The 72,089-nt window shown below is 42.7% G+C and overlaps 3 protein-coding genes across 8 annotated transcripts in view; 2 read left to right on the forward strand and 1 right to left on the reverse strand.

The window, feature by feature from the left end:
* Nucleotides 1-2,673, reverse strand: part of pik3ap1 (phosphoinositide-3-kinase adaptor protein 1) — a 7,570-nt gene extending 4,897 nt beyond the window's left edge. For 2 of the 3 annotated variants that reach the window (XM_057047976.1, XM_057047975.1), the window contains exons 1-3: nt 2,423-2,673; nt 1,334-1,750; nt 282-499 (exon numbers count right to left, since the gene is read on the reverse strand). In XM_057047976.1, the coding sequence (XP_056903956.1) occupies nt 282-499; nt 1,334-1,750; nt 2,423-2,450 (663 nt within the window). In that variant the 5' untranslated portion in view covers nt 2,451-2,673. The remainder of the gene's footprint in view (nt 1-281; nt 500-1,333; nt 1,751-2,422) is intronic. The other variant, XM_057047978.1, reaches the window with a different exon arrangement.
* Nucleotides 2,674-23,352: 20,679 nt separating this feature from the next.
* fam204a (family with sequence similarity 204 member A) lies at nt 23,353-35,856 on the forward strand. 2 transcript variants are annotated; one of them, XM_057047857.1, is made up of 7 exons: nt 23,353-23,695; nt 23,867-23,948; nt 24,033-24,063; nt 24,428-24,533; nt 26,135-26,224; nt 35,261-35,370; nt 35,478-35,856. In XM_057047857.1, exons 1-7 carry the CDS (start codon nt 23,483-23,485, stop codon nt 35,527-35,529), a joined length of 684 nt encoding a protein of 227 aa, XP_056903837.1. In that variant the 5' UTR covers nt 23,353-23,482; the 3' UTR covers nt 35,530-35,856. The 2 variants fall into 2 exon arrangements, with proteins under 2 accessions (XP_056903837.1, XP_056903839.1); XM_057047859.1 differs by having other exon boundaries at nt 24,431-24,533.
* Nucleotides 35,857-69,315: 33,459 nt separating this feature from the next.
* Nucleotides 69,316-72,089, forward strand: part of LOC130534026 (rab11 family-interacting protein 2) — an 11,958-nt gene continuing 9,184 nt past the window's right edge. For all 3 annotated transcript variants that reach the window (XM_057047885.1, XM_057047887.1, XM_057047886.1), the window contains exons 1-2: nt 69,316-69,512; nt 70,128-70,590. In XM_057047885.1, coding sequence (XP_056903865.1) covers nt 70,238-70,590 — 353 coding nt within the window. In that variant the 5' untranslated portion in view covers nt 69,316-69,512; nt 70,128-70,237. The remainder of the gene's footprint in view (nt 69,513-70,127; nt 70,591-72,089) is intronic.

Consider the following 72,089-nt stretch of genomic DNA (forward strand, 5'->3'; position numbering starts at 1 on the left):
GGTTTGAAGGAAAAAGGGTAGCAGCACCAAATATTAATTGGATTATGATTTTTTTTCTTTTGTTTGCATATTTTGTGTTTTGAAAATTGATGAAAAGCAACAATTTTCATTAGGATTTTTAAAAGATTCTTAGTTTACAGCACATTTGCATACCTGCCTAAAACTATTGCACAGCGCTGTCTTTGCCTTATTTTAACTATGAAACGAGTCTTTCTGAACAAGACAAATAGATGAGGTAAATGTTTTAGCCACATTTGATTGAATGTTTTGCGCAGTCTTACCCCACACAGAAGTCTGTTGGGCTGAATGGTGAGGCAGGCTGGGCGAGCTGGGCTTGGTTCCTTTTTTGTTAAATTCTCTGTGCTCATTTGTTCTTCATCCTTCTGGATTCTTTCTGGTTGCTGTTCCGATGCGCTCTCTTTCCCCTCAGCGGGGGCATCGTCTGATGTGGCCGCACTGTTGTTCACCTCTGTCGTGACTTCAGTTGGCACTCGGCTGCCTTTGAGTCAAAGAATTAACATTTAACAATGAATTAACAACTATAAAGTCACTCATTGATTACTTCTCATATATTACAGCTGTTTAAAGGATATATCTCACAAAAACTGTTTACATTTACTGCAACGTTTAGATTTTTTTACTTCTTTTCTTTTAGCCAAAACTTTAGCTTATCTTAGCTTATATGAATTTTGAAAGCATTATTTTTTTTAAAAAGGACAATTACTACATCATTTAATCCGAACATTTTGAACACAACATCAACAGTAGGTAGACTTGCATGCAGCACCTTTATCATGTGGTTTGGCCCCACAAGGTGGAGTGTGCGGTGTCGCACCTACAATGTCACACAAACTTTCATGCTGATAATCAAGATTAGCCTCTGAGGTGTTAGGTCTAGTAAATACACTCACACACATCAAGGTTGATTGTTCTAGTAGCAAACTGACAGTATAAACCAGGCTAGTTTATCCTAATTCACTAATTCCTAATTCTATGTTAGCTGATCTCTTCCTTCCTGAACCTGATGAAACCAAAATGAATAGAAAATAAATCTTGTGTATGGCTGTGACAAGACGTGATGATGACGGAAACCATCTTTTTTACAAAGAAAATGGCTGAAAAAGCACAGTCACCACCAGTTGGTGTGAGATAGATGGTAGAGGATGTTTTATGGACAGACTATTCACTAGATTCTTTAGCCAGTATAGATATCATACAGACTTCCTGGAGTTTTGAAGGAAGAGTGCGTGGACCACATTGAGCACCTCTTTGGCATTAAAACATAGAGAAAATGGAAGTAGCTTGATGCCACTCCGGTGAAACTTTTGCATACTTTCCGTGACAGACTCCAAAGTGGCCGAAATGTAGACGGTGGGTTCGTCTTCGGCGGACACTTTTCTCCACCTCGGCCAGTCAGGGAAGACGTCCTGCAGCATATCGTCCTGGGAAACACCACACAGCAGTGCCACCACTCTGTGCGGAGGATAGAAGAGCTTCTGCAGAGCTGCCTGAAGCTCCAGATCGAGCTGCAGTGCGTCCAACAGTTCTCCCGAGACAAGCACCAAAATGCAGCTGTAGCTCTGGAAATACTCAAAGTTGTACCCATGGAGCTGATCTGCAGGGCTGATGGCGTACAGTACCACGGATGCCTTGCGGAGTTTCCTGGTAGACTTCAAGATCTGCTGTAAATATATCGCCCATTCATGAGCATCAGCTGTGTATACAACTAACAGCTCGTCCACCGAATTAGCTGAAAAACAGTGATTAGTTTGATTAGTGCACACTGCAGGCATTTAAAACAGGCTGAAAATTGGTTCGGAGAGCTTGAAAACATTAGCTCCTCTAAAGCATCACTGATCCAGACTAACCATGTGGAATGAATGACAGCCCAGTAATGGACTCCCGCATTGCACAGCATACCAGCTGTGAAGTGTCAAGGTGACTGCGGTTTGGGAATGAATGTCCGATTTGTTTGATATGTCAGCGCCGTGCCAGCAAGAAGTTGTACAAACATTGCCCTGTGTCAACACTGGTGGCAGTAATTTATCTGAGCCATTCCAGTGTCTAACCAGGTCAAGTTCACCCCTGTAAACACCAGCTGGAGTAGAAGTCCATGCCCACTATTCCACCTCAACCTCAACTCCCAGTGATGACAAAACAGCCCATGTCTTAAGAAAATGCACATGATTAAAACGTAGTTAGAGTGACTGAGTACCACATGTGAACTGACAGGAAGGCTAACGTACTTGCTTCCCCTTTCTTTATGAAACAAGTTGTTAAAGCAGGCCGGTTCCAGACAAACTATACCTGTGTTTCCAGTCAAATGTTAGAAAAGAGTAAATCAAATGACCCTTAAATTAATTAGAAACATCATCTCACCACCTGCAAAAGCACTAAACAGTCAAAAGAACACCTGTATTACCTGATGCATTTGAGACTGGTTCCTCCATGGTAGCGAAGCCTTAAAATAACAACTGAATCAGCCCACAAGGATCATCACAAATGTCTCCCTCGGGTGGAATTAAGCTCCCTTTTCAGTGGAGCGAACTGTGACTGTCACCCCTTACAGCAGTGTGGGCTGTGGTATTAATAGCAGCCCTTAGTTTCCTGAATTTGTTGACTCTGCCTCACTTCCTGAAACAGCTAAAGACAAGAGAAAAGTCATGACAGGGCTGTCAAGTCATGCGTAGTGCCTGCGATCACACCTCTCTTGCTGGTTGTGCACCATCTTTCAATTGCAGAAAATGAAAGAAAAAAACGTATTTGCCTTGTCGGAACATATTCTGTTGGTGTCCTGAATCAAAAACACAGTGTTAATCACACATACCCCTTTTTTTTTACTTCCTGAACAAAGTTTGTTTCACAGCCTAAAAATTTTAAACAGGATTCATCATAGAACATCTTTCAAATCTCAAATTATTGCTGGTCCACTAAAGCCTGAGGGATTTTTTTTTCTTGGGGGGGGGGGGGGGGGGGGGCTGCTGGGACCAGTTTTTTATTGACTGGGACTGCTCTGCCCCTTTGCCCCCATCTTCTCCTCAGCTGTCAATGATTCCCCCAGTTACGTCACTTCTTTATTTTCTCCTTGGTCTAAAGTAGATATAGTTTTGGTTGTTTTAAATCTGCATTGTGCATTTTATCCATCTGTGACTACAGTGGCAGGGCTGTTTGGGACTCTTCTTCACCGGTAACATGGGACATTTGGCGTAGATGTCCCCCAGGATGAGGAGGGGGGTTCTGATGGTGTTTTTCTGGTGCACTTTTCCTGAGTACCTTGAGTAGGATCTTAAAATGGAGGTAGAGATGCTGTTCAACCCTCTTCACAATGTCGTGAATGTGATGCGTCCAGGACGGGTCCCATGCGGTGAATTTCAGATCGGTGGAGCTGCAGTCACTGTTGATCTTCTGAATCGTCTTCTCCCGCCCCCAGGACCTCTGGGGCCAGAACGACCGGGTTCATGGTCACGTCTCTTACAAAGACCCTTCACCCCGGTTGATCCGTATGGAAAAAATCCTGCGGAAATGCTCTACAAAACATCTTCCATTTCAGAGTAATGGAGGCCACTAATGAAGAAATATTTTAGCCTTGTATGGACCCAATCTAATCTCTGACCTCAGGAGACAGTTGGATTGAACCGACTAATTTTTACTCTGATATAAATTGTCAGCTATAGACAGGTGCATATCCATAAGCATAATGTCTAATTGAATTTATCACAGGTAAATGAAATAAAAATGCAATTATAGGGTATCACAAACTGTGAAAAAGAGAAGTAGACCGAAAGCTTTGTGGGCTATCTCTCTGCTTAAAAAAAGTTCACAGGCTTTACTTGTGAATGTGACATTTCTTTATTTCGAATTAGCCAGTCAAAACATACTATCAAAATGACAGATTGTCTAAGAATAAATCCAGGTTTGGAAACAAATGTTGGCCCCCACACCCCCACAGAAATCTGCAGCCCTCCCACATACACAAGAAAAGGGAACTGAGTAATTAGTTCTTCATCTTCCTGCTAGCCTGCTGCGTGTGGAGTTTAAGCTCTGTGCGCGGCACTATAGATGCAGAAACACTAGAGGGAAGCAGACCATCATTTTACGCTCCCACTGTCTGAGGGCTCCAGGTTCAGCACATTGGAATGACAATAACCTGCTATCTTTAGCCACCTCGACATGAATGCTGTTTATAATTCACAGCAATTTAAACAGAGAGGTAATTATTGACCTGTGGAGCCTATGAGCTTAATTGTCTGCATACTCCAGTTAATCGTTAATCACCACTTCCTCTAATTCTTGCATGCAAAAAATATAAAACAATCGTGTTCTTTTTTTATCGTTAGGCCATAGATTCAAACCACCAAATCAATTTACACAGCTGATCCATTCTCCAGCTGTACACTTGGTTTTGTTTCTGCCTTGACATCTATCTGGGAGTTTGACCTTTTAATGGCTGCAGCAAAAGTTCAGTCTCTGACTTTTGAAGCTGCTTGTGAAGAGCAGGGTGATCCATGACCTGTCTTTAGGAACAATTTCCTGTAGAAAAAGAATCCCCTAATTACTTCTAACTCTACCATTAGCTACTATAAGCATGACCGGCCCGTTACCTTTTGTTTGGGCTTCCATGAAACCGCTATCTAATAGGTGGCTCAAAGTAAATCCCCACAGCTTCGGTTTAATAAGACAATATTATTGCTGCTCTGTTTTAACCTCTTATCCAATATCCTGTCTTTTTATTCTGCAGCATGTTTTCATCACACACAGAGACTCTAGGAGGGAGCCTGCATCAGTTCACAACACGACAGCAGTTCTGTCACGAGCATGAACACTCGGTTTCATTAGCCAGTAATATTCTTCATCACTGAAACTGGAGCTGCCAATGCATTAAAGCAAATCTAACAATTAACTGTATTAATAACAATTAGAACCATGATTCTGGTCAGGCTAAAGCTACACTTGGATGTTATATTTCAGGGAGCTCAGCCTACACTCACATAGTGACTTTTACGACCCAATAATTACGACCACTGAGGCTCACTTGTACCCGGGTCATTGAAGACCTCACTGAAGTCCAAGGCATCCACACCAGCCGTCACATGCATGAGGACAGCAAACATGAGAATTACACCCACAACCTTATCAGTTTGAGCCGTCCGTCTGTGCTAACCACTAACCATGTGTGACACAAACAATTTTAAACAAACTAAAGCCTACATACTTTCTTGTACCTAGTAACCTCTGTGTGTGTGTGTGTGTGTGTGTGTGTGTGTGTGTGTGTGTGTGTGTGAGTATTATTGGGTACTTTATTAGAGATGCCCTTTTAATTACTTGGTGGCACATATAGCATTTAGTTACAGTATGTAGATGTGGTCAAGACAACATGATGAAAGCTTTTGACTTTTAACAAGTCATGGTTGTTGGGACCAGATCGGAGTATTAACCGCTGATCTACGCCTGGCTTAAGAGAATTCAACTGGATGTCTTTTCGTTTTTCAAAGTTGTTTCAGTCCAGTTGAGTTTTTCCTAAGCCAAGAGTTCCCTTCGATCTGGATGACTAAGAACATTCATTGACATGCTGATCTGCTGGGATTTTCACACATTCACCGTTTACAACCCTTTACAGACAGTGGTCCAAAAAAGAGAAAACATCTAGTGAGCAGCAGTTGTGTGGATGAAAATGGCTTGTTGATGTAAGAGGTCAAAAGAGAATGGGCAGACTGGTTCCCAACAACAGACAAGCAACAGTAACTCGCATAAGGACTGGTTGTAACCAAGGAATGAAAAAGATGTTCTACAGCAGCAGAGGACCACTCCTGCAAGATGAGAACAGGAAACTGGGGCCACAATTTGCACAGGCTCACCAGAATTGGAAAATACAAAATTCTGCCTGAATTTGGGTAAATTCCATCTGTCACCGACCATGAGTTCTGTTTTTGCCCTTCTGGTTACAGGCTGCCTGTTTCTGCAGCTGTGTGGGGATTTCCTGCTGTTTTGGTGACAGTTTGAATTTCTTTGATCCAATCCGTGACTCCCTGTTGAGCAGAGACTCTTGCATTGCCACAATGGTTTCAGTGTGAATGCTGTGTGGATTATCACCTGTTGGACATTTACTCTGCAATTCCCTATGTCTGTCTCTTTATCCGTGTCTGCTTCTCTATGCTGGAAAAGGGCAAGAACAAGTGAAAGTAAAACGTGGAGGCGCGAGTCCCCCTAATACAAGGCTCTACCAGGAAGCATTTATGAGGCTCAGATAACGTACCCACTTTCAAATAGAAAGGACAGCCCACTATGGGGGAATTGAAGAATCAAATGCTTCATTTAAAGCTGCCGACTATCTGAGCCACAGTCCGAAATTACAAGGACAGAATCCTATAATCTCTAATACAAGAGACATCTGGCACCATATGCATAAGAAAGAAGGAGTATCTTCTTTTCTAGCAGGCACTTCATCAATATGGAATAACCCTTTATTAAAAATAGAATGGTGCTTTTCTGGAGAGAGTGGAATTCCAAAGGAATCGAGCATATTCAGTGTCTCTATCACAACAATGTTGTGATAAAATCAATAGAAGGAACCACACAACCTGTAAAATGCAGATTTCTGCAAATTTTTACAGCTCAGGGATTGCATATCTCAGGCAGTCCCCAGAGGTATTGGACTGCCAATCCAATCTCCTATCTCTAAATTTATATTATTAAGTACAATGCCTTACCTTGTGGGTAAAAATTATAATCACCTTATTAGTGGGTTTAAGAGTTATACAGCAGACTTAAAGGCCCCACAAAGGTATGGGGGAGAGACTTGGGAGTAACCTATGAAGAATGGAGCAGGCTGACTGGGCAGAAGCTAAATCCAATGAGACACCCCAGTGTTGTCTCTAATAAAACATAGACATGGACTGTTGTGACAACACAGCATCGTAACGCCCTAGCAGACAGCCAGTAATATGATAAAATGACTACTAGTTTACCTGCATAGCCTTGTGGGTTAACTAAGTCACACTAACCTGACCTAGAAGTCTGTGTCTTCACGATAAGGAGGCCTCTGGCGGACCTAGACTTCCTCCTGGAAGTCCAGGAGTCAAATATCGTGCATGCTGGTTGCTTCACGCAATAATTAGTGTTAAACTGCTTCATGCTACATTGCTATTCTTGTACTCTGTCAACTAGGAAGGGTGTCGACTCTGCAGTCTCTCCCGCGGTCCGGGAGAAGCTGTGGTGGGGAGCTAAGGACAAGGCTTGAGCTTTGTTGAAAGCCTCCTTCAGGTCAAGGTACATCCCAGTGTGAACCTTTTTCTGAGTTTATAGATAAAGATACATAGATCAGTTCAGGTGAAGGTTATGTCTGCAAATGTATTTCCACCCAATTTAACAGATGGCCATTGTAGGTCCTAGCCTGATGAGGCTCAACAAAAGGCTGTAGCTGAAGATGCAGCTGAAATGCCAGTTTCTTATCCATTCTTGTCTGCTCCAAAATCAATGACAAACATGGCCAAAGGGGTCCGAGGCATCATGAAAAGCTGGGCCGCGGTCAAGGTGACGGAGGAGTGACTCAGCGGTAGGCCTCCGGTTAAAGGTGAGCCTGGGCTTTTACATGGCACCAAGCGAGGAAATGTCCTGAGCCTCTGTAATAGAGGCCTAACCCCCATAGTGGCATTGCAGATGTCCCTCTGGGTTAAGGCGAGTCTGGACAATCTGCATGGGTACCTCCTAGGAAAATGAAGAGACCAAGCCTAGTTTAGACAGTTCAGATCCCAGCAGAGTGTCTTTTCAGTGCAAAGACAGTGTAGCAAAGCAAAACTGTCTCCAGTGATGACAATTTTCACATTCTGCAAGTACCACCAAGGCCTCAAAAGCTGTAGGTACTGTAAATCTATGGAGGTGAGGCGATCCTTAGTGGTCTTGGAGAAAACTGAGACATGTTAGGCAGAGCCTACTCATTCCTGTTAGGCAGAGCCTGCTCGTTCCAGTGATTCTCAACAGCTAGCATGTGGAAACAAATGGCGTGATCAAAAATAAGGCTCACTTCTTGCCTAAGACTGCAAAGTGCACTGGCAACGTGGGGTCCAAAGACATTGGTCAAAGCAGCAGAAAAAACAGCCACAGTAACACAGCACAGTAGCCCGTTCCCAAGCTCTACCAGAGCCAAATTGTACCAAGGTGAACCAAATCTTCCCAGTGGTCACTCACGGTACTACAGGAAAATCAAAAAAATCCCATGCTTTTTTTTTTCCAAAGGATTTGACTCAATTGGAGACGTCTCTAAAATGGTTGACAGGACACCTCCAGCTACAAAATTGTTGCTCACTTCTCTTTGGTTTCTATATTTGTAAGTAATGGACATTTTATCGTTTTTCAAGAAAATGCACTTAATTTCACATGATAGCGCTCCGTACCATTACAAGCACTGCTCTTACGAGGGATGTCTCAAGAAAGAGCATGCTCAGATGGAGGAATGGAGGGGCAGGAATGAATGAAAAAACAGTATGTGAGACAAAGACCAGTGCTCTTTGATACACTGCAAGAGACTATGAGTTTGTGGGTTCTGCGCTCAGTACAGAGCTTATTACAGGCATTTTGAAATAATAATAATAATAATAATAATAATAATAATAATAATAATAATATAATAATAATAATATAATAATAATAATAACACCTTCATCTGTATGGCACCTTTTAACCAAGAAATGTGGTCCACATTGCTTAACATAATACTAGTGTAAAAGTAGTGTTACTGAACATATAATTAGTACAAATAAGGTTAGGGTTATGATGGATGGATGGATGGATGGATGGATGGATGGATGGATGGATGGATGGATGGATGGATGGATGGATGGATGGATGACCACAGTGGACCAGCTTCTGATGGCCACTTCCAGCACAATGTCACAAAGCTCAGATCATCTCAAACTCAATGAGTTCCACGCACTGCAGTGGCCTCCAGTCACCAGATCTGAATCCAGTAGATCACCTCTGGGATATGGTTGAATCACAGATCACACAATCGCGGATGTGCAGCCGACAGATCTGGATCTTTTTAAGGCAGTTCTGAAGGCAAAAGTGGGTTCAACATTTGTGATATTCCTATTCTTATTCACACACACACACCCGCACACACCCACGCACACATACATACATATACACACACACACACACACCACACACACACACACACACCACACACACACATACATATATATATACACACACATACATATATACACACACACACACACACACACACACACACATACATACATACATGCATACATGCATACATACATACATATATACCTGCATAGCAACAGCAACAACTGGCGATATATTAGGAAAACTTTGAAGATGGAGACGCAATTCCAGTTCAGGATTTATATATATATATATATATATTATATATATATATATACTGTATATATACTGTATATATATACTGTATATATATATATATATAGATAGATAGATAGATAGATAGATAGATAGATAGATAGATAGATAGATAGATAGATAGATATAGATATGTATATATTCATTAGTACATGAAAAATTATCTTGCCATCCATAAGAGGGAAATAACAACAAAATACAGGGTAAGCATCAAAACTGAAGCAACTTTAAGGAACGAGGCCATGACAGAGGCGGAACCGAGTTGTGGGCGTCTAATATGAGACAATGGTTATGTTACCTTCTCACTTACTGTACTTCCTCTATCCTGTGAAAGCTTTGGCCTTATATTTGCCTCTGAGACTATTTATGTGACGTTCAAAGTGACGGGGGTAGAGCGGAAACAAAGCCCGGTCGGAGGACGCGGAGCGCAATCTTGAAATGGAAAACTGAAATGGGGGAATGGGTCTCCAGCTGAAATGTTATTTGGATGCTAGCCTGCATAAGAAAAGGACTGTGTTTGGTTTCTCATTGTGTGTCACCAGCAGGGCTCATTGTGATAAGAAAATAAGTCTAATGTTACCTGATCTGGTATAATGCGGACCAATTACCACTCCATTGCACTTCATTACAGGACGGTAATAGGGTCGGGGGTCAGTGCTTGAGATGGAGCAGCAGAGGAAAATTGAGTCGGCATTGATAATATGATAAAAACTAACAGTGAGAGGCCCCTCCAACAAATTATTGAAATTTACAGTTGATAGGGAAACACTATAACCTCATTTGGTAAGCAGCTGGCAGGTGCTCGGACAAAGATCCTATAACACAATGAGAGTCTTACAGGAAAAGGGAAATCTAAAACTATCACAGAATAGTTAGAGTGGTCTTCTTCTCATTGTCCTGTATCCATGTGTACAGTTCGAGTTTGGCTTTCTAGTTGTTGTTTTTTTTTAACTATCTGGGTCATTACTGCGCTTCTGAAGATGTTATAACAGGATAATATTCAGCATGTTATTGCCATTAAAATCAAACCCACCTCAACAAAATCCATCTTAACTGGCAATATTTTGGAGCATTGCTCTAAAGAGAAATGCAGAGGCTAACAAAATGTAAAACCTCACCATTTCTTTCAAACAAAAGGTGCTGTGACCTTTTGTTTGCTTCAGTTAAAGTGTTGGCATCTGAGCCGCCCTGAATAAATAAATCAAATAAACTGCCGTCAGACACACATTTCCAATCCATCACGGTAATCAGATTCTGTTTACCTGAGCCGGGAACTATCATAAAATGTTATTAAAAACTCAAATGGAGTTTAGCCGTGGAATAACGAGGCATGGGAAATGATGAGCAAACAGCAGGATAAGATTCCAATTACTATTAAACAAGCACTGCATTGACGAGGAAAGAGGAAAATAGCTTTGACATTTCCTATGGCAGCATCTCCCACCTGACAGACACTGCTGGGACATTAAAGAAAATTCAATTCTGGGCTTTTTGAAGCCTGAAGTAGACAGAGTCCTCTTGAAATACTGCTTAGAGATCACTTTTCTCAAGAGCAGGAAGCTGTGTGTATCCTTCATTGTCAATAGTGTTTCTTTGACATCTCTGAAATTCATTGCACCCAATAAATGCTCAAGTTCAGCCGAACCGATCACTTCTTTCAGCTTTAAAATTGGCTTTGATGTACTTGATCAAAGCAGAAAGGGAAATATTTCTCCAACGATTCTACCCTGAGGACAACACAGTTGTCATAGCAACAGCAACAACTGGCGATACATTAGGAAAACTTTGAAGATGGAGACACGATTCCAGTTCAGGATTTAGGTTCTCCCCAGCTGTGCACAGATGCTGTTGTTACTGCAATATGTGTGCAAACATAACTGATGAAGATACATTTTCTTACTTGAAGTCATGTCTAAAAATCCTCAATCCTCACAAAATAAATAAATCAAATGATTTTGACTAGTTGGAGCAAAAAATATATAAACACTACTATTACTATGACAAATAATATTAATACTTGGGGGGTGTTGGGGGGGGGGGGGGGGGGGGGCATTAAAGAGTGCTTTATTATGCCCTTATTAGAGAATATACAGTATATAGGCAACATGAACAAAGGTTAAAGTTGTTCCAGAATCCAGAACATCACCAAAATTTCCTTGGCCTTCCATTATAAATATTCTAAATATTTTCAGGGAGTTCTTTATCAAAATCTGTAAACCTTTCGACAAACACTGACATAAAACCTTATAATGTAAAAAGCACAATAATGTAAAAAGAATATAAATCAAAGAGAATAACCAGTATTTGCGCCCCAGTTCAGCAGCTTCACCCACATCAAAGATAATCAAATATTAAAAATTCAACAAGCCTGTAAGTCATTACATCCCACTGAAGGAAATATAATTTATGAATCATTTGGAAGCTCGCTGTTTATCGTTCGGATCTAAATAGGCAATATATTGAGTGCATGCTTCATTGATCAAAACTGTTGTGGAACAACTTATCAAGCAATCATCTCTAACTACTATTTAAAGATCATTTTGCTTTCATCTACAGGCTCCACTCCTCCACGTGATAAGACAGTCAATTTGGATGTCAGCTTCGGCTACAGTAATCACGCCGGCCACCAGATAAGTGCGACTTTATTTATTTATATTGCGCGTGCCTCGTACAAGATAATAGTTTCATTTTCCTGAGAAAGTTTGCCGACAACCCTCATTGTGAAGTAAATGTGACAGATTGTGGCTTCATTAGGATTTATCGAGCTGACTGAGATGAATTCGTGCGATGAATGGACGGTAACCACAGCGGCATTCCAGGAAGGTTCTCACGGAAACACTCTCTGGGTGTCTTCGATGTTGGAAATACAATAATTAGCATCATCTAGACAATAATTCCCAATAAAATGTTTCTTTGTGTTGAATAACCAGGCTGGCATCATGTGCAAAGTGCTTGAACACCGAAGCGCCGTCAGATCTGCATCAGGCTCCAAAATCTTCCTCACATTCATAACTAGAAAATAAACCCAGAGAGCTCAGTTTCATTGGCTTACACCTGTGGTACAAGGCAGCAGTGCTACAAGGTTATAGAACATAGGTTGCTATGATCAAAGCCAAGGGGCTTTGATCATATAGCATAAAAAAGGTCAAAGTTCCTCTAGAATCCAGGACATGACCAGGCATTTGACCCTGCCGTTACATTCACACCTGTACGAACTGTCTGGAGACAAATGAGGGTCATGTCATGAAAGGTTTTTAGTTCCATTTAGGTAAAAAGTAACGATTAATCACATTTTGGAAACAGCTCAAAGCAAATGTACAGCTGGTGGTTTGAAATGTTCTCTGAATTGATAAAAATCATTTAAAGGAAAACATATGGCAGCGTAGCGAGACACGAGTCCCCTGCCCAGCATGAATTCTGTGATCTTTATCACTTTTCTATTCATTAACAGTGTATTCTTTTCCTGGTTTTGAGTCCAGTTGCTACGATGGTTGATTTAACAGCTGTTATCAACATTTATTAATTATTTTCCCATCAGTGACGGAATAAAAAAACAGCATTCAAGTGCACAACACCCCCAGAAGGTTAAAGCCTCTGTTGTGTCCTCTGGCATGTTGAGAATGTCGTCTCTCTCTTTGGAGCGCTTTCAAATGGATTTCGGATGTTATCAGAGTTCCTTACAAACGGTGACAGTGCCCCCGCCCAGGTGTTTTAGAAGTCGGCACAACGCCAAGCGTTTAACCAAAAGAGGAGGCAAAAACATGAAGCCACAGAAGACCCCAGACATTTGTTGATTGAGGCCAGATTGATGACGACATTAACTTTTTTTGGGACATATTTTGTACAGTAAACCATTCCCAGCGAAGCGCTCCTGCTACTGTAGGGGTGCATTTAGAGCTTGATGAAGGCTGCCTCACAGCTCCAGCCCACAAATGCACCCTTGTTGGACATTTCTTAGGAATCTGAAAGTATCACTGAAGCAGCTCCCACAGGGACTTCCAATACAGCCTTTATGGGAGTCACCTGAGGGTCTTGTATTTTTTAACATATATGGGGAGCTTTCAAAGGGGGCATTCAATGAGCTTTTAATTTTGAAAATGAAGGCACATGCTTGAGAAAATATTATATTACAGAGCCGGTTATCTTTACTCCTGCCAGTTGTGCACTTCCTCAGTCAACCACTAGAGGTCAGAGCTCCACAACAAATACTTCGAAGAACCTCCTCAGATTGGTAATATTCCTTCTTATCACCAGGCTTGCGTGAAAGATGTAATAAGATGAAATAAGTTTGCTAAAAACATCATTACAAATCCAATTAATGGTGTCGTTAAAGTAGATGGAAGGAGTGACAGTGCAATGTGATTTGAAAATACAATTAGCCTTCAGAGGAAAACACAGCGGAATCTTGTCAGAGCTGTTGAGGTGTAGGCATCAGTGAGGAGGAACTGGTGTAATCCTTCACAGGCACCTTTCCCGTGTTTAACTGCTGTTGAGTTTTTTATGCTGATTATCTCACTATTTCAGTGGTTTTGTTCAGATTGAAAGCTAAAATCCACCAGCGTGTCATTCCTCTATGAGGAGTCCACTTCTAGCACTCTCAGATATTATTCGTGACTCCATAAGAGGATCAACGGGCCCAGAGGACACGGCTTACTGAAATTTATCAGGTGATCAGGAAAAATTTGCATTGTTTGTGAAGCGTTCATCTTTGAACAGAGCTAAAAGCATTAAGATCACGGCTTGGTTCGAACTAGAGCAGCCAAAATATAACGTTTGGAACTTACGGGCCTAAAGGAAGCCCAGCATGCACTGGTTCATCATTCCAGCTCACCTTTTCCCGAGATCACCCACCAATTCAGCATCAGAGCACTGCCGTGGAGCAAATTAACAGATGTTTGCGGACGTGAAAATTACAGCGAGGCGTCCTGCAAACATCATGAAACATTTAAACACACCGACATCACGTGTCTCACCTGAGTCAACTGAGCTCCACAACCAGCCAGCTAACAGACATTTATTGTTCCAATTCCTTCATGTTCTTATTTTGGATTTTTCATTCGGTTTTGCTACAACTGGAGCTGTCTGTTTGCACTTTGTGGTGGAATTCCCCCAGGAGGACACCTGTATTCCTCCACAGATAATCTCTCGTCTCGTTTGCTATTTGCAAACGTCCTCCATTTTCCTCGCCGTCCCCATTTGCTCCACTCTCATTGACAGCGCAACTCACAACCGGGGATTACAGGCCAAATCAATCAATGAAGGAGGTGTCAGTCAGCTGAGTCAGTCTGATTTTTCTGCCGGATCCTTGATTCCTCAGAGCTACAGCCCAAACACGCTCTGCGCTGGCCAACAAAGCCCAATCCTCCACGTGTGACCGTTAGACCCAACAGATCCCCCCCCCCCCCCGCTGCGGAAGCTTCAGACCAACGTCTTTATCCAGATATTCTCCACTTGCTGCAACTTTAGCAACTTCGTGTTTCCCAGTCGGAAGATCTCCAACTTTCAGCAAATGGGCTGGGACGACACGAGGCAAGACGGCCGACCAGACGGTGGAGCGTTCCACTCCCCGGCTCCTAACAAGCATAGTAATACATCAGTCAAAAGCAATAATTTTACTATTAATGTAATTCCAATTTGCCTTCAGTGCATTTCACATTGACATTTTCCACATTGCAACAGAGCTTTGATAAAGTTTTTAAAATGCAAAAATGCATCTAAGAGGCTAAAGACCAGCCCGGGTGTCAGCGTGCCTGGCAGAGGACTATGGTACTTAATTTTTATCGGCGTGTGCCCTGGGCATCGGAAGCCTGAATGTTAACATTGGCTCCATTTTCATTATCATCCCATGATTATGGATTTTACTGCATTTAGCTGATAATACAACTAGGAGCTCACCTTAAAAGAAGTTGCTTGAAGGTTTCATTCCGGCCCAAATGAAATTTTCATTTGACAAACAAGTATAATTAGGCTGCACCACTTGTTCAGTGTCAGTCTGTTTTCTGATTGAACTTAGACCAATTTGCTGCCACTAAATGAGTTTGAATAATTTCCATTCTGAATGTCTGCAGGACATTAGCTTTAGGATTGCTAAGTGGCAGCATGCTTTTTGAAGTTGCTGATTATTTGATGCCACCCCTGTCTACCTATACATTTTTCCAGCTTACTTCAAAGTTAACAAGGAAATAGCTTACCTCGGAGTACAATGAGAATTTGAAAGTGTTTTTTTTTTGAGCCAGGTCTGGAAGGCAAAGGGAAAATTACTTTAATAAGTGTGTAATACACTTCGTTAGCTTCAATGCTCTGTGCTCCTTCACTTTATTTCTTTCATGTGACCACTTTCATTGTGCTGAATGGGTGGATGTGTTTCTGTTTAAACAGTGCACCTAATAAGTAATATTGCAGTATCACTTTCATTAAAATCACTAATTACAAATTAATATGTCGCAAATTGCGAGAGCGGCTCCGGCTGGCTTTGACTCCCATCTTCAAATCTGAAATGTAATTTAAAAATGTTTTCCGTCCACTGGGACAACTGGTCAAGTTGGTTTATCTGCCGCATTTGAAGACGGAACTCTTGAGTGATTTGAAAAACATAAAAATATCTCCATATAATCAACTATTAATGGCCCCACGAGCCTCACAATGAGGGGGACAAAAGAAATAGAGGATCCCAAACGAGGCTGATGAGTGGAAACAGAGCTTGTGGACAAAGCTGACAACGTGGTGGTCCATGGGTCTCAAACCGGGTTATCATTGGTCATGAGAGATGGTGTCGGTATGAGGTTTGTTCTAGTGAGGCGGCAGCTCAAAGATCCTCGAAGAAGAGATCGGTAAACAAATTATCACCAGGTCAAGGCTGTTTTATGGCTCATTTCCTTTTACTTTCCATTTTCCTTTTAAGAGCCCACCAAAACATTGTGGTGGATTTAGAGCGGACTAAGAAATCCACTACAAAGTCCCCATAATTATGCGGAATCTACCCAGAACAGAATGTGGGTTAACACATCTACATGCGGTTTGTTTTAATGACGTGACTCATTTGCTTCAAGATTTTACTGATTAAAACAACAAACTGATTAAAAGCACAGAAGCGCATTGAGAACTGCATCAGGGGAAAATGCCAATAAATTCAAAAGGAATCCCAGTTGTAATACGGCTTGAACTTTTCACATGATGGAAATCATGTGCATACCTCATAATAGCATTCCTGGTGTTAGCCTTTTCTTGCTAGCACAATATGCTAAAAGTGTGTTTTTTGGCTAATATGTCATTAGCTGAATTCATCTTCAGCTGTATATGTGCCGTACACCTCTGAGAGGACAGGATTTTAGTTCTATGGCAGAACGTTGTGACTTCTGCTGGATCTTCCATCTGCCAGAATGATTAGCAAAAGCTGCGCTATCCTGGAGACAGCCTGCCTCCCCGCGCTTCTACCTGGTTTTGACATTTCGCCGCTGCGTGCCAGAACATTTTTGAAAATCTTTGGGGGGAAAATTAGGAAATCACCGCGAGGGGCGCCGCAAAGTGCTGCTCTCCGCCACACACAGTAGGGCCCTCTCGCTGACAGCTGCTGCTTTGAAACAAGCCGACGACGGGAGTCGTGCATCTGCGCGGAAAGTTTTCGAATTTCGGAGACAGAAACTTGAGAACTCTGTTCAGCTGCGACCTCCAGCTTCTGCTAGCACTTTGCTCGCACAAAGCATTAGCTTCCCATCGTCCGTTCATCACGAAAGCTTCAGTCAACGGCTTCAATTATGCTCTCACTCTTAAAATATTGCCATTATCTTGCTTCCTTTAAACAACTGTAATAATGCATATAAAAGTTTTCTGAGGTAATATCTGCACGTTATAGATGATTTGCCTTCTTCCCCTGGTAAGGATTTGCTATGATTAAATCTCTCTCTTTTAACCCACTCTCCAAACACAAACAGTGGATGAAGCCAAAATCAGATTTCAGTATCAACAGCCCACAGTTTGCATCCCTGTGCACAGGAAAGCAGCTTAGCCTTGGCAGCTAGCGCACCCGCGGACTGCTCCGGAGTGCAAGGCACCTCGGAATCAAGCTGCCGGGAGCATTGACGAACATGCAGAAGAATCAATGCAAATGATTTATAGCCGTAATTATGGAAGGCCTCAAGATCCGACAGTTTAAGTAGCCCCTTTCAACGCTGAAAGCGGAGTTGATTACACGCCGCTGCCGCTGCGAGTTTACTCAGCTCCCGCACACATTTCTCCCTCCATTCCGACGTGGAGCTAAATCCCAGGTGAGTGACAGGTGCCAGGGACGGCGCTGTTAGGAGAGAGCGTTTGTTGATATAACCGTGTTTTCCTCTCTTTGAGCGACTGATCTGCAAAGGTACACATAAAGGCCCTCCTTCAGCAATGTACACACAGCACTTCGAAAGGAGTGCATAAAAATGGTCCCCACCCCTCCCGCCCGCCCCTGTCCCCCCACCCTCCTGCCCCACCTCACCATCACAACATTAAACAGTGTGGAGAGGCGCGTGGGGGGAAGGTTGGAGAGTGAGGTGGGGGGGGGGGGGGGGGGGCTCAAACAAACGCTGGAGAGCGGCAAGTTTGCCTTTGCCCATACCAACAAGCTCCTATCTCATTAACAAACCGCTGAAATAAAAGAGTGCCTTTTTGGCTCACAGCTATAAAAAAATTATCATAGTGATGATGTTCCTCAGCCGTCAACAGAGCTGTGATAACGTTGTTTGATGATGACTTTCCCATGAATGTTAAGCAGCCGCCGCGGCAGAGGGAAGGAGCTTATCAGCGTCTAATGCCCATCTCTAATTCCTGCCCTTCTTGAACTAGCCATTTTCTAACAGCGTTAACTGTCAAATTTACATCCCGTCTTAATGCCACTAAAGAGTACGGGGGATGAAGAGTAAATGACAGCAGTGTAATGAGGAAGGAAAGGCATCCCTTCCACCTCCCCCTTTTCTCCGAGGAGAAGGAGATTTCCACAATATGGTGGCATTTTCCTTCTCTCCTCCACCTGCACCTGTGATGGAGCTCATACCTGCAGACTTAGTTAAGGCGAAGGAGCTTATATGGCAAATTAAGAGAACCAAGAACACAGAGGCGTGTCACACAATCTCTCATCTGGGGCGTGGGGCGGGGGGTCACCTGAGCTGAAATAGATCAACTAAAGGCCCTGGCATCAACCATGGCGGACTAAATGTTCCTGAACATTGTTATAAGCCATCGTCTTTTTAGGACTTCACTTAACTTAGAGGGACACCCAAAAATTACATCAGAATTTGGGATTCAGTTGTTTTAATTATGCTAAAATCATCTTTTACATATTATTCACAGTACAAATTCAGCCATGGACCAGTGCAGGTTTATGCAAATGAGACAAATTTAAAGTTTTCTAAGATGGCCTTTACATTTCTTCTGTAGATGCTATCAGCAAAACTAATTCATCAGGTAATGTTGCTCATTATTCTGGGGCATTATTTCACGTCATGAGACGTAATAAGCTGTGGGGGGCACGTGCATGCTTAGCCAGACAGCAGGGAAGGCTGTTGAAAATATATAAATGTGTATATCGAGGGTGTATATCGAATGTAAAGCAAATGTAATTTATTCATATTTGGCCATGGTGCATGCATATGTCGCCTGGTTCTAACTCAATCAGTGGGGGGGCTGGATTCAATATTCAGTCCTCATTCTTACGCAGGAAAATTGGACTAAAGATAAACAGAAGAAAGGCTGTCCTATCGCTCTGTGTTGTTAATCAACCATGCAAGTGAACCTATGAATATGTAGTCCATTTCATCTGAGGGGTCGGGCTCTTGTAGTGCAGCCTGGCCCAGATTAAATCTACTGCTCATCTGATTGGACCGTCTAAAGATCCAGCCTGAGCTAATTTCATGCTGATCTAGTTACCTCCTGTGAAACTATCCAAAAGGCAAGAGGCTATAATGATTTGGCCAGGAAGCGGAAAGGCGATAAATGCTGGAATGACGTCGGGGGTCTTCTTACCTTTGAGTAAAAAAGAGAAATCAATTTTAAAAGTATCACTTTATCGGGAAAAAGTCCTCCAGCTTTCCTGCTATGTGATGACGCTAATTAAACATCAAATATAGCAAACTGACTGCAAATGGGAAAACCATTATACTCCAGTATAATCAATCAATCAATCAGTCAGTCAGTCAGTCAGTCAGTCAGTCAGTCAGTCAGTCAGTCAGTAATGTTCTGTGATAGAGAAAACCAAGTTTCTCGCTGGTCCAACGTAAACTCCACACATCATATTTAAGTCATCACCTGACTCGTTGGAGGCCAAATGGCAGCCGCCGCCTTCTCCAGCGCCACCCCGGCGGCGCCGTTTTGCTGCCGCTTAGCTCCGCCTCCACGGATTTGCCACAAGAGTGCTGATGAATCTCATCAGTTTAATGTGTTTATGCTCACTAAGCCCCGAAAGCTTATTGCTGTTCAATGGAGTGCTGCAAAGTTACCTAAATTCCCCCCCTCTTGGTTGTCTCCCAGCATGCCGCAGACTCCCAGTAACACTGGGTGCTCTGCAACCTGTGCAAAAAAAAAAAAGGCAGCACGCTGTGTCTCAGTGATTTGTGTTAACGGGGAGAGAATAGACCTTGACAGAAATACAGTGAGGACAGATATTACTGTTTTTTCCCCACCTTAAATGACTGTCTCTCTGCCTCTGCATTGATCCCGTTTTACAGCCTTTTCACAGTAAGTGCTTCAGTCTTATCTCCGCTGCCCCCACCTCGCCTGTCTCATATTCCAACCAACGAGGCTGCCCGCCCGTGTGACAGCTAACACCCAGTATTAATTAAAATGTCATGCCTCCAAATCAATATTGTAAAACAGTTCAAACGCGACCCATCGCCACTGCTGTGATAAGTGCTTATGGCTGACAGGTGAGTCCAAAGAAAGAGATGCAGGAGAATGGTGTGACAGAATAATCCAGAGAGAACATGTAACATTAAAATGTATGACCCCCCTATGTGTTACTTCATCACTCACAATCGCAAATTATGCACGGCGTCGTGAAGCGCGCCGCGCTAAACTGACACGTGTGTAAGTCAGCAGCAACAGGCCCGGGAGTCTCAGAAGGAGAACTCGTTAGCTTCAGACGTCTGACTGCAGAGCTTTAAGGAGACTAATACACGGCCCTTTTCGAGGAGCCAGTCGGGGATTTATCAGTGTGACTGAAACAGCTGCAATCCATCTGATTACATCCGGGCGCGTCTGCTCTCCAGGACAGAAATACAAGGACGAGATGCCGCTATTAGCGCTGTTTTCCGTCGCACAGAAATGTGGGCTTTTCCCAGAAAAGTTCCCGCGCAACACGCTCGATAAACCATTTCCAACCATTGTGGGAGCCAAATAAGGTGGACTCGCAGCTGCGGGGGGATTTGCGTCTCCCCGCGTCCTCGTCGAGGAGGCATTGTTTCAAAGCGACGCTCGGGATGCGGGACGGGATGTGACGAATTCTGTCAGAGTAAATATGGTTTAATAAATGAATTAGCTTCATAAATAATGTCTGTAATGACATTTTAGGGGACAATAAGCCTCCGCGTTGTCAGGAAATAGTTGATGTATGAGTTTCATGCCTCAGCGGTTCCTCAAAATGAATAGGCTCGGGAAGATAGCAGGGGCCTGCTACCAGCCTATTTCCTCGAATTATCTACTTGTTGTCAATTTGCACAGTGGAATTACACATGCAAATTGAACTGCCTGCACAAACACCACTTGGAGATGATAAAAACAAATTAACAAAGGCTATAGAAGGAGGATTTATTTCACTGGCTAACCCAGGTCAAGCAATACATGTATTTTACAATTGTGTGTACCCAATTCTGCTGTAATTATATCAGCAAATTATTCGTTGTAATCTTATTATTTTCCCCCAACCTTCTCCTTTCACACATAATTAACTTCCGTTATATCGTCGCTAAAAACATTCGACTTGCTCCCACATCCGTGCGGCGCGGTTAAATCTGATTCACCGGGTTGGCTGGCTTCGCTCTCCTGCAGCTGGAATCCAGGGGGAAGGTCAGAGGTCAACGATTTAGCAACACTGTTTAGCGTAAGCACTGCTAAAGGAGCCACAGCTGTAGTCGTGATGTTAAAATATATATAATCACCTCTTGACATCATTCCTCGTACTGGGAAGGAAATTAAAAGTCTCTGGACCTCCACGTTTGCCATTAGATATCTCATTTACTTTGTACACACAGTGCTAATCTGCAGTAATGAATTCTGCCACACCAAGCCAGATCGAGATGACTTAAAATTATTACCACTTCCACAGATATGCCTTTCCCCATTTGAGGCTCAATTTGGCTGGCTTGGGAAAAAAAAACAGTCTGTCACAGTAAGATACTAATAATTAGGGTTTTAAGATGATTAGTTTATCTCTGTGCTCTTACAGTCCTGCCTCTTATCCACCATGGCCAAAACTTAATAAGAGGCTCTAAGTTTTAAACAGCCAACTCCAAATTACCAAGAAATGATGGAAATAATGAATTGGAGCACATGCCAGAGAGGGGGCGGGGGTGGTGGGGCGGTGGGAGAGCTGAGAGACATTAATTCAAGTGTGAAATAGAACAAGAAAGCCTCATAATCAATAAGGAAACGATTCAAACCTGTCCTGCCAAAATTGTTTAGTATTAATGGGACTTTGTGGTTCTCATTTACCTTCAGACGCTGTCATGCTCATCAAATTGTCACACAAGTAATTAAAGTCCTGATAATGCCGAGTGAGTGATACCAGTTAATGGTTGCATATTTTAGAGGATGAGATCCAGATTTTACGTGTCGAAGATGACATTTAATATAGCGCAAGTCTTATCGGCCCGGTTTAATATGCGCTGCATTTGACAAAGCTGTACAGTTTAAATCACCCGTCCAGGGGTACATGAAGGTCAAGGAGAGTGTAAGGTCATCGAGTTTAACCATTATTATTATTATTATATGTGGATAATAACGCAGAGGTCACAAGTATTCATGCCCTTTAAAAAAAAAAAAAGAATATAGGTAGATATAAAAAAACACATGTAGTCTTTTATTTTCCTTGTTTCAGGGGTTTTGAATCTTTTCAATCAAATATGGGTGTTTATTTATAAATTAACCTGTTGAGTTTGCCATCTAAAAAGGTAAAAAAGAAATATTCCTTTTTTTAAACGCAGTGCTTTTTTTGTTCATTTTTACATAAGCAATTGCTGTAGCTCATGAGTTGTCTTTGCTTAAACTAAAGCCCAATCTTTTAATGACACGGTGCATCAAATCAGGGTGGAATAACAGCCTGGTTACATGCTTCCTCTTTAACTTTCTGCAGGAACCTCTTTTCTACCCTGGTGCTCTGTCCACCCTGGCTTTCGCTTCCACATTTATGTTTTAGCTCAGTTTTTATTCTTCATTTACTGGGCACAAAAAATACTGGCTATAATTTATGCAGATTATTGGCTTTGCAATAAGATGCAACCGAAAGAAAGCCTAATGTGAATGAGTGTGAAAGAGCAATTTAAGGGTAGATGTGCCTGTGCCAGTGCCAGGGGCTATACAAGATTTGCATGCTAATCATTCTAATAATAATGTAATGCCCAGAGCGCTTTGAGCAAATTGCGAGCCATTGGTCATAGAAGGAAGCTTATCTCTCCAAGAACATGACACAAATATAGGTTAACATTTGAATGATTCCTGGTAATTCATGGACCTGTCAGTAACCCAGCTCACCTCAATTAGGAATGGTCCAGAACAAACTGCTCTGGACTTTACTGAGGCAGACCCAGACTGGTAATCACTCCTTAAACCATTAAAACAATGCTACATCTCTTGTGCAAAATTAAATGAGTAAACAAACAAACAAACCTGAAACAATGTTTTTACTTTACTCTTGTCTCGTCCTCGTTCATCACCAGGCGGTTGTTAATAGCGCTCTCCTGATTGGCTCACGTGCTTAACCAGATAGCCAATCAGTGACTTCGTAAGAGGAACGTCATGGTGTTTACCCGGAAGTAGCTGCATGGCGAATTCAACAATATTACGGAATCAACATTAATGTTACACTAAAATGTTAATTCATTGTTTAATTTGACGGTTTGCTCATGATTGCGGCATGTATAGCGGTCTTCTCCCTAAAGATTTAACTGAGGACGACCTCAGTCCAGACGAAGGTGAGGACGAACAGGAGGAAGATGGGGAAAGGACGTGTGAGAGATCTCCGGGAGAGTCAAATTCTGGAGTAAAGCAGTCGATTCCCGAATCTACAAATAAAGATCATAATTTCCCGACATGCGGTTTGCCCGGTGTATCCAAGGAAATGTGGCAAGTATGTCTATTTAGATACATAAGGCGTGAAAAACCTTATTAATGTAGGGAAGTGTCAAAAACACGGTTTCGCTATCTAGCTTCAATAAGTTTTATTTTTTTTTAAAAAGAGAAAATCCTAATTAAAATTACGCAAAATACCATAAATCTGTTGTTGGTCTGTGTGCTTAAGAAATTCCAGGATTTGCGGAGGAAAAACGATGAAACCAAAGCGATAAAGGTTCCCAGAAAAAGAATTAGGAGACGCAAGAAAGGTTAGTAATAAGACCAATAAAGTCAGCTTAAAGACACTTGAAGCTGTCTTTCACTAAACCTTCATCCCTTGTTGTATTTAACAGGAATGAAAAGTGAGGAACCAGCGCAAACCAGGTAACAAAAATAAAGTTCCATTCATAAATGAATTCAGACTTGAATCAAAACAAATGGGGGATAATTCCAATGCAGCTGTGGCCCATTTTTAGCTCTCAAAATAAAATGCAGCCGCCTCAGATCACCTTTGTTCTCATGTATGTTTTCTTGCTGCAGCGATTACACTCACGGGTTTAACTAAAAGTAAAATGATGTCACCTTAATCCTTCCTCAAACGAACTATTTGGGAAGGAATTCAAAGTCTCTTTGTGAGGCTCGACACCATAGATGTACTTTATCAGGTTAAATACGCTAAATGACGATATTTCTATTATGCAAGATGCACGTGATGATGATGATGATGATGATACATATTTCCTCTCAGCAGAGAGCAGCTAAAGGAGCAGGAGCATCACTGGAATGAGCTCAAGCAGTATTTTGGTGTAAATGATCGATTCCACCCCCCTGCGTGTTCCAGCCCCCCTCCGAAGGTAACAAAGACTCCGTCCTACCAACTTATCTGCGGAGGTTTAATACTGTGTCAGTTGTAGCTGTTCGTAACACCTTCCCCTCTTTTGTGTTCCGGTGCCAACTGTATCCTCTTATTGTTTTATGTGATGTGACATATGGATTAGAAGAATCCTCGGGCTAACTCCATCTGACATTGCGATGAATATTAAGGATTATGATTGGCTACGTTTAGTGATAAGATTAGGAAGAATCTCCTTTCTTGTACAGTCGAGGTTTAAGTCAAATGTGTTTTCCACCCCCCCTTCCTCAGTGAGAATTCTAATAAAAGCTCATTTTCCATATTTTTCCTGATGCAAGAAATGGGGGCTGGAGTACCTGACACAGTCTCTGTGATTGCAGCTGAAACAATTAAATTAAAGGTGATATAATAATATAGGCACGTTCCACTGGCTAGGAATTAATCGCTGATGAAATTCGAACTTTCTTTCATTTCAGCACTTAAAGATGAATTAATATTTTATGCAAAGCCTCGCAGATTTAAGCAAAAATATTTGCAAGCTGGATAACAATTATAGCTGACCCAGTGAATGGGATGGGCTCTCATTTCCATTTGCAATCCTTTTAATGATTATTTTGGAGCATTTGTATGTAATGTATCTCCGAGTAGCATAAAATTGAGTTTCTGCTGATTTTAGCCTCATTTTGAATAGCACAGCTATGAAAGGATAAAAAGAAATGATTAACAAGCTAAATGAAACAGAACTTGTCACATCGACATAATGAGGAGCTCCTTCATCCCTCAAATGCACTTTTCTTGTAATTAATATATCATATATATTTATATATATATATATATTTTACCCTTTTACTGTGGTGACATCTTTTTTTTCCCAGAAAAAAAGCTGTCACAGCAGCCAGATGTGATTAATTCATCTACTAACGGCATTTTCTCGGTGACCTTAAAAACACATTTCAAAGCACAATGCTCTGTCGGATGGAGTTTTATTTGTGGGGCACAATGGGGGATAATTGAGATCGCAAGTCACGTTATCACACTGTCAGCTTAAATTTGTCTTTGGAAAATGATTAAATAACACAGAAACAAGACCAAACAATTGGAGAAATCCATTTTTACCCATTTTATCCTTTAAACATGATGGTATTGTCCCTGATTTTCAACTGTCGAGCCAAAGTTCCGCTGCTAATACATCCCTGGGCTAAATCAAACCTATGAATTATTAGCTTGAGAGTGATTGTTGGTGGATAAATCTGGTGCATCGCTTCTTCAGATGGTTCATCACTGCAAAACTGATTTGCCCTCAGTAATCGGAGGGGGGGGGGGTCTGCCCCCCTCCTCTGCTCGGGCCTGTAATGGAAATGTGTAATTAAAGTAGTCACATTTATGTTTGGTAATCTCCTGTAGCATTTCTAAGATTTCCCTGCTAATATCCAATCAAAATGCTTTTCATTTGTGAAGGGAAATCTACATATTTGTAGTAATGGCAATAATATTAAAAATAAGGCCCTGGGGACTTTTGAAGTTACTCTTTGATTTTTTTTTTCCTCTTTCCCTATTTCAAAAAAAAAAAAAATCTTGATTTTTCTCCCCCATCATCTGCAGTCCGGCCTAGAAAAGAGCATAGAGAGGGCCATAGCTGAAGGGGACATTGCAAAGGCGGAGGAGATGAGCGACAGACTCGCCACTCGAGAGGTACGTTGTGCTGATAAGAGATCTTTGGGGTGCTCCTGCTGTGACAAATCAGGCTAATGGATCCGTGGCCATTTCCGCTCCAAAGACATAGAGGAACAAAAACATACGCAGACAGCCGCCATTCAGTCCTGCAGCCTTTTTTCATTGAGTTAATGGAAAGCCCTCCCCTTAGTTTTGAAGTGCTGCAGTGTCTAAAGGACTTTTGGCTCTGCTTTTTAATGAAGAGTACATCGCTTTCAAGCCAACTGTTAAATCGTTCTCCAGGTAAAAGTTTCATACCTTTGAAGTGTACATGTCCCTAAATGCGGTGCATGAAGTTTCGTAACTAACCGCACTTGGCAGGCATCAAGGATCAAGTGGTTTGGAACTAATTTAGCATAAAATGTAGCCCACACACGTAATTGTAGTTAAAAAGACGTACAGCAGCGGCATTACTCCGTGCCCGGTGCGATTGCCGCACTCTGAGCATCAAAGTTAAGCTTTTTGTTTCATGATGTGTAGTTCTTACAGCATCCTGCAGCATTTTTCACCTTGACCATTCATGTTAGCAACAATACCGAGACTCGGCTTTCATTGTTCATTGTCGATGGCAGACGAGAAGCCATTCTTTTTTTAAAATTAAAAATATTCCCAGTTGTTCCTAATAACACTTACATGATTTTCCTATGCTATTCATTTTAGATATTTTTAAATGATAAGCAAAATCTGTAAAACCTATTTTATTTTTTGCTTTGAGAACATATTTATATTCCTCTCAGAAAACAGCCCTGACACCTTTGTTCCTGTGGTCCTGGGTACCCCGGACTGGACTGGTGATTTTGATCATGCACAGTTTGATCATGTCCTCTGAATTAAATTCACAGCTTCAAGTCAGCGTGCGGCATCAGATCGGTTTAATATTTCCATGCTAATTACTCCCAGAATGGTCAAATATGGCGGTGTAAAATGAAAGCCCCCGTGAGTGGCACCTGCGCTGTACTTTCAGAAAGCCTCTTACAGCTCTGGTGGATTGGTTTGAGCTTGAGCTGAGGTTCTCGCCGCCCTGGCACCTGCATCACATCCTGCCAGAACGGTGATTGGACGTGACAGCAGTCTGGCAACCTCGGCTCATTGTTTAGCGGCGATAACTTAATTGCACGGGCGTGTAGTCCGTTGGCCGTTTTGGAATAAACCGAGAATCAACGTGGAGCGTTTGGAAGCGTCAGCTCAAAGCCCAACTTTGAAAAATCCCCATGAGTGCAGAAAGATTCCATTCCCTGCAGCCTGTAGTGCCGATAGCAGCCATGCTAACGTGCTTCCTCGGTGCACTCCCTTCACTTTCTCACAGTTGACAAACATGTAGAGGATCAATAATCCCCACTGTGGCCAGGACCAATTTCAAGGTTCTAATTGAGTGGCTCATTTGCTACGGAACAGCTTAGATGTTTAATTTGTTTACGGTCATAACACGGAGTAATGATTGTGGCAGGCTTCACACTGGGAGAATAGAAACAGGTTTTATTTGCAAAAATGCAAAAGCATCCTGACAGCTGTGAGGAGCTAAAGAGGCCTGTTTGTCCCTCCAGGCATTGTTTTGTAAGGAAAACGCTGGTACGGGCTGGATGACAATGTTTCAGTATATTTTCATCCCCATTCTAACACTTTCCCACTTATCTCCTCAAAGCAAAGAGACAGAGAAGCCAGATAGAGCTTGTGCTGTCAGAATCCCCCTTTTAGGAAACCGACTGCTGTTTGAGGTTCTCCAAATCAATTAATGATTTCCTTTTACTCTACTTTCTTCTTTTAATCTGAACATTAAAACAATGTGTTAAGGAAACAGTTTTGACGGCTCCTTACAAATTGCGAGTTATGTCCCCTTTCATCTATCAAACTTCTGAGAGACGCAGAGGCAGATATTGCAGGTTGAGGGTTTTTACATTATTTTTTTTTATAAATTCTAATTGCAGTATTTAAATTTCCCCCAAGGCTGTAAGTCTTTGTTTTAGCTGAATAAATGAAGACATGCTCCATTTTTCAGGGAAAGTATTAACTCCCACGAAGATGGCGTGGAAAAATCCTCCTTTTTAAGTAAAGAACACATTATTTATGTCTGCACTGCTTAGTCAAAACTACCTCATGTGTTCCTTAAACTGCTTTAACCCTCAGTCTTTCTGCTCATCCTTCGTTTCTCGTTCACACCGTTTCCCTCATGCCTCAGAGGATGCTAAACATAAAGTTTGCGCGCCTCTAAAGTAGCTCAAAGTTAAAAGAGGCAAGTCGCCTCCTGAAGTAGACGCGGTCAGCATCCTTTGATAGCTCCACAACACTGCGGTACTTTGAGCAAGTGCTAATTAATTCAATAATTAGCATAACGTGGAGTGACTGATACGTGTAGTGTGATCGGCGCAACCTCTCAGCAGACGTGATAACATCCAGCCGCTCGCGTATGACAGCCGGATGCGGCTATTCCTGGTAAATGAGCCAATATAAGGAGGTGGAAAGATGGTGGCGTTCCTATAGCAGCCGAACTCGGAGTCTATCGGCTCCTTAGTGGGTTCTGTCAGGGTTCAACGTCAGAATCGAGTACAAAGAACGTCTATTGTTTTGTCTTTGCTTTAAATATAATGATGGGAGTTTAAATCTGTTATACACAAATAGAAACCTGTAAACCAACCTGCGGGTCGTTTTAGGGTGAGAGGAACTCGGGGAACAACAAAACATCTGCTCACAGGTGTGATGAGTGAAATGTTGAGCTTCAGTGGGCAATCTTTCACTTTAATGCTTTGGGATTTAGGTCCTCCTAGATGCCTCAATTTAGATGTTTATGTTCCGCACGTTACAGTCGTGGACCGTCTGATTTACAAGAGCGGCGATATCGTGGTCAAACAGAAGAAATGCATTGAGGGTGTCCTGGAAGCTTCTCTGAGACATCAGACATTTTTGCACCAATTAACAAAGACAGCAAGAGCAGATAGTGAGGAACCTGTGAAGGACGGGCGCAAACTTCCAGGTAAAACTCAGCACGGACCCTTTCAGAGAGGATTTGTATTTGTGCCTCTATTCACGACCGTGACCTTAATTACGGCCACGTTTCTGCAGTTACGAGCATTTCATAAAGAATCTTCCTCGCGTTGATTATTACCGCCTCATTCATTCTGTGTCAAACTGAGCCACTAGTCTTTTGAAATAGTCCAAAGCTCTACTTTATATAATATAAGTGGGTATATTTCAGCACAAAAGACCGTCATGCCGCGTTAAAGCTTACAGTTCCCCCGTAGCACTCATCACAGCTATTAATGCAGTATTACCACTTCAAAACAGGAACTCTCCTACGTTGCCACAATAGAAGGTGTAAAGTCCATTCCAGGTCCTCCAGGAGCTAAAGAATATAAAGAATATGGAAATTAAAAAGTAGTTGTGTGACTACTGGCCTCCTCTCAACCTACTGAAGAGAGCTTGTCCCGCAAAGCAGCTTCCTGCACGGAGCAGCATGTGGAGGATGTTATTTCTCCTGCGTCTAATCAGCACAAAGTGGTTCAGCGGCACCATAAAGGATCAGCGTTTAAGACTTGGTGACCTAGTATTGAACCATGCTGGCACTTTTGTAATTAAGGGATCGCTTTAGAGGTGTAATTGGTGCACCGTGTTGACCGTTTTCATGCAATTCCTCTCTGGCAGAATTGCAACAGATGACTAAATTAGGGCTCGTGGAAATCTGATATTTGACCTCTGGCTGAGATCGACTTTGGATTTGACCTCTAATTTCCAGCCTAGTACTTGAAACCATGTGACCTCACTTCCTGTCCACCGGGGCGGACAACGCTCGTCCTGTTTTTAAGCGTGATAAACCCCGTTGTTCCGAACTGCATCAAAAGCCCTACTTCCTAATAGTTGGGTCATTTAATATAGAATAATTAGCCACGTGAATATGTATTAACCAAAGTCTTTATTGGTTTTTGCAGCGTTTGAACTTGCGGATGGTTCTAATATCCTTCATTACGCCGCAGCTCGGATTTCAATGGAAGCGGCTGCTGAAAGGAAAAGCCCCGCTGTCCTTGAAATCTACCCTTTGGAAAGCCTCGCTTAAATGCTGTGAAACAAAGGTGGCAAGGCATTTTGTCGGAGGAGACGTGGCGGCTTAGTCAACACAAAGAGCTGAACCGAGAGCGTTTCATGGTATTCGTGTTAACACCTTTTCTTCTTCTTCTTCCTACCTTCATCCCGTCATCTCCCCGTGTTTGTAATCAAGACAGGAAAAAAATATTAATATGCTTTTGTGGGAAGTGTTTTTATCAGATTGTGACCCCCCCCCTCCTCCTCAGGCCACCTCGCGGAGTTGAGCGAAACTCTCGCCTTTGTTCGTTTTTCCTTCAGCGTAAGCAATTTATCACTGAATGAACTTTTATTGTATCTCTGGGTGACTCGCATTAAATTTCCACCCATTAATTTTGAAATGGCTCCTAAGCTTTTATCGAATGCCTGGGAATCTCATTTGGATTATTGTATTTCATTAATTACTTGATAGACAAAGCATACTTTTCAATGTAGATTTGTGTGCTGTTTAATTAATTACCATGTTTTCTCTTTTAATTAAAGCCATTTTTTTTATTTAAAGCCCACAGCAAAACACATATATAATTTGTTTGTAATTAGCCCTTAATTGGTGGTAGTGGAAGCTTAACACCCTGGGTTTCCTTTTTTCATGATTGCTATTTTATTGCTCACTCACTCATTAATTAAACTGTTTTTTTTTCTAATTAGCTTATAAAACTGTTGATGGCACATTATTGTAAGTGTGAGTTCAAAGCTTGCTAATAAGCCTATCCCACTCAGAAGCGGCGAGATAATGAAATGTGCACAAAGCGGGCGAACTTTCCGAGATTTCCTCCCCAAAGATGGCATGTCACGAGTATCTAGCATCAGATTACTTGGAGAGCAAATGGAGGCACGGCTGTTCTCCGGCACCCTCCCTGGAGTGGCTTTTCTTTTTTCCTCGCCATGTAATTCTGTTTGTCAAAGTGGAGACAAGATTACCAAACACTCTTATGAGGCTGCCTTTGTAGTGGGTTTTTCTTTTTTTGACGTATTGTTGTTGGCGCTTCGACCGCGTCGCTTAATAGTTTTGCTCTCGCCGAACGGCGCGCGCTTCCATTAATCACCTCATTAAAGGAGCAACTCAGTAGGTTTTTCTTTTTCCGATCCACAACGGCAGAGAAAGTTTTCCGAGAACTCTGAGAATCTTGTGGATGTTTCCAGACGGACGTTGTCCAGTTCAATAGTGTTTATTCAGGTCTGGTACAGTATTGAGATAAAGAAGCGTTTGAAGCTGATCATATGAAGTTTAGAAGGAGGGATTTATTTCATATCACCACATTTCATTTTTAATAGGGATGATCCTGAAACTTTTTTCTGGGAAATTCAGTGTAACTGTTGGTTTTTATCATCCAGCCGCTCCCTTTTGAGACTTATTCACATTACCTGCGTTGTTTTTTACATGCGGTGATGTTGTGCTACAACTGAAGCGTTTTATTTTTACATCAGGAAGTGTTTTCGTGCGCTTTGTTCACGCCAGTTTCCGAAAATCCGTAAAACCCTCACGGAACCGCTCGGTGTAAAATAAAATCCTAAAAGCTTCAACTTGCAAGGCGTTATTTATGCTTTAACAGGTCTAAACATTCACAATCTCCTTTGTTGGCTCCGTGTGTCCAGTCCATTAGTTTACATTGGAGATGTCAAACTGCAGAAATGTGTCGTCCTTGGCGCTTAATGCGACATGGGTGGCATTGACTGACCTCCGGAGCCTTTGACCTCCCCTCAGTGGCTGCAGGGGGGGCTTCACAGCTGAGAAACACACATTGTCCTCCTCTGCCTTTGCGTTAGCCGCATGAAATTATGCTGAAATAACACGCAGACAGCCTAATCTGATATTCATTCCTTTCTTATATAGCCCTGCTTCCCAGAGTTGACTAAGGCCACATTATTTAGGCATTAAGGTAGCGTGATAAGGGAATTAGGCTGGTCATTAATCGTTTACACGTCAAATGCAGCAGAGCAGCTCGGGGAGGTGATTTAGCGAGGCAAAGCCATATAGCCCTTGTTAATCCACCTCTCACACGTTTTAATTGGAAGAGACTTCCTGGATAGGAAATTTATGAATGGGTTTAAGGCCATTTCTTCCTTAAAGCCATCATTTATTTTTTCCCTGTTAATAGGAGCTTTAACACTTTATCCACACGGAGGTGTGTTTTTCTCATCTTCCCTCCCGCTATTGTCTCCATCTGCTCGCTGTTTAAGTGCAGTTGTGTTTTTGTTCCGTAATGCAACAGAATACAACAGTGTTCCGAGTGTTACCGAGTGTGAAACTGTTATTACCGTTACTGCGCATGGCTGGTACAGCAATGCTGTAGAGATCTCTCCCCCTGCCATTTTTGGATTGAGGCCCCATGTTTGGGTCTCCACTTGAATCTCCATGACGACCCAAACATGAATGAACAGACCACGGTGCTGTTGACTTAACCCTCCTAGTGGCCTTAAGCTGCTGCTGCTGCTGCTGCAGTGCCAGCATTGTGTACCTCCATTTTTTTTCTTTTTCACCCTGAAATCTGCCAAAGGTCAGAGTATTAATCCTCTGAATAATTTTTTTTAATCGGGCCACACAAGGAAGGAGCACGAGGCACCAAAACGCTGTGATGGACACTTAATTGTACATTAATATGTGAAAGAGCTATGAAAATTGTCTTTCAGGAGCCACGTAAACAAAGACGACAGCAGCCTTCCTTTCTTCTTCTCTTACTCCTGCTTTGTACTTTCACTATTTCATTTCACCCCCCTCCCAGTAGCTTCTGATGTGAAAGGATTTGGCACTAAGATGCACACAAGGGGAAGGGGTGGGGTGGGGGGGAATCCTGAAAAGTGGATAAAAAAAAAGTAAATGAAAAATAATGTCACATTACTGAAAATATGAGAGGCTAATTTGCGCTGACTTTTTGCTAATTTTGTTCTCGCCGCAGAAAGAGGAGCCGTCACCTGCTTGGCGCCACAGCGCTGACAGTGCCAGTGATCCATGAAATAAGCTGCCGCTGGCTTTGTTCAGATAAGAATGAACAAATCTGCACAATGTACTGCTCTCGGAATCTCATTTTCATACTTGCATGCAGGCTAAAAGAAATAAGCTGTTTGCAGGCTTGATTAATCAGACATTTGAGGGTTTTTTTTGTCTCTTTGATCTGCTCTGTTTCCTAGGTAACTTGGTTGACATTAATGTTGAGCCCCAGTAGAGACAATCAGGAATTTTAGACTACACAGATAAAAAAAAGAGAGAGAAATTAAAGAGCTTTAATGCTTTTAATGCAGTAAATGTTATGTTGTGAATTAGGGAAAAGGCTGAATGAGGGGGGTTTGGAGATGGCGTACTTTCAAGACCTTTTGAATTTCAAATACAACCTCACAGGAGAGCAGTTTAATGTGGGTAATCTGCTGCGGGGGGGAAAAAAAAGGAAAGTCCCCATCTGTAAATCTCCAAATGAAACCATTTAGTATCAGACTGCTTCATTTGATTTGCTCCCAGAAAGAACGTGCGACTTTTCCCCCCTCCCTGCACGCGCCGAGAGCGGGGGCTGTTTCCAGTAATTTAATAAACATCTTGTTTACAGTCTGTGTGTGCACGCGTGCGGCTGACATCGCTGGGCAGAGGAAGCCCCGGTGTGGGAATATCTCCTCAGGAATCTCCTACGAATGGAGGAGCGATCAACCGCTACCACTTTCCGTTAAGACAAAACACGATTTGAGGAATTTAAAAGCTATAAAACGGCAACAAAGTGGAGAGCTGTCATCGGATGTACGCTGCGGGCTGTGCAGACGCTTTCACAAATCTTCTAGTGACTATATAGATGAATGCCTTGAGGGCCCAGTCAGAGCCCAGCACTTGCAGCCAGCTGAAGCCCTTATCTTAAATCCAAGCAAAGTACCATTAATCTTTTTGAAAGACCTTTATGGCTTTTAATGTATCCCAAATTAGAACATTTTACACCCATGGTTCCTGAAATATGGTGATAAAAAGCCTTTAGAGTTTAATTTTTCCTGCCTGCTCGCTCTGACCTGCTTAATCCCAGCATGCATTAAGAGATATTTTAGTTTCAGTCTTTCTAATAAAGTTTATCCCACTTAATTATAATTGAAACATTTTTTTTTCAGCAGGTCTTTTTTTCTCTCCAAGTGGCACATTGGTGGCACATTTCTTCATTACCTTAAGACCCCCCCCCCCCCCAACCCCATTACATTATGACACAGAGCTACCCGGAAGCTTTAGTGAAATTGTTCCAAGTTGTTGATCAAAGTTTGCTTTTGCTTGAATAATAAACCTGTCTCAGGAGTGACAGAGGAGGCAGGAATTTTGTCTTTGTCTCCCGTCCGTCTGTGTGACTGGGGTTATTGGGATTATTCTGCTTCACAATGCGCGCGTCTTCTCTGGGATTTGAGTGTTTGCATCCCGCAGTCGCGGCCGATCTCCCTCTGTCTGATCTCAGGCAATTTGCAGTGCTCCAAACGGAAAACTCTCCCTTTTCCTCCCCTGAGACTGCTGCCCAGAGAAAATGCCCTTCATTGCTGTATCATTTTCTGTGCAAAAATAAACATTAAACATTCATTCAGATTCACAAAAATAATGCCTGAAAATGAAAGAATATGCTGCGGCCAGGCGCTCAAACATTTAACTTTGTCTAAAATGAGCACGGATAAAGGGTTAAAAATGATTTGAACACAAATATTTTGATTTACGGAGTCACTGGTGACGTCATGATCTTCAGCTTCAGCCTCAACCTTTCCCAGTTTAAGGGTTTACCAAGAATTAATTGGCCCAGTTAAGGAGATAATGCTCGCAAAATCAACTGCTGCTCTTATTTATTTTGACATTGTGTGCTAAAATGTGCAAATTTGGGTTTTATTTTGAAAAAAGGACATTGAAATTTGAATCATCACCAATAATGCATATGATGATTGCCAGTGTGTGGTTTCCATCCCCTAATCGTCCTCCTCCTTCTCTGCCTCCTCCTGAAACAGCTGGGTGTTAATATTGCCCAGGCGGTCGAATGTCGCGACTTTGTGCGACGCAAGACGGAAGAAGAAGCGTCCCAGGCAGCCAAGAGGAGGAAGAAGGAAATCGCTTGGGGGTACGACTCCTTGGTCACCGAATCCCCTTTTCTGTTCGCCATCGCATCCGCCACGCTCTCTCGCTGCTACAGCACGTTCAAACTTCCTGTTTGCTTCTGTGTTGCAGGTTTGAGGCCAAAAAACGTTGGGAAACCAAAAGCAACATGGGCTTCATGTGACAGAAGAAGAGACGTTGATATACACCCGTTATATAAAATATATGTTCATTTAAAATAGGCGGGTATTTTTTATGCTAGACTGATTTGTTTCCTTTCATCCGCTTTGTATATTTCCAAGACTTGCTGACAGTATGGGGGGGGGGAGTTGGCAGTGGTGAAAACCCATTCCGAAGAGCTCGAGAGAGAAGAAATTATAGAGCATTCAAATTAATTCCTAAGGCAGCCACTGCTGACTGCATTGTGTTATTTTTCATTACATTTCAGCGACGTGAGAGCGCAGGTCTTTTTCCCCGCTGCTTCAAATTAAATCTGGTGTATATTACTGGATGATGCGTTTATTTATTGCTGTAAAGTGGGTTAATCAGGAAGGCGCTCCTTTCTTCTTCCAAGGAAGAGAAAGGAAAGATTAGGGCCCTAATGCAATGTACAGGATAATGTGCGATAGGATTTAGAAGTAGAAAATGAAATTTGGCTGCTGTAAACGTTTGTGAGCAGTTGTAAACTGGAAGTTGAGTGAATGCTGTGGGGATGAGGACTGTGTGTGAGTGTGTGTGTGTGGGGGGATGTTGGCCTTCGCCCACGCTGGGAGACATTTTATTGTGTCTCTGCCCAAATCGGTGCGCCTCGTTCTCAGAGCCTGTGCTCATTGTGCGACGAGCTGCCTCTCCAGCACCAGCAAAGTCTGAAACCATCGACTCTTCATGCTTTGCTTTGATCTTTTTTCTTTAATCTACCTCCCTCTGCAGTCATTCACAAGTCTGAAATGCTCATTCAGAATCCAGTAAAGGCACAACAAAGATAATTGCTTTTAGTCACAATGCCTGTCCCCATATATATTATTAGGAAGTTATTGTTTTGCTTTGAGTAATGAGAATTCATAGGAATTTATGTCATTGTTGCGTTGGCAAAATCTGCGTGAAGACAAAGTTTGGAAGCAATTATGACACAAAAGTGCAAAAAAAAGGAAAAAGCTCAGTGACAGTGGAGTGGATCACGTGAGCATGTGTCTAAATGCTGTCAGTTGGGGAGAATAGATGCTAATTAAACTATTAATTATCTCTGTAATGAGACTGGTGTTAAAACTGCATTAAGAACATCAAAGCACAGTGATGGATTTCTTCTCTTTGATGAAAATGCGTCGTGTCTGAGGAGCGAGGAAACATCAGCAGATGCTTTACCGGAGTGGATGACTTCAGGACCTTCAAAGGGTTCGGGTGAGTCTTCAAGGACGACATACGGAAGTGATTATTTGGTTTTTAATTTTTTTCCTCACTAATTTACAAGTTTAAAGCGATGCAGATGTTAATACCTTTTAGCTCTCAAAGGAGAAAAAGAGCACAAAATAAAGGGCAGAAAAGGCCACGTTTTTCAACGCTAGATGTCCATGAGCACAACCAGTCCTATCAATAGCATCTCATTTTATTAATCTCACGGAGCAGCAGAATGCCTTAAGCAGACACGATGGTGCTTTTTAGCTGGAAAATCCGCTTTCCCCCTCATCACCAGGAGGAAGTGTTTTCAGAAGTGTTTTCCTGGAGGCTCTGACCCGGGCGGCTTCCTCGAGCACAGGAACACTGTGTGTTGTTGTTGTGAGGAGTGTGGGTAAGGAAACAAGAAGAATCCCATTTAATGGTTAGACTGGTGTTGTTGTGTGAAAGGGAACACGTGTCGCCGGTACGAAGACATCAGCACTATCGCTTCCTGCCATCGCAGCCCAGGAGAGGATTAACTGGGAGATATCTGCCAGATGCAGCTGATAAAGCAGCGTTCAAAACACATGAAGGCTGCTGTGCTTGTGGACAGTTCAGGGTTTTTGGATCACTTTTGATGATTGCCTTTTTTTTTTTAGAGAAATATGTGTCAGATTTGGATCGAGGTGAAAATTACACGCAGGGTTTGGACCTTTTAATCCTACAGTCTGACATAAACAGCTAAAGCAAGGAAACGCCACTTCAGAAGATCGACACCCGGAAGAGTTTACATGAAAGAAGGGTTGTCTTTCAAAGCGAACTTGAGACCCGCTCGGTGTCTCATTCCCCTCACACAGAATCAGGTAACACACCTAAACCCAGACCCTAAACGCAACGCAACACAGCACTGCACTGAAATTAGGACCCTTTTGTGTGACTTCAGCTGGAAGTTGTGGGAAACTACACAACTTCATTGATTGTTATTGATTTTGTTTTCTATCATAAAATCTAGAATTCTAATGCATAAAACCTGAGGTATCACGTGTCACAAACACACTTTCGGGGCCTTAAGTTTGACCTTGTCAAGCTTAACTTTAACTAAGCGACGTGCTAAATGTCCTGCTGTGGCGATCAGGTGAAAATCATGTAACTGGACAGGAAGTGACTCAACCAACATGTTGGCATCACAAAAGTGACATTCGGAGTTTGACTATTGACCCCAAGTGAAAGTTTAAACACATTTAAGAGTTTCAGACCTTTAATGTCATGTCCTTTATCACAACAAACCTGTTTTGTCCACATTTGTTGATAATGATTTCATCAAATTGAAGGCAAATTTCTGTGATTAGGCAGTAAAAACTGTCACTGTTTTTTGATTACCGCTAACATCCAATGTCACATATACGTATGTACCAATACAGATGCTTGATAAAAAGAGTGCAATTTAAAAAAAAAGTTCTATTGTGTTAATTTGCTCTGTGCTATGGTCTTCTTTTAAGGCCACATCCCCATTGTTAACCGTAAAAGGTCACCTATCGTTAGACATATATATCACTAAAAAAAAGAGAAATCTTTGTTTCCTTCTTCTCCCACTGTGGGAGTGACAGGCAGTGGCTGCTCCTCCTCGCCTGATTTAATGACCTGTTTAATTTTGGAAACGTCTGTATCGCTCTCAGATGTTTTGCAGTTTTAATTAGGGTAATCATCGCTCTTTACAAAGGCCACGGGGTTGTTTAATGGGTCATGTTTGTCAAGATGCACAGAATTATAACACAAAAGACATGCCATTTATTCAGCACTATGGCCTTCCGCTGATTACGGGTGTCACAATTAATAATGAGGGAAAGAATTGATTTATCCGAGAGCCAAAATGAGCCTCTGTGGTGGAAGGAAATTAGTTTGACAGTGTTTGGACGAGGCGTGTTTACACGGTGATGTGGGAACACACTCCAGTGGGAACTGAAGCCGACTTCTGTTGTTGGGAGGGGGGATTCTGGAGATATCTGGAGGTGCCACTGGAGAGTTTCACAAATGCATAAAATATGGGAAATTCTAAATGTGCTTTTTCAGTCTGTTGCCTCCCCCCCCCCCCCCACACAATAACCAAATGCTCTATGGTTCCAGTTTCCAAACTGGGAATTAGGTCAGGCCAACATTTACAACTTGATAAAGCCAGTTACAAGACGCTCCTCAGTAATTAAAAACCACCCTCTAATATGCGGGTTACTTACACGTCCACTTATTTCTTACTTTAAAACTGCTTGGAAAGCATCTATTTTATCATTTAGCATAACTTATAGAACAAAAAAATGAGAGAACTTTCAATTAATTTCTTCTTTTGCTATCGTGCAATAAAAAAAAAAACACATTCCCGAGCACAAATACGCTGAACATGCACCCGTTATGGATTCATCTGCGCTCCCTAAATGGCACATGGAATTTTTATCTGAATGAATTATTAACCGGGTTAATGAATATTTCACTTTGGTTATGGAGCCATTTAACAGTCCCAACAGAGGTAATGACATCTTAAGCAGCGGCTGTTACCTGGAGAGAGGAGGGGAACTATTTAATGTGGTTAACCGGGCTTCAATTTTGCAGCATATATTAAGATGTTCAAGTGTTTATTGCAACCTTTTTGAATCTGTATTAATAAAGACCCCTTCCACATATGCTTTATCATCAAAACACACATTTAGTTTTCACGTTCTCTGACCTGGCTTTGTGTCAACACACTGAAATGAAACGCTGATCCCATCTGGAGGATGGACACAGCGTGATCTAGGACAGCCAGGGGGGATTTTCACTCAACACTTGAATTGACTGGTGTAATTAACATTACCTTGATTTGTCCCAAGAAGGACTTGAGTTAGTCCGGGTGGTAATTTATAGCCGAATACCTCGGAAGAACATTTACCGCTGTAGAGAGGGGGATTCTAAACAGTGGCTTGATTAGAGAGTGGAATGAAAGTGCTCCAGTCTTGGATATTGATCAATGAACGGGGCAGTACTGCAAAGGCTGTTTGGTTAAAGTTGATGGAATTCTCCAAAAACCTGATGCAACCTGAAGATAATTTCGGTCTTTGCCTCCTTTAGTACTAATTGCTTGTTGTGGCCAGGCCCCCGCCTGCATCGCTGGTTTGAAACCAGCCTTCTGCTCTACACAACGGCAGGTTCTACACATGAAATCCATATTTACAACAAGACACGAGCTGATGTGGCAGAACTTTGTGCCCTCCTGTGCAGTTATTGTTGGCACCCTCCTCATCCTGACATTGGCTTCTATTTGGTGTCAGCTTTCTGAATCAGTCAGGACTTCTGCTGCTTTGGTGAATCGTAAGAACCTATTAAAGAGTTTAGACTGTTTTTATCTGCCTGGGACATGTGGTTAAGCAACTTTCCACCCTTTAGTTCCATGTTCCTCCACATTGTTGTTGACATTTATTAGACATTATTATTAAAGTCTCATCATTTATTTTATCATGTGACTGTTTTCCCTCACAACCATCTAATTTTCTTCGGCATTTTCCACATGTGACACTACCTTTAGACAAGGAAAGAGTGTTTAAAAAGTTGGAACGGCATCTAAAATGAAAGAAAAACATGGGCAATGACAATCACAGAAGATAAGATGATTGGTAAAATGTGATTTATGATCATAATGTCCCATCACCTCATGGCACTAAGGCTAATGGTGGTTTCCAAATCTCTTTTCACAGGATGTTGCTGGGTGCTGTAGAGTTCCAGTGAGGAGCGGGCCCTCCGAGCAGACAACCAATTTAGGTCCAAACCCCAAGAAACTCCGAATCCCCCCAAGTAATTCCCTTAACTCCGATGCCTTCAAACCCCGTCTCTACACAAACAATAGCAACTTTGTAAAAGTGACTCTAAACCCTCTGCCAAGCATGATTTATCATTTGAATGACAATAGAGCACTTAGCACTGCTGAAATGATTTGTGCGCACTATCTGCCGCTGTTGTGTTTGTGTTGTGCGAGCGGACGATCATTAGCGCCACAGGGTGATGGGTCTTATCGTGGGCTTGGTCCTCAGAGTCTGCTGCAGATAGAAGCTGCTGAGCCATGACAGCAGCAACTTCTCCCTTTGTTTGAAGACAAGTCCAAGTTGGAACTCAGACCATATACTTAAGTGACAACCAGGCTCACTCAAATGTCGGTTTATTCATTATAACACTCGTCAGGACAGTGGACATGGTGTTCGACGTCAGGACATGAAAGAAAATGGGCTATTGTGGTATATGTGCAAACATTTGAATCTCTGCTATTACCACAAGAAGTGATTTTGCCTTTTATTTGTCATTCAAAAACCCAAGGCAACAATAATGTCACATTAGGTTGACATGCCTCTAAAATATACCATATATATTGGAGGCCTGCTTGCTAAACAACCCATAGCACGAGAAAACTAGCCTTTATCTATTAATCAAAATGTTCATACATTGAAATGTTGCATACTGAATTAATACAACAAACAGGTTTTGGTGCTTGGAATTTCTGTTGTTTCTCACGGAAATCTTTTTTTTCCTGTGCCTGTAAATTATTTACTTTTAGACTTAAGACATACGTATCTTGATTTCCAGGGTGATTTCTGGGGAATCCAGCGGCTCCTGTAACCCCCCCGATTATTACCAAAACGAGTTAAAGCTTTTAATGCGAGCTATGGAAATCACTTAAACAAAAGGTGATTTTTCTGACCTAGGCTGGTAATGTGCAGTCGTCCCCGTCTTGTTTTTCACCCAGCGATAGCTACTATAGTGAGATTTGCCATTAAGAAAGAACAAGAGTGAAAAGGACCCCCAACCATCTGTATGGCTCGCCCAAAAAGGCTGAATGCTATCAAGCTGGGATTGAGTCGCTGAATTAAACCCTCTTTGTGTGTAGGTCTGCTGAGTACCTCACACTATATTCATTTCAAAAAGACCCCAATTTAATTAGTTCTCATATGCTGGAAAAAAATTTCATGAATTTGTCTGTCATTGTCAGGAATGACCTGAGCAGCGCTGCTGGTCTTTCAGGCGGTTTGGAAGAAATTAAAAATCCCCCCCAACAGAAGAGAAACAACTGTTTATGTAAATAGACACTGCATGTTTGCTTGGTGGGAGAAAGTAAGGACCCTGAACGGGCTGCTAAGCTCAGTGTGGCTCTGCCAAAGGGGACCTCTCACCATCAACTTCAGTCTTATTAAACTGATTACCAACTCCAGCTAATTAATCAGAGACAGTGCCCTTTCTTGTCATGCAGGGAGGGAGCTCTGCGTGTCTCACAGAGTTCCTCTCACAACGCCGCCCCTTCCCCCATCTGCTTGCATCTGTTCCCCCTTCTTCTTCTTTTTCTTTCTCCAGCTTTGATTGAAGTAGGGGAATGGTAATTTTCATGCATCATCTGGGCCGGCAGGATGGGAGGACAAGTAGTAATTACCTTAAACAAACAGGCTGAGACTGGTGGAGAAGCATTTATTCAAGGTTGCAGAAAAAAAAAAGAATCACAAAGCAGGCCCCAAAGTGTAATGGTTCCAAAACACTTTTTATGGATTCTCTTACCTCCGATAGGGGTTTTAAATAGCGAGTCAACCACAAAATTGTGTATGTTATGCCACTTTAGTGGGAACCTGATTCTGGAGCTTTAACAATAACACTTTGCTGCTATTTAAATGTTATCACACAACCTGAAGTGGAAAAAAGTGTGTGAGCTGAAAACAAACCGGCTGGATGGAATACCCTCGCAAATAATTCCGTGGTGAAATTCTGTGGAGGTCATCGTGGTTCGATGCCCCGACAGCACGGCTGTTTTCTCTGTGTCACAGCTCCCACAGTCAAATGTATCTTTTGTTGTCAGCTGGTCATAAAGAGCATAATGCAAACCTTAATTGTTCTGGCTGTGTTGGTCCACGCATACCAAGGCGGCTGATGCGTTTAGGCCCTGCATCAAATCAAGCCTTCAGATGTTTCCAAGTTTTCTGAAGTTCGTAACCTTCCCGTGATCTTTTCCAAACCAGGTTCACCGTGTTCATGACAGCAGTGCAGAATCCCCCCCCCGATATTTAATTCGATTATTCCTGCAGAAACAATGACGCACTGTCGTGTTTATCGCCAGGAATATTTTATCTTCACAATTGCATTAGTATTTTCTTTCATTTCTATCTGCTTGCCTTGGTCTGGGTCACCTGGGAGCCCAAATCAATTCAATTTAACTTCATTTATTTAGCTGTTAGCATCAACTATGTCTCTAGGCGCTATAAAGAAAGCCTGACCCCCAGAACAACCAACAGCAGGAAGGGACCACTCCAGGAGGAACCTATGGGGGGACCCTCCTGCTGATGGCCTGTGGGGTATTGGGGGATGGGGGGGGGGGGGCAGAGTTAGAAATAAAACGGAATGGGTCATGCGGCCGGGCCGCAGGTAAAGGTGCAAATATGAGGTTGGCGATACCTGTAAGTAGAACAGAGAGAGAGAGATGGGGGGTTGGGGGTGTTCTGGGTTTACAGATTAGGTAGATGAGAGGCACAGCAGCAGAAGAATATGTTATTCAACGCCGCCCGACTGGGTTGCTTCCAGTGAAAGTATCCAGTCCGGGTTTGACCGACCAAAGGCACTCTTTGTGTGGGAATGAGGCTTGAGAAGCTCAGATCCCCATTCTCTCAACACTCTTCCTGCTGTTCTGTCTGATTGTGTTGTCTTTGTCTCAGTCTGATGTGCTTGCCTCCTTCTCTGGAGAGGGCTAATGCAGCCCCTCTTTTTTTCTCTGCAATCTTACAAAATGCCAAGTATAACTGGTGCCCCTATTGCTCCTAATTAATGTGCGATTAAAGACTGAAATAAGGGATTCTTCGAGTGACTTATTTTTTTTTGGAGAGTATGAAATTAATCCCCTTTGGATCTTGTGGAATCATTTAAGGATTCTCCTTGTTCTGTTTATCAAATAAACCAAGTAATTAGAGACTTTAGATAAGTAGGCTAAATTGATGCCCGCCTTATGTCTTCCCAAGCTAGCGCTCAGTGATGGAAACAGCTGCGTTCCTCTGCTAATATGCAGCATTATACTTGTCCAATAACAATGCCCTTTGTGTTTGATAGTTGTGTAATTACGCTGGGGAGCCTCCTTGACCTTGGTAAGCACATCTATCTTCATTGTGGATCAGTGTATTTCAGCTCTTAACCCAGTGAGATACATCACAGGGGAGTTTGCTGACATCCCTGGCTGTAATTCGGAGTACAGACCGCACTGCTGTTGTGTAATAATCAGCGGTGCAGTTATCTGGATGTTTAACTGCTTAATCCTCCGTTAACTCAATGGTAGCGTTGCACTATCTGGAGCGGCAGCTCTGCGATTTCCGTTGCATTCACCTGAGTTTATGAAAGAAGCTTTCTTTTTTATCTCTGCGCTGTGTTTTATGGGGTTTTGTTCGGGCAGAAATAGGCAAGCGATGTGCAAATTAGACTTTGTTGGAGCAGGTGGACATATGATGATTTTCCCCTTTGCTGCCTTTACCGTCCACCTCCATCCCATATGGAAGGAGCTTGACCGTTGCTGGTCTTGCGTCAGTCTTTCCAACACTTCACCTGCAGCAAGCGTCCAGCCCGACACCTCAGACAGACACTTTGAAGCCAAACTGTTTGAACAAGTTCATCTCGTCCAGATGAAAGGCGCCCGAGATTGTTTCTCATTTCCTTTGTTTGTTGCAGCATTTCTGAATGGAAAAAAAAATCAAAACTTTTTTTTTTTTAACTTAGCAAACCACTTTTGTGCTCATTATCTGGTCATTTGTCTTGTGTGGAGATAATTATACAGCAGTTAGCAACATCTAGCATCCTCACCTCTTTACAGGAGCAACACAGCCTCCAACCAACACAAACACAGGTGTCACAACCTAAAGGTCATTTTATTCAACCATATAAACATGACCTCAAGAGTGCCCCTGTTGGAATAAGCACAGCAGCTTGCGTGTGGATGGGAAAGTTAAGGCATTTTGAAGGCCCTCTGGTGGTAGGCTGCAGTAAGGCATCACCCTCCTCATTTACAGTCAGTCGAGCAGGAGGCAGAAAATGGTGCAGACAATATTAGATTGGGGTACAGGGGTGCCTAAATCCAGTCCTCCAAGGCCACAGTCCAGCCGGGTTTTTTGTCCTAACAGGCAGAAAACCGTTTCTCCAAAGTGGCATCCGAGGTAAAAGCGTAGTCCACCTAATAGAACAGAAACCTGGCTGCGCCGTGGCCCTCGAGGCCTGGATCTGGGCACCCTTGTATGGTATATGCCAGATTAAATCATCTTGATGTCCAAACCAGTCTTCTTTACCTGCTTGCTTTAATGTAACAGGACTTTTCATCTGTCACAAGCCTTCTTTCTTATTTGCTAAGTTCTCTTTCTCTCCATCCTCTTTCAGTGTTGTTTAGTTGTTCATGGCAAGCTCAGCCTTTCTCTAATTAGATCAGGAATTATAGTATGGATTAGGCGATGAGGGGCATGCCAGTTTTTTTTTTTTTTTTACCATGGTAGCTGTTTAAAAGCCACCGTTTCAAAGTTACAGGCTTAATGCCCACCGCCTTTCCCCCACTGCATTATAACACAGCTGCAGGAAGAGTGACGGACACTGTTAATCTCTTGTTTGCTGGCAGTCCATTACAAAGGGGTAAAGCGGGATTTTTCTCCAGCACTGTAAACACTCAAAATTCAGCATTGTCCATTACCTCTTAAACACAGCTGATAACAAGCATCATTAATTAAACTGTGGGTGTAAGAGGGGTTACATAAATTGAAATTAATAATTGGGGTGCACACAGAAATAGAATGCGTGTTGTTGCTGAATTGTTTCCTCAGAAACTCCCAAATGTAGGCACATAGATTAAAAAGGTTTGGCTCCGGCTTTGCTTGTGATGTTTCCACCAATCCCAGGGATAGGTTTAGTCATGGAGTACTCTTTTAATTTGTTTGCCACATTCTCACATTTTCGGTTGGAAAAAAATGATCAAGTAGGCATTTAATTACTTTAAGAAAATAAATCACTTCCCGTAGCTCTTGTGTTGCTGCCAAGTCTATTGCACATAAGCTGCAAAGGACATGGAATAGTTTGTCACTTGTGTGTTAAATACCAGCCGTGGGGGGAAATATTGGGTCCGGGGCAGGGAGAAGGTGTGGAGTCCCCTAAAACGGTGATTTTGGTCATTATGTCGCCTCTAATTGTGTGCTGATAGACGGAGATGTCAGCCTGAATGTCTGAGGGATGATCCAAATTAAGCCTAGCATGTATTTAGAGTGCTGACATTAGATGAAACACCGGTCCTTAGAGGACCTCAGCCTCCCCGGCTAAAGTCCCAGCAGCCTGTAGCTTCGAATCAAGTCAAGACTTGCCCATCATTTATCTGGTAGATGGGGAGGGAAGAGCCATGTGGCAAAAGTTTTGGAAAAAATAATGAAGCATTTCTGGGTGAATTTCATCACAAAGCACAAAGAAAATGTCTGTGGTTCAGACAAAGAAAACAAAACCGTTTCTACAGATGAACAATAACGGCGACTCCCGCCAGTGATTGACATCACTGTCGTCTACAAAAGAAAACAGCCACATTGTGACATAATTCCGCCCCGAGGGAAGCCCCCGATCCACCTGATTAGACACTGATAATCAACATTTGAGAGAAATCTCCAAAGCTCCCAAAAGGTGACACTGAATCCCTCCCCGATGCATCAAACTCAGCGCTGGGTTGCGCGGCCATCTGCCAAAAGCTGCATTTGAAGCCCATATGGTTGGGAGTTAACTGGTGCATGCAGGCCTGGGCTTGACACAAAGATTAGAAACATAACAACATGTGAGTGTGTGTGTGTGTGTGTGTGTGGTGAGTGGGGGGGGAGCACCGGTGGGTTGAGTTCAGATGTCAGCCCCTCCTTTGGTTTCACACAAGCTACCTGGAGTTACACATGTCACCCAGGCTGGTGACCTCTGCCTGATTGACCACAGAATTCTTTCCCCGCAGATGTATTACAGGCTAATCAGGCAGGAAATCAACGGTGTTTGTCCTCTTATCATGTTGATGAGGCCGATGACATAAGAGAAGGCATATCTGGCGCCTTTGACGGGTTGTGCGAGTCCCCGCCCGAGGTCCTCCCTATACGTCGGAGAAGCTTGATTCATTCCGACAGCGGGTCTCTCGAGAGGAATCTCCAGGGTCTTCTGAGCACGTGACCGGGATGAAGTCTAAAAACACTTTAGGAGAGCTAGCGCGCAACTTCGCTGACATTATTTGCATGCGTTTCATTCGCTCCTTTCACATTTGTTCTCGGCAAAACACACCAGCTCTCCCCGTCGACAAATTGCCGTAGGAGCCTCTCCCGTCCCCGCTCCCGCCACCACCACCGGCCATGGGAATTTCCATTAAAGGCGTTTGAGTCAGAAACGGCGTGCAAATAATAGCGCGCTCCTGGGAAATCAGGCAGCAAGCAGATACATGTTAAAACTCCGGAGAGGGCTTCCCAAAATCCAGATGTGGTGGAAAGCACAGACGGGGCTCAGGCCTCCTCACCAGTAATGAAGCAATTAGACGGGCAATTATGAGCACCTGTGACGCTGATTGGCACCGTGCTAAAGATGCCCGAATGTTGCTAAAGTTAACCCCTAACAAGGCCCGTAATGACGACCAGGGCCAAAACACAACACACCAATGCTCTCTCTATCTCTCTCTCTCACACACACACTCTCTCTCTCTCTCTCTCTCACACACACCACACACACACACACACACACACACACACACGAGGTTCACATTAGGAAAACGGGCTCATCCCACCCATCTGGTTGCGTCATATATTATTGAAACCTGCCCTTGTATAAACACAACTCCCATAAATTGGGCTCTGGGTTTTTCTGATTCATTAAGGTTAATGCAGTTTTAATTAGCACTTGATTTGAAGCCTATTAGATGCAATTTATAAGCCTTTTTTTGTGGACCTGTAAAATGATGTTGTCTGGGATTAATAACATAAAAGGCACTGGTTGGAGTGGTGGTCCCCTCCTCCGTGAATGCAAAGACTGGGGATTCCTCTTTTCACAGTAACGGCTGGTTTATTTGCACGACCGCTTTCAGGGACATTAAAACAATCTAATGAATAGCAAGCTTTGGCTACAGGGATTGCATCATCCTTGGAATGGTGGTCAAATCCTGATTAAAAGGATGCTCGGAAAATAGGATAGAACAGTCGAGGGCTCCAGATTTCTGAACAGCAGACGGGGACTCGATCATTTCTTGAGACTTTACAGCTCATTCCTCATGTTTATGTTACTCTGTGTTAGCATTCATCCATCTATCTATCTATCTATCTATCTATCTATCTATCTATCTATCTATCTATCTATCTATCTATCTATCTATCTATCTATCTATCTACTGTATCTACTGTATCTATCTAGCTATCTAGCTATCTAGTAATACATTGCTAATGACTGGTCAAGTTTGGTTCAATAATACTAATACATAATTATACAAGTAAATATGGGGTGAGCGACAGCATTTGTTAGTCTGTGGTGAATTGTGACAAATTCTTTAAATTGTTCACATATTTATATCCTCATTTAATTCCACTTCATTGATGTAAACTTAAGGGGCACCTACACATAACTCATATAAACTCATAAATATAATGATTTGGCAAAAAAGCAAAACATGACAATACTGAGATTATTTTTTAATGTAGTTTGATGCATAAAAAAATGTTATGAACTTTCTACTTAAACAAAAGAATGACGCACAAAATAAAGTAATTATTGAATTAATCTTAAGACTTTGCTCTAAATGCCAGAACATTGTATCTTAGAGTAAAACCCATTTTAAATATCACAGGCAACAAACATGAAAATGCTTAAATTACAAATATTACTGTTCTGAAAAATACATGACCGAAAAACAAGAAAACAGGTTCTTACATATATTCTGTCAGTTGAGTTTTTTTTTTTTGTGGTTTTATGCAATAGTTAAAAGAAAATCTGGTCAAAGTTTGTTGGTAAAAGATGGGGAGGAACATTGACATACATATAAATAAATTGAATTGTGACATAAAGTACATGAAGTCCATCATAAAATACTCGTGTTTGTTGAGTGTCTTTGCTAACATCGTCCGAGTGAAACTTTAAATCAACAAAGCTTAAAAACGTCACAACACGGCCCGCTCATGGGCCGGCTGGCTGGGCCGGGTGGCCTTTTCCCAAACATCTCCCCCCTGTTCGCATAATGCATAAATGAAAACCAGAGCAAACAGTCAATAGACCTGGCAGCATGAGTGCGAGTGATCCAGAGGAGGTTTTTTGAAATGGTATCAGAGCAGCGATGATGGCTGAAAATTACAGGAAGAGAGTGAGGAGCTGAACTGCTGACAGCAGGAGTCACAAAACATTAGCAGATCCTGAAACTAGCAGCGCTCTCAGCCTGACATCCCCACTGTGCCGCGTGCTATGATGTTAGCACACATTGTTCGACACTGCCGGGGCGGCGCTTTTCCTCCTCTTTGAGCGGGAATGCTGCCATCCGGCCAGGTGACGGGACAGGTGGAGCCCGTGCATGCGGCCGCTGTTGAGCTTGCAAGTTTTGCATGTTTATAAATTGGCGCCAGAGGAGAATAAAATGGTCCCGTGTGTAAAAGCTCCACACATGGGCTCCACATCTGAGACCTGAGATCAATTTTGCTGCATTTATTCTCCAAGAGAGGCGCACAATGCGAGAAGATCAGTTTTCAATTGGATAATAGGTTTGTGGAAAAAGAGGGGATCTGGAGGGCAACGCTTTCACACACTCTTATGGCTTCATATTGTTGGAACGCGAGCCACTGCAGCCTCAACACCTCCATCAGCCCTTTCCCCCCCTACCTCCACTTCAATTCGCAACATCAGGACAGCTACTCTGTAGCCTTACAGGCCACGTTGAAGCTCCTCTTAATGAGAAAACATATAATCGTGTTGAATCAAATTATACCACTGTTATCTTTTCATTTGAATCCCTATTATGTTTCAGCTGCGGCAAGTCATTCCTTCTGCAAATGTTTGTCTGTTTGCCTGTCTGTCAGTCAGTCTGTCTTGTCCATGTTGTTGTGAGAGCAGATAAGCTGGCCAGTGAGGCTGTGGGAGCTGCTGTTGACACTTTACCCCTCTGCAGCCACTAGATGGGGTATGATAACCGCAGAGAGCCTCTCCCTGTGGGACCTCTCCAGCTCTGGAGGGTGCTGCTGATCATGGGAGAGGAGAGGAAATTGCCTGCAAAGTTGACCAGAGATCCCCATCAGCTTCTTCTTGTTTTTCCTTTTCATTTATTGTCTCTCTCCGTGCTTGGACAGCACGGCGGCTCGCCGGTTTGCATCGTTGCCTCGGAGTGAGAAGGTGGAGGCTTTGGGGCTTCGCTGGGTGGGATTTGCATGTTCTCCTGGTGTTTTCTTCTCCTCCGGTGTCTCTAAACTGAGGTCTTCATCTGGCCTCTGGTCCTCCTCAAAGATGGGTCACAGATGGAGGTCAGACGTCTCCCCAGAAGGGCTCAATGTTGATGCTGCTCCTGAATCCATACGATCGTTTCCATTTACATTAGGAAGTGTAAAATTTAGCTTGGCCTTGACTCCACGTTTTGCTGTTCTAAAAGACTCAAAGCTGAGCAAATTTAGGAGGACACCTAAAGACGTCAGTCAGGAGGACACCTAAAGCCTTCAGTCACATTGTGATTTTTGCTTCTGCAGATCTAAAGGTTTCATATTATAGTACTTTTGTTCCAATTTGCTATCAGCAGAAAAATAAATACACGGATGAAAATTACATATATATATATACAAAATTCAACAATTATTGATATAATATTGATCGTCTCTTTTCACTCTGGTGTTTTTCTCCCAGATGGAACTTCCTATTTATAGTTTAGACACGTCATAAATTCAGTCAGTTCTTCTTGAGGTAAAATTCACACTGTTTAAACCCAGAAATGGTCTTTTCCGACAACACTAACACGATCCCAAAGTTCCCAAAGAGTATTAACCTGATGTCTAATATTTTATAACAAACTAAATCATCGTCCAACTGATCTTGGGGGGAAAATACCCAGCAAAATGCTAATTAAAAACTAGGAGGGAGGGATGTAGTGTTTGGCCTGGTGCAGCTCCGCCGGCTGCTTCAGGGATTCTCACGGCTCCGTCTGCGCTTCTACCCTGTCACAAACAACTTGCCGTTCCCTTCGCGTCTTCACCACCTCCGAACTGCAGGAAGTAGCCCACCAAAAAATAGCGAAAAAAACAAGCAAAGGGAAACCCTGCAAACTTTGTGTGTGATCTTTTAGCAAAAATAAAATAAAATAAGAAAACTGGGAATGACATGTATGAATTCTAGCTGATTTTTATGTGTGAACAGAATTCAAAACTATTTTTAAAGAGTTTCTTTCTGTAAATTGAAAATAGGAGTGAAAGTGTGTGTGTGTGTGGTGTGTGTGTGTGTGTGAGAGAGAGTGTTTTGGGTTAAATCAAGTTTAAAGACTCATACTCCTGAACACTCCTGACTTGGCTGCGTTCGTGTCGTGTCTGTGATCCGCAGGATCTCGACGGTGCTGCGGCGGCTCCCCTTTTATCCGCATCAGTCGTTTAAACGCCCCACGGTCGCATCACAACCGCTGGATTTTACACGGGTTCCCGTTTCAACGGTAGCTGCATGAATTGCTCCGCTTGTGATCCCATTATACGATGTCAAATATTCCGATGCTGTTTGGTAAATGACAAGTGTGGAGAACAACAGCTGGATGGCAATTTGGCAATTTCGGAATCAGAATAAAATATATATACACACGCGGCCTGTCTGCTCAGCTTGGCAACCTCGGGGCTCACCTCAGCCAGCAATGTAATACTAAACAATGAATTTTAAATAAAGTCAAACATTTGCTTCATGCTGCTCCACAGTTTAAACAGGACGTTCCTGATGGAGACGTGTGGATTTATTGTAAGTAAGAGATATAAGAGATAACTTAATCCCCCATTGGATTGTAAAACCCCACCTCCACTTCTCTTGGCTCCGCCCCGTTCTTGACCTTTTGTCTCGTTTTTTTTATGGGTAATGAAGGCTTTCGGACTATTTCAGACAAAAAAAAAGAGATCCAGCACGTAGTCGTCAGCTTGGGAATGTCATATCGGAAAATCATCCCATCAGCATGCCGGCGCTGAGAGCAAACAGAGGGAGGCCGAGGCGTGCCCAGAACAGTGCTGGACTGGGTCGCCTAGATGTCAATATAATAGACTGGCTTATGATGTGTAAATAACACACCACTTAATGGTCCTTTCTCACTCCGAGTATTTTGAATTACATGGAGGGCAGCTTCTTCCTCTCCACTCATCATCATCATCCCTCGTTCATCTTCATCTCCAGAACCCCACATCTGGCGCTGCAATGCTCAGCGTGGATTAACTGTACCAGCACACAACGCTTTTAAGTCTTCCATTGTTCTATCTTGCGTTTATCTCGGTTTAACCTTTTGTTCGCTTCATTTCAGGTGTAAAACTCTAAAAAAACAAAACATGAAAACAGAGAATTTTAAATAAATCAAAGCCATATAACAGTCTCTCAAATGATATCCAGTTTCAAAACACAATTCACTGCATCAATGATCTTGAAAATCGCAAATTCATGGGAATTTCTAGGAGGAATTCTCTCTAAATTTCACAGTTGATCTCTGAAATTCATTTTTATCACCGTTGCTCGTCAGACATTTCTACAAATGTTCAAAGGTAACAAATCAGTTGCACGTCAAGGAGCAAAAAACCTAGAATAAATACATTGAATTAAAATCTGCCAACGTCTCCTTTAAAATACAGAAGTTACTAAACAATATTCTTCGTCCAGCATAATTGTGAGTGCAGATATATATTTAAAAAAGCGCCCCCGGTCACAACTTTGGCACAATGGGAAAATATTTATGAATGAATTATTTTAACAAAGCACCCTTTCTTTTGGGTCTTTGATGTTTGGGGTCTTTACAATAGTGCAAAAACACCATGACGTTTCTTTCAAAGAGCTTGAAATTAAGAAAATAAGGAGAGGAGCCGCTGTCACTGTGCACGTTTCTTTATTTCTTTCCACGTTAAAGCCATTTTGTTCAGTGCTTTGCGTGTTGAACTCTCAGAGTCGTGCCGAAACGCTGCAGAATATCACATGAGGCAGCAACAATGAGGCTTTGGAGCTCTGGTCACTTATCCGATGACAAGTCGTTCGCACCTGCCGATGACATACGTCAAGCATCATTAGTGCGCTTGCCGTTGTGTATATGCGATACCCCCCTCCTGTGCTAATAAATAGATGTGACCTCACTGAACGCATCACTCAAGAGCCGTCTTTGATTTGGTCGCTGTTTCCATCAGGCCCTGGAGACAGACGCCGTTCCCACATCCCGCTGACCTTGGAGTCTCTTTAGGGCCCTTTTCCAAACCCCACCGCTCAAGGTTGCGTCCGAGCCGTCGGTTGTTTTGGTCTATTAGTGAGCTGCAGCCCCGCTTCATCCCTCTTGAAAGCTAACACCTGAGCGTGAGGACTGCACTGAGGGGCGGCGTGGGAGTGCAGGCGGGAGGTCGTGAGACGATCAAGAACAAAAGAAAAATGACAGAAAATATAACTTCCCCTCTTCCCCAATAATCCCAGACCTCCGAGAATGACCTTTGATCTGGCAGCATGTGCGGTGTGCTGAGCCGCCCTGCTCTGATCCCGAGGAAGCAATCATCGCCGGCGCCGCTATCAGACTGGCTGCTGGGGGAAACACTCTAAAGCCGAGACTGGAGGTGAGCGGCGAGCGAAAAGCAAATGTGCACGGGCGGAACAAAATAACCAAGTGCAGCCAAGCACAGAGAGAACGTGATGGGCCGGAGCACCGCTTGATAAAGGTGTAGCGGATACAGTATCTGCGGCGCAGACTGAGAACAGCTGGAACTGCACACAAGCAAATCTAAACTTTGAAACATTAGATGGGAGATTTTGTTTACATTATTTCAATTAGGAACCACATCAGTGGACTTGTCCGTGTGAAACAACGTGACCCGACCGGCTCACTTTAGGGATTTAAAGGGACGCGTGGGTATAAAAATGTCAAAATGTTGCCATTTTCTTTTGAAAATCAACCTTTTTTTTAAAAAAAAAGTGGTTTAAGAGGTGTCAGGTTCAAGCAATGAACGTGCAATCGCTGCTACATCTCGGGGGGCCTCAGGCAGGGCAAATCTCCCACATGAGCATTTATTTGATTGTTTAAGGGCCGTTTCCGGGAACCGAGTTTTGCACAACCAGGAGCTGCCTTGTAACAATTATGGGGTTAAATGGCAGTTGGCCACACAAGAGGGCATTTGCCTGCTGGCAACCCTTTCCTGCTCTGCAGAGGTCAGAGGTCAGAGACTTTTCAGGAAAAGTCCATTTCTCAAGCCCCATTAAACAGGTGGAGGACTGGACTGCAGTGTTTACCCAAACAGCACGTGGGTAATGGGAGAAATCCAACTAGCACACGGTGAGAATGACTGTAGTATGGATTTGTATGTGTGCGTTTTATTTGTGTGAATTAGGCCATTAAAGGGTTTGTCAAAAAAATTAATTTCATTTGTTATGTGGAAAAAAAGTCCAAATCAAGTTGGTTAAAATACTTTAGTATCTGGGTATCCTCTCGGTCCCATTAGAACCAGACAAATACCTTTAGTTTTGAAATTATACTGAAAAATGACATTTTAGGAAAAAATTCTGAGGGCACGTTCTTTCTTATTTCCAGCCCTTTTTGTTCACACCTAACAAACAACCCTTAATGACACATGGAAAAGCATCAACACAAGAATGACAGTTTTAATCACATCTGCAGAACATGAAGGAACGAGAAAGGGTTAACAAGCAAAAGGGGCAAAAGGTAACTTGGCCGAACTCAACCCCTCACTGCACTCACTATTTAGATTGGTTAAACCGCTGGGACCTGGAGCTGAACCCATCAGGAAGGGCTTAAGTGTTTAGGATTAGGGATCTAAAAGGCATTTGGAGGCCCTGAATCAAACCCACAGGACTGGGTTGGAGGAGAGCCTCCGTGTTTGCCTGCACTGCAATCAAACTGGGGAACCAGGACCACAACACACCTGCAGGAAGAGCCCAAAGCAAAGTAAAAGGTCCCAGTCAGAGGGGCAGGATAAGCAGCAGGGGGTATCCACGGCTGAGAGCGACTGCAGCTGGGCTGGTGGATGGTGCCATGGCCCAAGGGCAAGGTCAGCCCCATAGGCCGGGAGGTGGAGTCGGGAAGGGGGGGGCAGCGTGAAGGTTGTTGTTGCTCCACAAGTGAAAACAGCCAGAGTGGAGTTGCCGAATGTTCCAGCTGTGGTTGTGGGTTTCTATTTCACAGATTGAACCTATATTAACACCATGAAGGGAAGCTGGGTCGCTAATGACCCGTGAACTCTGACCTCACCTGAGCTCCTCCCATGCAGCCACCAGACCTTTGGACACATGGAGAGCGCATGTGAGGAGATTACCAAGGAATTCCGGAGACTAATTTATTGACAGGGGCTTTTTAATCTTTTACTTTTTTGTTGTTTTTTTCATACTTGGACGGATGTACTGTACTGTATATTAATGCGAAATATATTTTGTATTCAAAGAAACTGAAAAAAAGGAAACATCAGGCAAAAAGTGATTATATTTGGATGAAACTGTCTGGCGCTGGGCTAGCGTCTGCAGCAGAATCAGCCATGAAAGCGTCAGGATTGGCACATGTCCTCAGGTCTAATTGTTCTGGCCAGTTAACATCAAAGAAGCAGGGCGTTGTATGTAATCTGGTCGCTCCCCTTCCACAATCCTCTGATTTTTAATTATTCATTTATAATATATGTTCACGTAAATCAATTCACTTTGATCAAAAACAACTTTTTTGGGGGGCATTTTAATGGAAAAATCCATCTTTGCTTTCTTTCACCTGCCCTTTTTCTTTTTCTCTTTTTTAAAAAAGGGGGGGAAAGAAAAAAAACCCTGTAGAAACTCTGTTGTGCGTTGCAGCCTGACGTGCCATCCGTACCTGCAACAGATCTGTAATTTAATCACAGTAATGACTAGCTTTTAGAGGTAGGGCAGAGTCAATTATGCACCCAGTATAAAACCTCGTTCATGGTAATAAAACTCACCTCTGTGGAAATTCCCTCATAGCAGACTAAAGATGATCATTTCGCCTCCTAAATACAGAGTGTGTTGATTGTGTTTGGTGCCATGTTCCAAATCTAAATCAGCGGGGGGAAAAACGCCCGTAATTCTCTCTCAAAATTCTTGCTAAATCACACCCTTTGCCCAGTGAGGCCTGCCCAGCGCAGCTGTGTGTTTCTATCGCCGCGTTATAATGAGAAATCAACTGTCTGCAGATCGGCTGCTGAAACGCTGTAACGAGCCATGAGCGCTAATACTTGAGGATCAGTTGCCACTGGATGAGGCGGCTTTATCCAGTTATTAGGGTAATGTAATGGAGTCTCCTAATCCAAACCCACCAAACCCTTCCACCGTAGGGGGCACAGTCGTGCGGCAACACGTTATTCCGGCACAAAGCTGACTTTCCCCGCTAAAGTAGCAGGACAGTGAGGCTTGCGGCCTGTTCAGACAAGTCCTTCACAGTATCTACCCTAAAATGATTTGCTCCCGTCTTTCTTTTTCCCCGGCTAACTCGCTCCCTCCCGACAAATGCTCTGCTGGCAAGGCACATTCTGCGCCGCCTAATGCCAAATTAAACCCCGACTCTTTTATTTTAAATGAGAAAAAGTGAAAGACTGCTGACAATCTTGATTAGGTGTGAGGGGAGGAGGGGAGAGGAGACCAGCACAAAAAAAAATTATAGGGTATTAAAAAAATATGGAACATTACTTTAATGCTGCCCGGCACAATTGGTGCTAATTGGCAGATAATCCAGCAGCTCTGAGCTGCCTAATGCCGGGCTGACTACTGGAACAAGCTGGGCCTCTTGTCCTCTCCCACCCAGTCCCAGTCATACAAGCCATGGGATGGGGTCAGAACAGGGGGGTGTGGATGGGGGAGGGGGGTGTTAGCAGTGGCATTGTTGGTTATTTCCACTGGAACATGACCTTGACGAGAGTTCGGTTCCCCCTCCCACCCTCATTCTTCCCGATATTCCAGAAGTATGACAGCCTCCCGACATTAGGCAACCCGGTGCGACAAATAACTTTTCAAATTAGGATCTGAGTGGAGCTGAGGTGTTTTCTGATGTGCACGCACCCACACACACTTACATGCACACGGTTTCTGTCAGGGAGGAATGAAAACAGTTTATCCTGGATGATAGAGCAACCGTTTTAATGACGCTTGGTGCTCAGAAACAGCTGTCCCATCGATGACAATAACGTGTGGCAAAACAAGAGCGCAGCCCCAAAAAGGACTGTGGGAAAGCCAGTAAATGTTATGTATTTTCAAAATGGTCTCAGATAATCTTTATCCTAATCCCTTAATTGGGAGCCAATATTGCATGTTGTTGCGAACATACAAAAGCTGCTGAGGGGCAGAAAGAAGCTCTCAGCGAGGACCGTCTCTACCTGGGCCTGAGTGTGCTTTTCACTACTCTGAGGACGCTTTTAGGGAAGTCCTTGGCTGTGAAAGTTCCCATGTTAAAAGCTCCGCTTATTACATGATATCCATAAGAGAGGCATTTCCGTGCAGTGTTTGAAGCGTTTGCATTTGCATGAAAAAAAAGAAAACGTCGAGGCGAAACTGTAACTTGTGAGCTGATCAAAAGCCAGAGGCTGCTCTCCAGTTGAATGGCTTTCCCCCTTTGACACGAAAGAGGCTCTCTTGAGGCGCCTTCGTGGCGGTGGCCTTGGAGGTTAGGAAAATGTACCCCCTCGGACCAAACGGGGCTATTCTCTGGAGTCCGCGCGGCACTTGAGCCGGCAGCAATGGAAAAGAGGCGGCTTGCCTGTGGATCGGTACTTCAGCGGGCCTCCCTGGCATTCCTCAGGAAGGCTCCTTCTGTTCCTGCGAATGGCCTTTCATGTGGAGAGGCGTGTGTATTAGTGTTTACCGCATATCTCCGCTTTATTGTACCCGCGCATGTTTTAAAACTCACGGCTGTCGCTAATCTAATCAAAGCTAAACCCTAAAGTTTTCTGGTTGTAGCACGAGGAACAAGAGATTGAAAGGACTTTGGCGCATTCAAAAATAAACCGACGAGCAACACAACTCTGGGGAATTATTATTATTATTGTATGATATTTTGCCTGTGTTTGCCTGAATGCTTTTTTTTCGGAGAGGAACTCTAACGGTGTCCACTCCGGATCCGCGGCTTACCCGAAGCTCAGTGATCCTCGGGCCATTCTGGACCCCACCCTCCTCCACTCTCCTGCTCCGTCTCTCAGCTGGATTCACTTAGAGAACGCGGAGAGACCGAGAGAGAGAGGGGTCACGGGGTCAAACCATGACCTCATCAAATTAGCCCCAACTGAGAGAGGTGTTTAGCACAAGTTAAAACAAGTAATCTGAAGGGCATTAAATGCAAATGCGATGACCAGATGCCCACTTCAAACAGACATCTAACATCCTTTCTCTCTCTCTCACACACACACACACACACACACACACACGCACGCACGCACACAGACACACACTACAGAACCATTCACATGTCTCAGAGTTGGGGGGGTTATTAAGATGACAACAAAATTTCTGTCATGCTGACCAGGTGCAAAACATTTCACCAGAACTGCACTGTTTGATATGTATTATTGAACAAATAGCAAATCGAATTACTCCTCTGCCTCGAAGAGGAGACACCGTTTACATCTGCAAACCTGCTATGCTTGGATATCTATTGTGATCTCGACCTTAAACTTGAACTATGTAAATAAAGGAGGAGAGGCTCAGAAAGGTTATCCAGTCATTACGGAGGAGAACAAGGGAGGAAGAGACCGAGCAAACAGCAGAGCACTACTTCTGCCGCCCCCCCTCTTCATAAACTCCATGTGTGCATGTTAGCGTGAATGACAGCCTGGTGGAGCTGTGAAGATTATGGGTGAAAACTGATTTTTGCCCCCTCGGGCAGCGGCCCAGGCTGAGAACATGTGGCAGCTCATATATGCTAATAAGCACCTGTGGAGAAGGGGGGGGGGGGGGGGGGGGTGGAAGGAGCAGAAAAACCCCGGCGGCTTCTGCAGCTATGCCACCTGCACAGACCTCCACTGTGCCTCACTCTGGCTGGAAAGACCTGATGAATGTAACTACCGTGACTCTTAACATGGCAGCGGAGTTGCGAAGAAGGTCGAAAGGAGTAATCTGGCTCGTATTTGTGAGGGATCTACCCCTGTCTGCCCTTTTGATGCTCTTATAATCTAGGGGGCGGTGCTGTAACGTCCCTGCCTTTTGGTTTTTGACCCTTTCTGCGGGTGGCTTTCTTTTCCGTTTAAAAGTTCTCCGTTGTCAGCAAACGGGGCAAATTATTGTAGCAACTCGAGTGACGGCGCTGTCGTTTTAATAGCTGTTGTTCTTTACCCTTGATTACACAAAACAGCCCTTGAAAAAATGTGTCCAATGAGAAAATCCAACAGGATTTGGGTAAAAGTCCTACTTGTTTCACACTGATAAAGAGTGTGTATGCATGCTAATGTGTGTGTGTGTGTGTGTGTGTGCACATTTGCGGCCTTTCGTCCTATTTAAAAACGGCACACAGCTGCTGACGAGGAATGCGAGAGCAAAAAGAAGACATTGTGGGAGAGCGGCCCGCTGTCAATCAAAGCGTGTCTTATTAAATTTGTTTAAGCTGTGAAAGCATTTGGAAGAGAAGAAACAACGTTTTTCACGTGTTCTCCACGACCACCAATTTTCCTTGACAAAGTTTTCCAATCAGAGGTATTTTTTTCTCCTCTCTTTACTTTAATTTAAGGCTGACAGAGATTCATTTTGTCCACCAAAGATGGTGTGCACACTTGAATGTGCAGCTCTGGCCGCGTATCTCCACATGCTAAGCACCGCATCTCAGCGCCACGTGCTCTTAAGTGTGAGAAACAGGCAAATATGTATATTTTGACTTAAAGGAATAACGGCGGTTGTCTCTGGTTTAGACGCTCCCCCTCCTCAGAAAGTCCTGTCACTGTTTAGGAAATATGCAGCTTCAGAGGAAGGACTCTGAGAAATGAGCGACGCACTCGCGCATTCATCAATGGGAGGACTCAGAGGTCTGATCGTCCGGCACTGATTTATGCTGTTTCATATTTTTCACATCTGGATGCCAGGAATATTTAACCCACCACATTCTGAATACCTTCCTGACCTTGGTGCTTTTTCACCACATTTATTCTCATCTTCAACTGCACAGATTTGTGTATGAAGCAATAATTTTACTGTGATTCGCTCCAAAACATCCCAAAAATGGAACTCTCTATGTGGGCAAATGGAAAATTTCAATGTTTGGCTTTAAAGAAGCTTGTTTCCAGAAGCTGCAGCCTCTTGACTCAAAGCAGGACTTCACAAGGATCTTCATAAAGTTAGCTCCAACTTTATTAATCAAATGTTCCGATTTGAGAATTAATTGAACAACAGAGCGCTTGGGAGTGGCCTTGATATTAATTTCTCCTTCAGTTAAGGAAATTAGCCTAAGTCAGCACAAGAATTATCGGGCACGCTGTGGCATAGCGCATATTTGAGTTGACGTTTCTTAACGTCCCCACAGTTCAAACACTGCAAACACACACAAACTCATACACTTCATTTACATCATTGGCAAATTACACAGTTTAATTTGCAAGTTTGGACTTCCATCATGAGAAGGACCTACTTAATCATTTATTTGATGATTCTTCTGTCACTCCACAATGTTTCTGTCCTCCAGTCCTGCAGTCAAAGTGCATCGGAGGCTACTGTAGGAATCAGAAACATTTTAATTTGTAGAAAAAAACACGCAAACTTTAATTAGTATATCTGAAACGAGAGTCACAAAATTGCTAACGAGTGACACGGCGCCATAAATTCCACACTGCAGCAGATAACCGAATCTACTTAAAAATGTCTTTTTAAAAAAATAAAATCCTAAATAGTAATAATAATAAAAAATAGGTTCAACTAGTGAGAAAATCCTGTATCAACTAATACAAATCTTTCTCTCCAAAAACTCACTTCTGCTGTTGCTTTCAGAAACATGTCTCCAAATTTTTCATTATCTTAATGAAGTGAAACCTCCTCCAGTTTACCTGATACGGAATTTTCTACCGTAAAACCACTGTGTGTGTGTGTGTGTGTGTGTGTGTGTGTGTGTGTGTGTGTGTGTGTGAACGTTGAATGAAAATAAGCCCCACGCATCTCAAATCTCGACGCAACTCTGCGTTTTCAAGCAGCAGAGGTCTTTGATAATGCTGCACATTTTCCAGCTACCCCCCCCCCCCCCCAACCACCCCCCCCTCCCCTTGGTGTCTTTAAAGTTCTAATAAAAGGCTTCAAAGATAAGGGGGTCGCGATCAGCACTTTGAGCCGCGGAAGCATTTCAAGGGCATGAGATCAACCCGTGGATTACCCAGCCCTCTCCAACTCTTGGCCCGGCCATAATACATGTTGGTCGCCACTAGGAACACTATCCCGATGAAGTGGTGGCCCTTTCACATCAGCAACAAGTGACAAAGGGGGAGATCGGGCAACTAACCCGCTGTTTAGATAAATAAAAGTCCTCTCTCAGCTCTAATAATTGCTCACCCGCTCTCCTCTCGCTCCATTGTCCACTGACAAGTGTCGCTTGGCCTCTTTCTAATTGCTGACAGATTTGATTTTTCAGCGGCAGCAGGAGCTCCGTTTGTGGCCTTTACATCCAGTAATTACTCTCTCCCTCTCGCCACACCGCTCCTATTTTTCCTCTCTTTTCCCCTAAATCCTCCTTTTCCTTCACCTCTTTCAGAGAGAATTCCCACTGGCTACATTTAAATATGTGGTTCTACTTGGATCTCAGACATAAATGATCTGAAATTAACTGAAGCATGCTTTGACTTTGAGTAATAGCAATAATAACAATTTAATCGCTGTAACAATAGACAAATTAGGCCACACAAATCCAAAGAAAGTGACAGGATACTTTACTCATAAATGTTTGCTGTAGCTCTCTATTGTGGTTGTTGTTGTCATTCGCTGCTGCAGCTAAACAGTAATTTAACCCTTCATCCTCCTCTTTCTGCCACTCTAATTCATGGACTGGTGCTAGTAGGAGGAGAGAATTACAGCAAAACATTTGGATTTTGATGCCAATAAAGGCAAGTAAAGAGCAGATCTTTTTTATTTTTATTTGGACGTTCCTGATTTTTAGACTCGTATCATGTTCTTTAGATATGCTTTGGGATAAATAATCATTGCAAATAAGGTTTATATTATTTTGGGTATTTTCAGGGTTTTATTTGACGTCTAAACCAGCAAAAAAAATCACAACATCGGAATTATCGTCAGATTCCAATAATGTACCGGGAATCCTGTTTAAAGCCATTATCACTGATCAGGAAATTCACCTACTTCCCAGAGGTTGTGTTACCATTTAGTCTCACGATGATCTCCAACAGGCTGTGATGTTGAGGACTGCATTATACGTCTCACGTAAAGCAGCTTTACAACCAAATCATTTACATACCTTTATATGTGTAAACTACACAAAATCTCCTTATCGTAAATTCAGGCCTCGAAATTCAGCATTTGTTTTTGAAAATTGCAAATGGAGCCGCTTGGGGATTAGAGCACAGTTGCAACCAAGAATAAGAGATAATGGCCCCTAAACTACAGTCGGAGGAGCACTTTTCCGCCTCTGGCCTGCAGGCTGCATGCGAGGAGTGTTGCTACCTGATGGGAGAGCAGGAAGGGGGGTGCAGCAGAGCCCAGGAGAGCCTCACAACATTCAAAAGCTAATTATCCCAGGAACAAAAGTGCACTTTATTTTCACTTAACACAATTAGTCATAAACTGTGTTTCCGAGTTCCGAACGCAGGTTCCCGCTCTGTGCCAATTATTCATAGTTTCACGTACGTGTCACATTCAGAGTTTCAAAGCAAACATATTTTCAGCGCTGGTGTCTGTGTTAATCATCCCACCCACACATTTCATGGATTAGTCATTCACATTGCATGAAATATGAACCAGAGTGCAGCTCTGCCAACAATATATGGAAGTATTATCCAAAATATTTCCATTGGGGACTTAGGTAGATGCTATATATATGGAGGGAGGCGACGAGAGAGAGAGAGAAAATCAATGAATCCTAATCCACTCAACAAGCAGCTCAGATAATTATGCATTTCATAAATGATTAGCAAAATACAGGAATATTTAATCCCCCTTTGCATTGATGTTCTTTAAACAGCTCTTCGGTACACCAGGGCACATGATGAGCATCAAATTGGCCTTTCTGCAGAAAAATAGAGCATTTGTGGCAAAAGCCACGTTTCAATGTGACTTTTTTTCTTCTTGGCTGGCATCAAAATGAGGTTTGTAACATGTTCGTAATTGAAAATGTGTAACTATTTACGAGAGGAGAATTAATTCACGTTTGAAAGGCTCACCCTGAAATAAACCAAACGTGCTTGTTTGAGACGTGTAAATAATCAGTCCTGTCACGTGTGGACAGGGATCGATTTATCACAAAGTCTGCCGCCACATCGCCCCTCTGAGCTCCGTCTCCCTAACTGGGAGTGATCGTTTCACTTTTTAAAAAAAAAAAAGGACCGATAACTTTGCATTCATGTGACAGGACCAGTTTTCAACAACGGCTCCAGATTTGAGAGTTAATTGTGTCAGTAGATATTTTGGACTGATCAGCTCCAACTAGGATACAAAGCTTCTTCTAGCTCAACATTGTTCTCTGGTCAGAAAAGAGAAAAGAACATTATAATCCTAATTTGATCCTGTTGGTTAGCATAGCTGTAATGCTTCTGTTCTAAATTCAAGCATACCCCATGAACCTATTCAATAAACCACTGAATTAAATTTACATTTTTACCTATCAAAAAAAAAAAAAAAACTCACATTGCAGTAGCATACATGCTAAAGGTCACGGACCTCAAAGTGCCAGTCGCAGATGTCGGCTGTGCATAATGTCATCTAGGTAACCTTTGTAGTAGATATGACACCAGTAAAGACAATACCTCAGCATTTCTCCATCACAGACTCTGACCTTTGTTGTCATGTCGACGACGTTTCCCAGTTATCAGCCCCTTTACACCAGTAAGAAGAATATTTGGCTCTAAAGTGGCTCTAAAGCAAACACGCTGCAACACTGAAATGAGCACATCTGGAAGAGGCATTAAACCCCGGGAAGATGTAAAACCTGCTGATGTGAGAGGGTCAGTGCGTCGCGGAGATGAGGGGGAACACGAGAGATGTCTGGTTCAACCTAAGCAAGGGGACGGCTCCTTGGGCAGGGGGGGACGGAGAGCCAACACCTCCAGCAGACGACACCGATGCCGGTCTGGACGCTCGAAACAAGCGAGATGCAAGTCTGAAAACAAAATGAACCACAACGCCGTTTTTCAAGAGAGGACTTAAAATGAAGCCAGAGTTTCTATGCGTGGGAATTTAATTTTTTTTTTTTTTGGAGGGGGGGGCTGCTGACACAAATGACAGTAAATCATGGCAGCTATGGTCTGACGCTAACCTGTAATCTGTGATATGTGTCATTCCAGGTTAGAGATACTTTCTTGGCCTTTGGCAATGTCAGTATAAATGTCATCTGTTTCAGCCATTATTAGCCAGAAATGGAGGCTCCCCCAACACACACACACACACACACACACACCACACACACACACACACACACACACACACACACACACACACGCACACACAAAATCTTTGGGATTAGATGTGTGCTTGCTTCTGTTGCACCGCAGCCAATACAAATACTTTTTTTCAGGTACTATCAGGAAACTTTTTGGGAGGCTGCTGCTGCTCTTCATCATCAACATTGTTGCCGTGGTTTCGCAGCGCGAGGCCCTTCATTTCGCAGGTCCCTGAACTTTTGAACTCTGGGTTTCGTTTGAACCAAATTTTCATCCATAATTCAACAAACATCATCTCGATTAAAAATTGTACATCTTTTCATGGCCTATTTGACATCATTTCAGTGCATTACACAATTATAATTAATGATAGAATAAATTCAGCAACACTTAATACAATAATACACAAATTAAAGCGGAGTCATTTCACCCATTTATACATGGAAATGATACAATGATGCAGATAATTCTGTTGGGATATTTATATATTCCTTCTTTGGTGTCATAAAGTTGCATCTTATCTACATGCTGGTCTGACAGACTTCATGTGTTAATCATGCATTTGTGTGCAGAGGAAAATGATAATCTGATACTTAATATAGGCAAATTGCTATAAACTATGCAGACAGAGTTGCTGTGTGGGATGTTGATCCTCGTAGAAAGTGGTAATAAGCAGATTCCATTTCGCTTCTAGCTTTGAAAGCTGGTAAATGTAACATCCCCCTCAGTTTCTCTGTAGGGCTAAGGTAAGACTACTTTATGGCTGTGTGTTTAAGATGCATAGTCTGTCCAAATGCCCCATTTGTTTCTCATTTAAATGTCTCAGTCTAAGTGACGGTTAAGATTTAGCACATCCTATTGGCTATGCAAATGCTAGTACAGTATATATTCCACCTATTATGGTAATCGGGATACGCGTTCTGGCTTCATTACTTTAAATGACTTTACATCTTTAAAAGGCCGGGCTGTGTTTAGCTTTGCGTTTGGAGCTGGGAATCCACCAGCAGAGGAGCACTACAAGCATTTCACACGGACATGGCAGCATTGACAGGGACAGCAAATAAGGAATGAGCTTTCTTACTGAGCAGGACGAAATCAGCATGAACCCAACAGCACCGCACAAGCAGCATCTGCTACAAAACCAGCAGTTTCTCCTGGACCTCAGCACGCCCGACAGGGCGCCGTGAAGGGCTTAGAAATGCCTCCCCTTTGTTCTGCCATTCCCAATCCATTCAGAGCTGACAGTTCTCTTTTGCTCTGTGAACATGCTATTGTCATTAAAGCGCCTCTGAACTTTGTCTCGCGGTGTCTCCTGAACAGTTCTGATGAATGATTCTGCGCTGTACACGCATGGCCGAGGGGCATGCACGTGTGTGGGGGGCCTTCCTCTGGCCAGGGCACCTCGTCATCACACTGGGGCCAGAAGGACACCTGCTCTTCTCTGTTAGCAACACAAACTGGAAGCGTGTTGCTGTACATGTACTGCATGAAATCATTCTTTAGAACCCTGCATGGAAACAGTCAGTGTAAATTATGTAGTACATTTATATCTTTAAAGACCTTGCACACACACACACACACACACAGACACACAGACACACACACAGACACACACACACACACACACACACACACACACACACAGACACACACACACACACACACACACACACACACACACACACACACACACACACACGTATGCTACACAAACTCAAACAGACAATATGCATTACCCATTCCTTCAGGGTATTACAGTTAAAATCAAGTTTTCATGAGAATCACCTTAAAAAAAAACTTGTTTAATTGAATAAATTATTCCTTAAACCAGAAGCACACATTAAGCCCATTTATCAGTAAATTGCAAAGGTTCTACTGCCGTCAGTCTCGCTCATCTTGAGGCTGCGAGGAAACGGAGCCCTTTGGGGAGTCTCCCAGCTGACATATTGCTCCAGCTTTGCAGGCTATTTCGGACCGTGGGCTTCATACAGCGGTCGCACATCTGCACCTGTATATCAAAGCTTAGCACAAAAACATTCCTGAGAGCAAAGCAGGGCTGATTTGTGTGCCTTTATCCTTCTTTTTTTATTAAAACTCATCTGTGATGTAACTCCTCACTCGACTAAAAGCTGTACCTTTTAAATCAGTCAGCCGTCCAGAACAGAGACCTGCACCACATTAAGACCGGCACGTCATCACAACTGTTTCCCCTCATCCCACCGCGCCTCACGTCTCTTTTATGTGCTTTCTCTTGTCCTCAACAGATGGATAATCCCGCAGCCAACCACTTTTTAAAAAAGTGTTTAATAAATGTAATACAACCTATCTGGTGTGAAAGAGAGGGGCCAAAACCAGAACCATGTGCCAGGTGGCCATGAGAGGCTACAGCTAATAGAGTCCAACATGTGGATCAAGAGGTTCCTGGACAGTTTATGACCTTCAGCACTGTTCCCTTACAATGTCTTTGGTTACAGCTCCCTAAGTTATGGTGCAGCGTTGTGTTTTTAAATGCAGCAGCCGATGCAGGTGATGTTGGAATGCAGCAAATTTCATGTTTTATCTCACAGAGGCGCACCGCTGCGTCGTTATGTTCCTATGGAGGACCAGAGAAATGTGGATGAATTATTGCCAAGTGAAAGAAAGTGTCACAAACCTTCTAGAGTCCAGCTAAGCCGTATTTCTCTCCACCGATGGTGACACTGCTAAACACGGATATAAAAGTGTAATATTGTATTTCTGAAATTCACTGTCGTGCACTACTACACACTAGTACACATGTCCAGCTGTTCGGGGAGGATGTTTTACCTTCAGAATGTTTTTGTCTTCAAACTTAAACCTGTAAAAGTCAAAGGGGTGCGTTACAGAGTCCTCCAGAAAAGCTAGCTAACAATCACAACCATTACTTTGAAAGTGTCAGGACCTAAAAATAATGTTTAGGTGAGATATTTCTAATAGTTAAAATTGTGAACGGGTAATAATCTACTAAAATATCACAGCAACACATGTGTAAGCAGTACAGTGTAAGACAGACATTTAAATTTACCATCCTCAACAATCTAGGAGCTCAGAGTCTCTTCCAAGAAATAAGAAACTAAAACCTTTGGAGGGTGACAAACTCCAAAAGGAAAGTAAAATGTTCACACCAATATGTTTTTCAACAAGAACAAGTCGGGGGGAAATAATTTGCACTTTTCACTGATTCTTTTGAAAAGAAGAGCCGCACGTTGCTGTGGTTACTACAGCAACAGAAAAGGTTTAAACGCTGTAACACTTCAAACTAATATTTGAATCTGTTTCTTGCATTTTCTTTTTTTGGGGGACACAATCTGTCATCTGAACACAAAATATGCAGAATAGGATGTGCTATGAAGGAAAAATATCGGGAAATAGCTGCTGATGTTCAGCTGCATGGTCATATATTTTCCTCTGATTTAGCTTGTTATATATTGGTGTTGCATGTCTTCAGTGTGTGTGTGCGTGTGTGTGTGTGTGTGTGTGTGAGAGAGAGAGAGAGAGAGAGAGAAAGGGAGATGGAATCTAACCCTGCACTGACCTGTTTGGAGAATGTATTTGTGTGAGAGGGATGAGGAGAGGTTGTATGAGTCCCGTAAATGAGACAGGTGAAATAGAGGACCATCCATGAATTTTACCATGAGCGGGATGACAACAGCACATTTATTTTGCTATCATGCACCTCGAGGCCTATTGCCTGATAATCACTGTGAACATAAAACCCTGAATGTTAGCGTGTCCTTAACAGAGCTCGCTAAATCAGTTGGAATTAAACAGCTGTTTTCTGCACTGATTGTCTGTTTGGTGTGTTTGATCCAACGCTCCCTTACTAGTGCAAATAAATCATGTTGATGCTGTTATCGTTTCCTTTTTCATTGCTGTTGTTATTGCTCCCTTGTCACAAGACACAACGCCTGCAGTCCAGCCAAGCACAACAGTAACGATGGTACAGGTGGTATCGTTTAAAATGCCAACTGTACTGTTTTTGTTTTTGTTTTATCATCCAAATATATTTTTTGAACAAATCCAAATATATAAATGCCAGGTGTGATTTGTAATGTAAAACACGCGGATGAGATCTTTAAATGTATTAAAGTCCGACTTGCATTTTTGCACAGCCTCGTATTTCACTTTAAGCCCCAGCATTTCATTCAAAGATGTACTCTAGATAAGTGCAATAATCTTGGTTTGATGGATGGCCCAGCCGGAGGCCGAGCCCAGTGGTGTGTACATACTGCACTGGTTGTGGCAGAACGATAAAAACCCACACAGGCAGGTGTGTTTGGTTTAGATGCACTTGTCAAGTGGGGTGACAACCATGTCTGTGTTCATTCAAGTGCACCCCTTATCTGCACCTCCTTCTCCCACTCATCAGACAAAAGCACTTCCCATGTTTATATGATTTACCTCTCAAAAAAAATAAAGTGCATCAAAGTACACCTTCATACATGCACAAATATGCACAAATGGCCAATATCTTCAGTGTATTAACTAGTCAGAAAATTTATGAGATTACTCAGTGATTACTTACACAGCAATACTTATAGCACATTTTTCCTTTTTTTGAAAAAATAAACGATATAATTTTAGCTACCTAATAATGCAGAAATAACATCTATTAAAAGTAGCACATGTAGTAACTAAAAACAAAGATATTCACACATGTAAATGATTCCTCTGTGGAAAATATACACCTAACCTCAAGTTTAGAATTTTTAAAAAGAAGTCATTTCAGTCATTTCCATGAAAATAATCGATATCTTAAAAGTAAAGTTATTATTAAATGCTTCGACAGGTTTTAAAACGACACGTTCATCGTGCGCGTGTGCGGAGCTCGTGCTTGAACTTTCGCAGGGTGTTGCGGAAGTGACGTCGCAGTAGGAAGTAAAGCTGACTGTCGGCAAAAGCCGAGCAGAAACAACAGGAACATCAGCTGCAAGCTAATATTTCATATAATCTATGTGAGAATAACTTCTCATGAATGGAAATTCAGGCTGCTTTTGATACCATCTCATCCGAAATCCGCTGCTGTGATGGCACCGAGGTGAGGCACTCTAAATGTGATGAATGTTCTTCTTAGCTCAGTGACTAGCTGCATATAGCTAAAGTAATCCCTCAGAATACATTTGACTACAATGCCGTCGTTTTATTAAAAGTTAATTTTTAAGCTTCAGTGCTCCCTGACAGACAGTAGTAACCAAGCAGTAAAGGTGTTTATTTAAGGCTAAAGTCTACCCTGATAGAATTATCTTGACTCAATCAAATGCCTTTTCGCTATTACTTTAGTACCAGTGATGCATTTTCACAATGTACGGGCTGCTCACCCTGAATGAACTGGCCCCACACGTTTATTTTGGATTATTTTATTTTTAAAGTCAGTATGGTGCAGTCAGTCTGTCACTGAGTCACTCACCAGTATGGTGACCAAGCCCAAACTGGATGAGCTCATCAATCTGTCTTTGATTTTCAGATTAGGCAACAGACAGCAAAGGAAATGGTCTATTTCATTCTTGAAATTATTTAATGTTATGAATATTTTGTTACATTTTAATTCACGTGTCTGCTTTTTTTTAAGATAACTGATGATGTTTCTTTTTTGTTTTCTTTTCATCCTACATGATTTATCGATGGTTTGGACGTCGGTGTGTCGGCGCATCAGTTGTGTTGCCACGGTGAACAATAGTGATCCATGTCTGCAGTGTCATTATTCAACTCAATATTAAGTATCCGATTTCTTCTGAACGGACTTTTGTTAAAACCGTGCTGACAATGTCGCTTGCTGCACAATCGCAGAAGTGGTTTCCAACCCACGTCCAAGTCACTGTTCTCCAAGCAACCAGTTTACAACCCAAAGGCAAAAACAGCACCAATGATGCCTACACTATTATTCAAATGGGCAAAGAAAAGTATTCAACATCAGTGGCCGAGAAGACACTTGACCCTGTCTGGAGAGAAGAAGCCTCCTTTGAATTGCCGGGATTACTTTTGGAAGGTAATCCAGAAGTCTACGAACTCTGTCTAATCGTCATGCATCGGTCCTTGGTTGGTATGGACAAATTCCTTGGCCAGAGGTCCATCAACCTTAACCAAGTTTTTGATAACAAGCAACGAAAGAAAACTGAGTAAGTATCAAGTTAATCTCAGAACACTTGCATTCTTTGACAATGTTTTGTAGGGTTTATCGAGCCATCGGCAATTATTCCACTGACTAATATCACACAGGACAAATTATTGTCTACTTATCTGTAATTGATGAGTCGATGCCTCTGAAAAATGTTCAGTAAATAGTTAAACAAAAAGGAGGATTGTAAAATCTATCATAAGTAACGTAAACTACCGGTAATTAAATGAAATGAACACACAAAGTTACGGTTTAGCTTGCTATTAACATTACATTCCAAAACAGCTCTTAGTCTTGCAGTAATGCTTATTCAACAGAGATGGTGAAGTGTATTTCCTCCCGACTGTTTTGAGAACGGGATACTTATATCATTCATATCATTGTTCATGTCACTGCCAGCTCACACTCATGGTTTGTGTACATGTAGTTACTAAAGAGGAGTCAGTGTCTGAGAGGAAGTCTAAAGTCTATTTCCAGAACTGAACAAAGAAATTATCCCGTATTTGCTCTGTGTGTGTCTTATAGATGATTTTGATTTACCGCTATATCCCTTTTGGCGTCACGTGGAGGGTGCTGGGGCCTATCCCAGCTGCATATAGGCAAAGGCAGGTCCACCCCTGAATAAGTTGCCATCTCCTCAAAGGGCACTGTGTGAGCATTTGGGGGGTTTAGTGCTCCAGGGTACCTCGGCAGTCTTCTGAAGGTGTGCCGTCACCGCTTGTCTATGACCAGAACACCTTCTATATTTTATCCGAGGCTTGAACCGCTTCAACCCAGTCCCCTAGAGACTGAGCTGCAGCCACACAAGAAAAAAAAAAGCAGCCAGAAACAGAACAGAATTGTTCTCCTGTGATTTCAATCAAAAGCGAGTGTGATAATGCATTGGTGTCTTTTTGAGATATTTGGCAAAATGTCCCATTTTATGGACACTATTGTTTGGGGCTTAGCAATGAATTGCCCTACATTGTGCAGAGATTATTTTTAGCTTAAACTCTGACATGCTGAGCACCAGTTGGCCTAATTGGAACTGGTGCAGCTGGTTAAACATGTTCTGGAAGTCACTCCTGTACAATTATATTAATAAATGTATCTTGGGAAGTAAACGTTGCGGTGTGGACGAATCTAGGAGCATAATTCTTCCTCAAAAAAGAAAGAATGCATGTCCGGTGAAGCGAAGGCTTTAAATTTCAGGTAGAGACAAGGGAAAAGACACTGCTTGCCAAAAAATGGGCGTGCCTGTAACTGAGTCACCTCTTTCATTAACGACTGTTTTGAGAAGGCCGTTCTCCTCCCTACACACTGGGAAAATACAATAGGTGAATGTAATGAAAGCCAGCATGATGATAAACCTGCTAGTGTTGAATATATGAGTTAAAAACTCATCCATTACAGAAAATAACCCAGAATAATCAGGTTTGATGCGGTATTGATTAGCTTCCACTACATGTGAACACGGAGACTCATTTGGACACCTTCTCCTCAGTCTTGCCATCCATCAGT

This window comes from Takifugu flavidus, chromosome 11 (assembly GCF_003711565.1).
Source record: "Takifugu flavidus isolate HTHZ2018 chromosome 11, ASM371156v2, whole genome shotgun sequence".
Classification (NCBI taxonomy): Eukaryota; Metazoa; Chordata; class Actinopteri; order Tetraodontiformes; family Tetraodontidae; genus Takifugu; species Takifugu flavidus.

What these genes read in the sequence shown, in the direction of transcription:
- fam204a (XM_057047857.1), top strand. Translation starts at nt 23,483, where the DNA reads ATGTATAGCGGTCTTCTCCCTAAAGATTTAACTGAGGACGACCTCAGT. An exon ending in TATCCAAGGAAATGTGGCAA is followed by an intron (nt 23,696 to 23,866) that starts GTATGTCTATTT and finishes TGTGTGCTTAAG; the next exon opens with AAATTCCAGGATTTGCGGAG. An exon ending in AATTAGGAGACGCAAGAAAG is followed by an intron (nt 23,949 to 24,032) that starts GTTAGTAATAAG and finishes TGTATTTAACAG; the next exon opens with GAATGAAAAGTGAGGAACCA.